Source organism: Tyto alba, unplaced genomic scaffold, assembly GCF_018691265.1.
Source record: "Tyto alba isolate M040663 unplaced genomic scaffold, T.alba_DEE_v4.0 Super-Scaffold_34, whole genome shotgun sequence".
NCBI lineage: Eukaryota > Metazoa > Chordata > Aves > Strigiformes > Tytonidae > Tyto > Tyto alba.
Genome location: NW_024881309.1, coordinates 251,286 through 322,359, shown reverse-complemented (window position 1 = coordinate 322,359; position 71,074 = coordinate 251,286). Strand labels below are relative to the sequence as shown.

Below are 71,074 nucleotides of genomic sequence, written 5' to 3'. Positions count from 1 at the left end.
GAGGAGGACACTCCCACTGTGTCACACTCCAAGGCGCCCCCATAACAAATCCTGTCACGTGGAAAGAGGGGTCCAGCCCAGTGAGCCAGACTGGGAGGCCCCCACATCCCAGACCGGTCATGCAGGGTTACTGGGGCCAAGTCTGGGCTTTGAACTGTGCAGGAAGACACAGTCCATGTACGAAAATGGAAAACCAGGGCAAAATGCCAACTTGGGAAGGCCATGTGCGTCGGAACAAAGAGGAAAAGACCCAAAGGGGATCCCCAGGAAGAACCACATGAAGGAGGAGAAACAGACAATGGGCCTTTGAAATGCAAACTGCTTTTTGAGGTGTGACACCAAAAATTCAGGTGGTGGGGGGGACATCCAATTCCCCATGCTTGTGAGGGATCTCACAGCTACCTGTAAGACCATTGTGGCAGGCAGGTCAGTGCTACATGTTTTGCCTTGTCCTTTGGCTGACGACCTGATCAAAAAGCTCTGTCTGACTGAGCCAGGGGAGAGGTCAGGAGTGGGCTGGGACTTGGGCACTCACCCTACAGCTCCAATCCTTCTGAAGGGCACAGCAGCCCCAGGGAGCATCCCAGAGAGGGATGGAAGCCTCCCCAGTGTCCCCACTACTTGAGCTGGTCCAAAGGGTGTAAGGAAACAGAGGCCAGGCACTCTCTGTCTGTCCTGCATTTATGCTGCAAGTGACCCTCAGCCCTGGCTGCCTTTGTTCCCCTTCTGCCTCCCCACCAGCCCTGCTGCCCAGGACAGCAGGAGACCCCCTGCCCTGGGGCTCCTCGAGCAGCTTCCACATTTCTCCAGTCTCCTTTGCCCGTGCCTGTTGCATTTTCACTGGCTCACACTGAACAGCTGCGTCATGGCTTATGGGTATCTGGATTAATACTTTACTCTGGATCAGTTTCACCTTTAAGGGGTGTCTCATCTTCTGAGTGTCCATTCACTGCCCACCCCAGGGCACACAGAGAGTATCCTTTCTTTTCTGACCCCTCCAGAATCCTTTCCACAGGGAACAGTATATGCCATCAGCCCTGCTATACGTGTGGCTACCTAAGAGGTAATAGAGAGCTCCCGCAGTATCTACACAGCCCCTGGACACCAGGAATAGTCTTTAAAAACACCACTTGCTGTCCAGTAGATCTCAGAGTTGCCACAATTTTATCACCTCCAGTACAGGGAGAAAAGAATGAGAAAAGACATTTTTAAAAGTCCAATTCTTTGTGCTTATTTTTGGCAGCATCTTCCTTAGGACAGCCCAGCCTTCAGGCACTGCAGTCAGGGGACCTCTTTTATTGCTGAGATACTCTCAGGGAAGCCGGATCTGGTAGAGTGTTCAAGGCATTTGTGAAAGGGTCACGCAGAACAGATGAAGCCTCTAGAGAAGTGGAATGAAGCCAAGCAGTTACCTCTTATGAAAATTATAACAAGGGAAAAATAAATCAGAAGTCTGACCTAATCCAAGTTGCAAGTAATCTGCAGAGAAGGTGAGGCAGGTTACTGCTGGTGGAACAAGGTGCGTTGGATCAATTCCTTCACCGCATCCTTGAGCTCCCTGTTCCTCATGCTGTAGATGAAGGGGTTCAAAGTTGGAGGTACCACTGAGTACAGAACAGCCACCACCAGATCCAGGGATGGGGAAGAGAAGGAGAGGGGCTTCAGGTAGGCAAAAAATGCAGTGCTGATGAGCAGTGAGACCACAGCCAGGTGAGGGAGGCACGTGGAGAAGGCTTTGTGCTGTCCCTGCTCAGAGGGGATCCTCAGCACGACCCTGAAGATCTGCACATAGGACAGCACAATGAAAACAAAACAAGCAGAGACTACAAATACACTAGCCACAAGAAACCCAACTTCCCTGAGATATCCTGAGTCTGAGCAGGAGAGCTTGAGGATCCGGGGAATTTCACAGAAGAACTGGTCCACCACATTGCCGTGGCACAGTGGTAGAGAAAATGTGTTGGCTGTCTGCAGCAGAGCGTTGAGAAACCCACTAGCCCAGGCACCTTCTGCCATGTGGACACAAGCTCTGCTGCCCAGGAGGGTCCCGTAGTGCAGGGGTTGGCAGATGGCAACGTAGCGGTCATAGGCCATGATGGTGAGAAGAGCACACTCTCCTCCAACGGAAAAGACAAAGAAAAAGACCTGGGCAGCACAGCCTTGGTAGGAGATAGCCCTGTTATCCTGGAAGGAATTGGCCATGGAATTGGGGAGAGTGGTGGAGATGGAGCCCAGGTCGAGGAGGGAGAGGTTGAGGAGGAAGAAGTACATGGGGGTGTGGAGGTGGTGGTCACAGGCGATGGCGGTGATGATGAGGCCGTTTCCCAGGAGGGCAGCCAGGTAGATGCCCAGGAAGAGCCAGAAGTGCAGGAGCTGCAGCTCCCGTGTGTCTGCGAATGCCAGGAGGATGAACTCAGTGATGGAGCTGCTGTTGGACATGGTCTCCCTATGAACCCAGGGGTCTGTACCAGAAGGAAAAGACAGTGACAAGTGAGGACAGACTTCTCTGTGCAAAATCAAAGACATCCCTCAAATATTCATGCTACCTCAGGCACACCCCCCTCCCTTTTTCCTGCTTGACAGGACCTTTGTGCAGCTCCCTGGCTGTTGCTCTGGTTTGTGCTGGCTGGGGGTGCTGTGAAGAGCAGGGCCCGTAGGCTTCCAGATGTGTTGAACATGCTCTAGGCCAGGCTCTGCCTGGGAGCAGGGGGCACGTAAGGACCAGGTCTGATAGATTTTCTCAGGTGAATTCCCTCTCATCATCAAAGGGCTTGACAGCATCTCTACCCCCAATCCCAAGCAAACCTGACTGCATCAGGCTATTTTTTGTGTTGTTTCTTTCATAAAGTTATTCCTTTCCACCACACCAACCCACTCCAGCCCCATCTCCTCTGAGGACTCTTCTGTGAAATCAGAAATTCTGAGCATCTCTGCTGCGCTCAGGCTGAGCAGCCACAAGTCCTGGGAGACAAAAGGATTTGCTGTGGCTTAGCACAGGGGCAGGCGAGCTGGTCTGTCTGTTTGTCTTGTTCCCAACTGACCTGTGTCTGCCCCATGAAATGGAGGGGGATTGCACTCCTGAGGTACCTGGAGAAGCAATCAGATCCCTCTGAGAGCAGTGGGATCCACTGCAGATCACTAAGTATTTCACCCTGCCACCAGGCACCTTCACAAGGTCTCAGCACCCCACTCCTTGCCAAGGACACAGAGTTCATTTTCCCAACCAATCACCGTTTCCCTGCTTGCAGCATTATTGGTGATTCTCCTTTGGGTTTTACACACAAATGATGCTGGAGAGATTTGTCATCTGCAGGGCGGCTCCCAGCTTGGGAGGACACCCCAAGGAGTCACCAAGTGTCCTCATGGCGGCATCTCCTGAAGTCAGCTCAGTCCCCACCCGCACGGGCTGCACGGCCCAGAGCCCCACAGCTTCGAGGAGAGCTGGGACACGGGGTTCCCACGGACACGTCTGCGTGGGAGGACCCACGAGCTCCGTGCTGACCCTTCAGCTGAACCTCCCACCCCCAGAGGGCCTGACAGCCGCAGCAGGAGTGGCTCAGGCACGAGGAGAGAGGAGCAGACGCACCGGAATGGCCCAGCTGGGAGAGGCCGGCAGAGAGACAGCCAGGCAATTGGGACAGCCTTCCCCTGTCCCAGCTCTGCCCGCCACCTCCCAGCTGGTGACACCGCAGGGCAGTCACCCTCAGCCCCTGTGCTGCACGGGCACGGGGCAGGAGAGATGCCCTTCACCTCTTTTTGGTGCTCAGGGGGGCAAGGAGGCTGCTGGTGGGCTGGACTCCATGGCTGTGAGTGACCCATGGCAGAGGCTCTGCTGGGTGGGAGAGAGAAGGGGAGAGATGTCAGTGTCACAGAAATCGGGAATGAAAACTCCTTCATGCTGGGTTTAGCATTAACGAGCAGGCATTACTTTATGTGGCTGGGGACATGAGGGAATCATTCCACCTGACATGTCCACCGTACATTACAGTAGCCAAAAATATATCCCTCTGTTACATACATATCCATCAAATTTCCTAAAACTCATGATCTTATATACATAGTTATTAGGCATGCAGTTTAGGTCTCTGAGGGGCTTCCATGGGGGTCATTGGTGTTCTCTAGCAGTCTCTGGTGGTGTTTGGAGAGGAGCCCTTCTTGAACATTTCCTATATATTGGAATTGGACTTCATTGGTTTATGTATGCACTTCTTATCTCCAACCAGCTTCAGCTAGTTCATTCTTTTGCAGAGCACCTTAATCTCCAAGGACAAGGGTTTCTGATTAGGAGTCTCCCAATTTACACACAAAGCCTCTCCATTTAGGTCTTCCCCAGGAGGTATTTATCATGCTTGCCTAGATCAAGAACGTCTGTGTGACAGAAAATTTCACAGGTGTTTTACTGATTGCTTAAGTTCTTATGCTACCCTAAACAACTTTTTTTTTCTTCACCCATTTTCCAACACCAGGGGAAGGGACCTGCGCTGCAGGGCATGGCCGGAGGTGCTGGTAGATCCCCTGAAACAGGATTTCTGTTAAAATTCTCACTCCCTGCCCACGTCTCTGCTGCCTGGAGCTGTGCCTGCTGGCAGCCTGTTTTTTTTGGTTCCTATTTCCTGAACTCACAGACCCCATCCTAGCTGCTGCGTGCTCAGCTCTGCTCTGCAGACACCTCCTGGGGCAGGGCACTGCCCTGGACCTTCTCTGTGCTTAAAAATTCAGGTAGGAATGTCAGAGAAAACCTGCCAAGCCTGCTGCTGGTGGTTGTTGTGATCTGTAAGCCATGGGGGATTGCTCTGATGCTCCCAGACTCATCCACCTCTCAGTGAAACAGATCTGCATTATCCGTACCTTCTCCAAACCAGTGAGAGTCATTCCAGCTTCTCACTGCTCACCCAGCCAACCCAGAGTAGCAAACTGAAAGCACAGGCTCCTTCCCTTGCAGCTGAAGCCTCCCTTTTTTCTCTCTTACAAGATTCCCCTCCAGAGCTGTCCAGGCTGTCAGCAGGAGCTGTGGGCAGCCCTGACCCACGCATCACCCCCTCAGCAGCACACTGACCCTGCCCTACCAGGGGTGATTGTGATGAAGGACAGCCCGGGGTGCCCCTGGCTGCACACCCAGCTTCACGCTCCTGCAGCCGTCCCCAGGAAAAGGGAAATGACATGCCCTGTCCCCCTGACTGTTCAGCAGATAATCACTGCTCCAGAGAGCATCAGCCCTGGGATGTGCCAGCTCTAGAAGGACCCTCCCAGAGACTCTACCAGTTCCCACCTGCAGCCAGAGACTTACCGTGTTAGGAGCTGTGATGATTTGTCCCCCAGTGAACTCTCAGCATCCTCCCACTCCACACTGTCTTACATCTCTGTCACTTCTCTCCTCTCCCCTTGTCACCTGTGGGCAGTGCCCTCAGCCCTGCCGTGGCTCTGCAGAGATGCTGCTCCCGGGCAGAGCTGTCTCTCTCCTGTGCTTCCCGCTTGCCATCAGCTCCTCCTGCCCCTGGAGCCCGGCCCAGCCCAAGGCACCACTTTCTCTACACTGCTGCTGTCCCTCGAGAGATCCCTGGTGCTCGAGGGCTGACAGCTCCTGAAAGGCAGCGGGGCCACCCCTGGGGAATGTTCTCTAAAGTCAGCTGAAGTAATCACCAATGTACCTCTCCCAACAGTGGAGAGAGACCGGTTACAGCATGGTCTGGCCTGTGAAAGCCGTCAATGTCCCTGTCTGGAAAATGTCATTTTCCTGTTCCAAACCAAAAAAAAGGACACACAAAGCAGGACAAGAAAAGGGTTTGTTTCCCCTGTGCAGGGCAGGAATTCAGCTGAGGCATGTGAACATCTCATCCAGAGCTGGAGGCCCTTGGGCTCAAGCAGGACTCAGCTCACCCCATGCACCCCACATCTGACATGATAGAGCTGCTTCTGGCATCTTCTCACAGAAGTCACCCCTGCATGCCCCTCTCCCTGCTGCTAACAAAAAACCTTGCCACGTAAGCCTAATACAGGTGCCTGGTCCTCCTTCCTATGATGTGCCCTCAAATACTCCAGGGTGTCTTTAATCTCAGGGTATGACTGCTGCTTGACATATTGAGTGTGTTTTAACCACTGAAAAATGGTTATTGTCAGCCTGGCTTGCACTTCTGACTCTTTAAAATCTTTTTCATTTGGGCTTGTGTGCGTGACACAGCCTTTGAGGGAGGGAACAGAGAAACAGAGGTGGACGGGACTGAAGAGGAATTACCAGGTAATTGGGATAGATGCATGTTACGGTCCTTATCGTGTGTGATCAGTGCTAGTAAATGCCTCGTGGAGTCGATGTCATCAGGACTGGGTCATGGTCAGACAAACTGTGCTCCGTCTCACATATACCCCACATGGACATTTTTATCTGACCTAATCCCCAACACTTTCACAAACAAAAATAATTTCCATTTCTTAGGACTGGAAACACCCTGTTTTCAGAGAAACAGTTTAAAACCCAAAGTGAAAAATACTCGTTCAGAGAGAGGTCCAAAATATCTGGGTGTGACATTTAACAAGTGGATCAATCAGAGGAGCCTCCCAGGGTGACCTTGTCGACTGAGGGTGGGGGTTTCTGCCTCTGGGGGTCTGAGAGTCCTTATGGGATGCCGGAGAGATCACTGGGGATTGTACCAGGCTTGCTGTGGCATGCCTAGGAAAGAACCAAAGGCAGGGAAAGGGAAGGACCAAGGTGGTTTGGGGAGAAAGAAGCATTGGAAAACAGCGGGAAATGGGGATGAAAGGAGATGGTCACGTGTGGCTGGTCATTATACTGGTTTAGGCGTACCATGCAACTGATGACTCCAGTCTGTCCTGTCTTCTTACAAAACTCCATCCTCCACAACTTTCTGGGGTGAGGAGATGTCTGCTCTTGGTACGGATAGAGGTCCAAGGGCCCACCCCTGGAGTGGGAAGCACAAGTCAAAGGGGCTCATGCACCTCCAGGGCCAGCAACTGGAGAGATCAGGCTGTGTGCATGTCATGTTGGTGGGTATGTCAGCGGGTGGAAACACTAGTGCACATCAAACCAGATTAACCAGCAAGTAGGAGAGTCCTGGGAGCCAGGTATTTGGAGACCCTACATCTGGACTAGACCCTGCTGAGCCCAGAGGATCTGTGAGTTGGTTGCTTGAGAGAGAAAGTGGCCCAAAGCGGCACCTGGAGAAAATATGGGGTCTTGCAGTCAGGTAATGATAAGGCCATAGGTCCGGACCTGGAGGGGTGGTTGTTCTTGGTGTGAGAGAGCAGCAGGAATGCATGGAGCTCTGCCTGGGGACTAACAGTGAGTTAGCTGAGAGCTGGTAGGCCAGGATCAGAGGGCAGAACAACATGGACAGCACTGTGGGAGGATGGGTGGATTTCTGCTCCAGACCTCTTGATCAGGTAGATGAGGCCTTCTTCAGACAACTGGAAGGAGCTTCATGTCTGCAGGCCCTGGACCTCATGGAAGACTGAAACTGTCCCAGTTGCCTCTGCTGAAGAGGTGCAATGCACCCAGGAGGATTTTGGAGCTCACTGGTGACACCTTCCTGACAAGGGTCAAGGATGTAACAACCAAGGGTGAGAAAGTAGAGTACAGGATGCTGAGAGAGGAAAGAAAGCAAGGGGCAGGACATCAGGAGAGCAGGCTTTGACCTGCTGAAGGACCTGCTTGGAAGAATCCCATGGGATATAACCCTGAAGAGGAAAGGGTGCAGAGAGCTGTTTGATGGTTAATGATCTCCACATCACACTCCAGAACAGTCCACACGGACATGCAAGAAATTGAGAACAGGTGGCAGGAGGATGGCATGGATGAAAAAGGAGCTCCTGACAGAAACCAAGCATGAAGAGGAAGGACAGAGGAGGTGGAAGCTGACTGCATTCCAGGCTCAGCGGTTCTGTGATGTTGTGCTAGAGAGAGACATTAGTGTGTGCATGTGCTTGTCTGTGCGTGGAGGAACTGGGGGGATGAGGGAATCCTGGATCCAGGTCCCAGACAGCTGGAGAACCTAAAACCGGCTTCTGGAGAGATCCTTATTGTTTCAGTCTCTATACAGGTATATATTTTCCACTAACACGGTCCAACATACAAACAGCTCAACCCCCATTACCCTTTCTTCACTGACCCTGACTTTGCTTGTTTTGTAATCTCATTCATTGTTTTGAAGATTGTGTTGATGGTAATTCCTTCCTGGGGCTGTAAAGCCCTTCATCTCCTCAGACTGTTAGTATGTGAGAGACACCACCACCATCAAGGTGAGCTATCTGCACAGAGGCACTAACAGCTGACCAAATGGAGATTCAGCCCAGGGAAACCTGAGAAACTATGGGATTCCAGCCAACAGAAACCTCTTGAAGTTTACAAGGAGAAGTGTCCAGTCCTGCATTAGGAGGAAGAATAATCTCCTCATTTCTCAGGGCAGGCTTGGACCTGAGTAGCTGAGCAGGGACCCTGAGGAGAAGAGCCTGGGCACTACGAGGACACCATACAAGACAGAGGTGCATGCTGGCCACAAACAAGGCCACATGCATACAGGTCTGCACCAGGATGAGCATGGCCACCCAGACTATCCTGACATGGGTTGAAGTGTGGTTTCAGAGATGGTAGAGATTTTTCTCTAAATCGAGAAACAACAGGAGAAAGGAAGAATGGCACAAAGCGAAGCTTTGGAAGTTGAGACCGGACATGAGGATTTTGTGTTACATTGAGTTACATGAAGCGTCTCTCCAAGTGTAGTACAATAGGCCACCCAGAAAGAGTCTGGATTGGCCAAAGCTCTGCATTCCAACCAACAGCCCGTGAGGATGGAGAGATATCAGCAAGGGTAGGAAGATGGTCAAGTGAGAGCAAGGCTGGTAAGCACGGTGGATGTCCAGAGCCTTCCAGAAAACAAGTGCAGGCGTAGGCCACCATAGGAGAGCCTGTGGTGGAGACGGCCAAGGGAGCTGACAAGGTTCAAAGCCCCCAGAAGAGCTGAGCTCTTCCTCCTGTTGGCTCTGGCTGTTGGCTGTGTCACCAAGGCCTACCAGGAGACACCTAATCCTTACAGCACTGGGGCCTCATGGCCCCCTTGTCTCCACCCAAGAGCCTGGCAGGTGTCCAACCACAGTCCTGCCCTTGGCATTGCATATCCCCTCAAAACACTGCCCCGGGAAGAGCCCTGAGCCGTGGGTGTAGGACAGCATCTCCTTTCCCAGGGGCTGGGGCCAGGGCTGCCCTTTGGCTTGATAAAATGCATCCAGGCTTACTCAGCATCAGAGCCACCTTTACATTGCCTCTGCCTCCAGTTTTCTGCTCTAACCAGCCCCCAGGGTTGCTCTGGCAGTATCGTCCCTCTGAGGGACCCATTAATGCTCCAAGAAACTTGGGCATTTACGTCTGACTTTGCCTTCTTGAGAAGTTTCATCAGCTTTCTCTCAGGGTCATGGACTGGGCACCAAGCCCACCTGAGGGATCATTAAAATGCCTTGGACTGGTCCTCTGCTGCTGAGCTGGTCCCAGCTGTGGGGGGAAGGAGCAAGCCACTGTAGTGCAGGGCAGGGTTGTTCTGCTGTCGAGAGGGTGCTACGTGGGTCAGGGCTGATGACAGTTCCAGATCACCCCTGGGACATTTCACAGGGCACTTCTCTAGAAGGACATCAAGGCGGGGGCTACCTGGCAGTAAAGGAACTTGCTAGGAATGGTGCTTTCACTGTCCAGCTGTGATGGTAGGTGGATATGGTCATGGATCTGTTCAGATTTGCATAAGAGACAAACACTCCTACAGCATTACAGTGAGTGAGGAATGGGTTTATCAGGAAACCTGCTAAAGTCCCTTCACCCACCTCAGTCTACAGAAAGCATTACCATCACCTTTCTGGTCTCTTCAGGGTTTATCTGAAGTTCTCTTCAAGACTTGCCAGCACAGAGATCCCCCTGGTCAGTGCCCTGCTGCCAGGAGGTGTCTTCTGGGCAGAGCTGGGGATATGGTGGGTGGGATGGGGTCTGCGAGCAGGGACAGGGAGGAGATGTGGGGACAGAGAAACAGTTCCTGGAAATTAGAGCTCCAAGCAGGATCCCAGGGAGTGCTGGGCCATTCCCTGGGGGTTGTCAGTCTCCTCGCAGATTCCTTTGCTTCTCTCTGACAGGGGCCGTGTCCTGCCCTCTCCCTCACAACTGCACCTCTGTGGTGGTAAAAAGATTTTTCGGACATTTCCATGCAGATGGGAGAAACAAGACTCCCCTGTTTCATTAGAGTCCAGTTACATTTTTTTTTTTGAGAGTAATTTTTGTGTGCATTCATCCTCCAGATAGCAGAAATGAAAGCACAGGGCAGCTTGGAACAAGCTTGATTGACACTGCTACTCTCCTGACTGCACTGAGCCACAGACAGCTGAGCCCTTTTGCCTGTCTTGTCTTAAGACTCCACACTTTCAGTCTTAAAGTTGAGGATTTCTAGAAGCAGTACTCAACAGATGTGATAATGGTGGAAAATAAAAGACACAGAGAAAGTTATCATAACACATGCTAAACCTCTCTTCTGCATCCCACACTCTTGGGAGCCATAAGTGCAGATATTGAACATTTCTATTAAGGGTGAATTGCATCTGACATCCCTTGTAAACACTGGAGGAGACAAGAACCAAATCCCATGTCCTCACGGCAGCAGGGCAGAGCTGGCTCCTTGGCAGCACATGGGACAGAGGTCCTGCTCCTCAGAGCAAACAAAGGAAATGTGTTGGAATTGGGAGTTGGGGGGAGGGATTTCGAAGAGAAATGCAGTGGCTTTGCTTGCAGTCTGTCACAATTGTCCCATCTTTTCCTTCTTAGGCCAGTGCCCCCATGTCAAGAACCAGCTGATGTCCAACAGCAGCTCCATCACCTGGCGTTCACAGACACACGGGAGCTGCAGCTCCTGCACTTCTGGCTCTTCCTGGGCATCTACCTGGCTGCCCTCCTGGGCAACGGCCTCATCATCACCGCCATCGCCTGCGACTACCACCTCCACACCCCCATGTACTTCTTCCTCCTCAACCTCTCCCTCCTCGACCTGGGCTCCATCTCCACCACTCTCCCTAAAGCCATGGCCAACTTGCTCTGGGACACCAGGGCCATCTCCTACCAAAGCTGTGCTTCTCAGGTCTTTTTCTTTTTTCTTCTGATCTCGGCAGAATTTTATCTCCTCACCGTCATGGCCTACGACCGCTACGTTGACATCTGCCAACCCCTGCACTACGGGACCCTCCTGGGCAGCAGAGCTTGTGTCCACATGGCAGCAGCTGCTTGGGGCGGTGGGTTTCTCAATGCTCCTCTGCACACTGCAAATACATTTTCCCTACCACTCTGCCATGGAAATGTGGTGGACCAGTTCTTCTGTGAAATCCCCCAGATCCTCAAGCTCTCCTGCTCAGGCATGTACTTCAGGGAGGCCGGGCTTATTGTGATTAGTGTCTGTGTAGCATTGGGGTGTTTTGTTTTCATTGTGCTGTCCTATGTGCAGATCTTCAGGGCCGTGCTGAGGATCCCCTCTGAGCAGGGACAGCACAAAGCCTTCTCCACATCCCTCCCTCACCTGGCTGTGGTCTCTCTGCTTGTCAGTACTGGCTTGTTTGCCTACCTGAAGCCCCCCTCCATCTCCTCCCCAACCCTGGACCTGGTGCTGTCCGTTCTGTACTCAGTGGTGCCTCCTGCAATGAACCCCCTCATCTACAGCATGAGGAACCAGCAGCTCAAGGATGCAGTTCGGAAGCTGATGACTAGATTTTTTTTTAGAAGCAATATACTGCCCATCTTCTTCTCCTTATCACTCGTAACAGAACTCATTACAGGACCAACCTGTCTTCTATATATTTTGTAGTTGTTGATTTTATTTATTTTTTTTTTCTGATAAATTTGTCCATAAAGAATTTTCATTACTCATACCATTTTGAAATATTTGTACTCCTCTTTTTTGTTTTGACCCTGAGACAGTGTAAATGAATTTCCATACCCTCTGCATTTAAACACTAAAAAGGACCCTGCAGTGACATTTTTGCTTAAGGCTTTTCCTCCGAGACCTTGTCTGGAGCTGCAGAAGCATCTCCTGTGTACAGAGCCTCTGCACAGTAGATATGTGACCGAGCTACCCTCTGTAACACCATCTCCTTCATGAAAGGGGATCTCCTCAGGGCAGTGCACAAACGATTTTAAGTCTTATTCCAAAGTTGTTTGGAATAAAATGAAAGGCTAGTCACAAGGTGAATAATGTGGAGTCTGGAGGAGATGAGGCTGCCCAAACAGCACAGGGGGCAGTAGGGAGGGAGCCCTGTGAAGGCAGGATGGCTCTGCCCTGGGGCAGCTCATAAAGTTTCAAGGGCCATGTGTCCGCTGAATGACCTTTGCTTCATTATCCACGAAATGCATATTAAAGTTGTCACCCCTGAATATACTAACAAAGATTAACAAGATCATGCTAATTACATCATCTCATAAAGCACCTTACTCTTCCCCATACATAGGTATGTGGGTCGGCCTAGGGGATGGACCCAAGGAAAGTGTGTGTAAACTGGGGCGGGGGGGACGAGAAGCAAACAAGTGAGCAAGCAATAGAAAGAAGTGAAGGAGACAGATGCATCCCCGAGGAACTCGGGAGGGACCAACACAGGACCACAGACCAGTGACCTCTATTTATTTTCTCTCTCTCTTGTTTTCTTTTTCCCTTTTTCACTTATTACCATTAAGTAATGCGAAGCATACTAGATCGCTTGCCATAATTCGTTATATACTTAGCCAATTATTGTGTATTGAATTAGTACATTGTGGGGAAATTAATAAAAGTTTGTGCGTGGACTTTGAGACTTGTCTCACCGTTGTCCACCCCACTGGGGATTTGCGAATTGATGTCACTTGTCTCTCTTGTCCGAGTGGGACGTGGCAATAACCAACTGTGTGAACTATGATGGAAGAAGCTAAAAAGAAAGAATGGGTAGTATTTCAAGAGTCGTTGTTGAAAGACAAAAAAAATGAATTATATGAACCAGATTTGGTATTTGTTAGAAAGGAAAAAGCCTTGGTGGTAAATGTCACAATTAGGCATGAAAGTAAATCAACATCTTTGGTGGAAGCAGCAACAAAGTAAAGAAATATCAACACCTCAAAGATGAAGTTCAAGAATTGATAAATGCTAATGTTATTAAATTTATAGCATTTCCTTTGGGTGCATGTGGCAAATGGTATCAGGGCAATTATGAATTGTTGGCAGAACTGGGATTGAATGGGGATGGTCATGGGCTTTATTCTGTATTTGAGGATGTTCCTGAGGAGGGACATCTCATGGGGTCTTCAAGGACTTGAGGACACCCTCTGGGGTTCTTGTGTCCCAGTGATGCCCCAAAGGATGCCTTTCCCTTGATGACATCTTCACAGAGATCTTGTCTCCCTCTGGGAAGTCTCTGGGTCTCCTTCTTCTCCAGGGGATCTCCCCAGGGAGTCTCTCATGACTGGGTGTCATCTCTAGTCCCATTCCCCTCCTCCCTGGGGCCATCTCCAAGGGTCCCATCTCACTTGGGGGTGGCCCTATGTCTCTTGGGGACTTCTCCAGTGGTGGCATTGCCCTCATCATCATCCTCCCAAGGGACTCCCTCATCCCCCTGCTCTCTGAAGATGCAGAAGAGTCGTGCATGACCCCGCACGTTGTTGTCAACCATGGCCATCACTTGTTGACATGAGCGTTATTTTTCAGTATATATTGCCTAGTGTGGCTGAGGCAGCTGCTGGGGAATGCAGGGTGGCTGGGAGAACACTTTGGGGCACAGGCAGTGCCTGAGGGAAATCTCCTGAGGGGGCTTCCACAAGCCCGGGGCCATTCAGCCGCGGCTGCAGATCTGGCCCCCAACTCCGGCGGGCAGAGTCGGAGCCTGGAGCGTCTCCCCTCACCCCAGCCGTGCTCACGCTTCTCCTTATCATGGGCAGAGTCGTGGTTGCTCAAGTCGTGCTGTGCTTCTCCCTGCCAGGGGTTCAGCCAGCTGTGAGAGCTCTCCATCAGCCTCTTCAAAGACCTGATTAAGACCGTGGTGGGCAAAACCAAGAAAGAGATGAGGAAGAAAGCGCGGATGGGCCTGCTCCCGCTCTTCTTTCGCATGACTGAACAGGGCCAGCTCGTGGCCAAGGTACAGATTTCAAAACTCAGCACTGGTGCGGGGAAGGCACCCTCAGCTGTTTGGGCCAGGGCCCGTCACAGCTTCCCAAAGGTGGGATCACCCCAGGAACAAAGCCAAAGCTGTTTGGTTGGAAAAGGGATGAGAAGTCAAAAACCTTCCATGGTTTCTGTTAAGCTTGAGTGAATCTCACACATGTAATGTCATCGAGGGGCAGAGGCAGGGCTCAGCAGTGGGTGCAAAGGAAAAGGCCGTCCTGGGAACATGCTGGGGTGTCTGACCATGGGGCTCTGGGACACAGTGGGGGGCACCAGGGAGGTCCCAGGGAACTTGAAGGCAAAGGGGGGCCTAGAGGCACCCCGAGATCCCCCAGGTGCCCAAGGCTGAGCCAGCCCTGTGCTCCCCCAGGGGACACCCTGCGTGGGCGGTGGGTCACCGTGGGGCCCTTTGCAACCTCCCTTTGTGACACCCCACTGCCCTGCGTGTGCTCAGCACGGCTGAGGCCCCCAGCCCACAGTGTCCGGTAGGACGGTGAGGGGACAGGGCAGGAGCACGGGGCCGGTGAGGAGCCCCTGAGAGCAGCCCACGTCTTTCCCCACCACCCCCATGGCACAGAGACCTTCAGCCAAAGCTTCCCCCTTCCCCACCCCTGCCCCTTCCCTCTGTCCCACAGGACGGCAGAGAGACCCCCCAGCCGCCCCAGGGTGGCCTGGCAGGAGGACGGGGCTCCCCAGGAGAGCAGCTCTCTGCCGGAGCCCCATGAGGGGTGCTGAGGGGTCTAAAGTGGTGGTGTAGGGTCTAGGGGCCAGGCCCCCAGTGCAGTGGGGTTTCTTAGGGTGCTCAAAGTCCCGCACAGGGGCCTGGGGTGCACCGAAAGACTCAGGAGGGGTCCTGAGGGCACTAGAGACTTCCTAAGAGAGCTACAGGGCAAAGGGAGGAGTCGGTGGTTGGACTGTGCCCCAGAGCCCCGTGCTCTCTCCAGCTGGTGCAGGACAGCAGCAGGGCTGAGGACTCTGTGACTCAGAGCCTGCCGTACCTGGAGGACGACCAGGTCACCTTGCGAGAGGCGGCCGTCAGGTTCCTCGGTGAGCCACAGCCCCTGGGGTCCCTCTTTTGGCAGCCCGGCCCCAGCCCCTGCCGCTGCGCTGGCAGCGAGGAGCAGCCCTGGGGCTGCCAGAGCCCCGGCTGCCCCGTGCAGGGCCTTGGCCTCCCTCTCCCAGCCCTGCCCACGCTGGTGGCCTTGGTGGCCGCCTTGCCCGGTCCCTGCCGCCTCAGCTACTGGCCTGCCCTGGGCTCAGCCCTGCGGAGGGGCAGGAGAGTGTGCAGCCGAGCCGGCGGGGCCGGGGGCTGCGCTGCTGGGAGCGTGCTGGGCAGCGGGCGCTCAGACGATGCTCTGTGCCCAGGGCTTGCTGTGTGGCCCCTCAGGGACCAAAGCCAGGAGAAGCTGCCCGAGATCTGCACCAGTGAGTCGAGAGCACGGGCTGGAGGGGATGCCAGGGGGTCTCTGCACACACGGGGGCTCATCTCGGCTCTGTTCCTTTCGCTCCCAGCCCTGCAGCCCCTGCAGAATGACAGAGAACCCTCCATCTGTTCCCTGGCAGCTCAGACCATCTGCATTCTGAGCTCGCAAACGCAGCAGCAGACACCAGGACGCACCCTGCGAGCGCTGGGCTGCTGGTGCTGCTAAGCCAGGCTGAGGGGCGACTTCCCTCTGGGAAACGGCTGCAATTTAATAAAGCTGGGACAAGCTGTCGTGGTTTGAGCCTGGTCAGCAGCTAAATGCCACGCAGCCGCTCACCCACCCTCCCCCACCTGGGACCAGGGAGGGAATCGGAGGGGCAAAGGGAGACTCGCGGGTTGAGATAAACAGTTTAATGAGAGTAATAAAATAATACGGTGACAGTATAAACGGGTAATGTACAATACAGCTGCTCACCGCCCACCGACTGACACCCACCTGCTCCCGGCCAGCGATCCCGAAACACACAGACCCCGTGGCAACACTCCCGGAAGTGAGAGCCCACGCCTTCCCGCCCACTCCTGCCTTTATATCGTGAGCATAATGTCACATGACATGGCATAGCGGCCAATCCAGGCCCAGCGCTCCAGCTGTGCTCCGCCCCCCCACGCGCCCACACACAGGCAGGGCAGGCGGAGCTGGAGAGTCCCTGAAATCTCCGTGTGCATCAGCACTCCTCCAGCGACCAAAACGAACAGCAACTGTATTCCAGCCCCAACCAGGACAGAAGACACAGGGTAAAAGGAGGAGGAAGAAGAGCAGGAGCAAGAGGATGAACAGGAGGAAGAACAGAAGGATGACGATGACAGAACCAGAGGAGGAGGAGGAAGAGGAAGAACAAAGAGAAGGCTGAAGAGGAAAAGCCTCCACATTCTCTCTAGAATGTCAGCACATCAAAATTCTGGGATGGAGCATCTGCTCTATTGGTTTGCCCAAGGGGATTCCCTAAATCCAAGCCCACCAGTGAAGCCATTCCACCAGTCGTTGCATGCCGTGCTGTTGTGGTTTGGGCCTGATTGGCAACCAACCACCGCAGCTAATCACCCTCCCTTCCCCCTCCCCACCTGGGAATGGGGGAGGGGATTAGAGGGGTGAAGGGAGACTTGCAGGCTGAGATAAGAACAGTTTAATAATGGCAATAAAATGAAAACAATAACGATGATGGGGGGAAAACAAAAAGAAATACATAAACAGGCAATGTACAGCGTAATTGCTCACCACTCGATAACCAATATCCAGCCCGTTCCCGGCCAGCGACCCCGAGATACCAAGATCCCACAATCGCAATCCCGGAATCGAGAGCGCTCCTTCCCAACCACCCCTCCTTTATATAGTGAGCATGATATTCCATGATATGGAATATTTCACTGGCCAGTTAGGGTCAGGTGCTCTGTCTGTTCTCCCTCCCTGCTCCCTGTGCCCTTGTGCACGGGCAGGACATGGGGAGTTGGAGAGTCCTTGAAGTCTCAGCAGCAGCTGAAAACATCAGTGTGCTATCAGCATTTTTCCCATACCAAACCCAAAGCTAAATCCAAAACACAGCACTCATCTAGCCCCTGAAAAGGAATATTAACTCTATTTCAGCCCAAACTAAGACACGTGCCCACCACCCCTCTCGGGAACAGACGGGACAGCTCCAGAAACAGAAGACCAGTGCAAGAGGATCCCCATCACCTGGTCACATTGGGAGAATTCTAGCTCCATGAAATGATTATTGAAAATGAAACACAGAGAACAGCATCCGCCATCAGAACGCTTTCAGTGGTAGTTTTAGCTGCTGCAGAGCTGCAGGTTGATGACCTTCCCATCACTCTCACAGGACCCCAAGAGAAATAATACCTGGCAAACAGTAACTCTGCCCAGAGCCCATACCTCTCTACCTTTTAAAGGTCGAGGAGCTCAACCTACAGCTCTGGAGGTATAAACCAGCCTATACTTACACCCTGTGTCTACCTACACAGTGATCTCTCCAGAAAGCTAAATCATGATTACCTTTGAAAGAGGATGGAATTGGGCAGGGGGGAAAGGGGAAGAAAGAAACAAACTCCTGCAGAGCAAGGGAAAGCGTAGGCACACCATGAAAAAAGAGAGGAGCGGAGTTATCCCGAAGGCCAGCTCAGCCCAACTCACTTTCACTGGCGAAAAGCTGCGTGGCTCAGAGGAAAAATATCTGACTTTGGATGCTGGGATGCTCACAAATGTCTGAGTTCATATCTGAAACAGCAGAAAAATCTTGACACGGCTCCTTTTCCCTGTCCTCATACCTGCGTGCATGCTGTGCCTTCCTCATTTCCCTCAAGTCCTCCCAGACTAACAGGGAAGGAGCTTCTGTCCAGTCCCTGTGCCAGGAAGCAAAACAGTTTCAACCACTAAGGGGGCAGCAAATAACCGCCCCTGCAGAATCCAAGGGGCAGATGCACCTCGGCCTCGGATGTGCCCGGAGCTGCCCTGAGCCCCACGAGCCCCTGGCACCCCGGCGTTTCCTTGGCCCCGAAGCCCGGCAGGGACGGCCAGCTCTGGGGAGCCCCAGGGACAGACATCAAGGACAGTGGTCAGTCCCCGTGGGGAGAGTGACGGGGCTCCGTCCTTCCTTCTGGCCCCAGGAGGAGGCCTGATTGGGTTTTAATTTCAAACATGAAATGCGTCACTTTTTTTCACATTTGGAGTGAAAGCAAAGGGCTAAAATCAGCTTCCCCTGGGGTGACCTGATAGAGAAACCCCGCAGACACAACAAGCCCTTACGGACAGTAAAAAAACGTCAAATCCCAGGGAAAAGGACAAGCGCAGTCACACACCAGCACATCTGCACAGCCCCAACTGGGACAACCAACCTGTTGGGGTTCTTTGAAATTGCAGCGGTGTAAAAGTTCAGGTTTTTAGCCCAAAGCTTCCCCCTCCTTGGCGCTCCCGCCCCCCCACTGCGGGGTCCCGGGGAGAGCGGGGGGGCGAGTGGCCGTGACACAGTTTGGGGGCTGCTGGAGGGAAAAGCGGGGCCGGGGAATTCTGCAGGAGTTCGAGGTCAGGGGTACTGAGATCCACACGGACACGGCTGCAACAAAAATAGTCAGAAGTCTCTTCAGGGAGGGAGAATGTGGCGTAAATACACTGAGATGACTGACAGACAAAATACTTGATAGAGGACGTGGAAACCAAAATTCTCAAAGATCTGCAGGAAGAAAATTCAGTCAGCCATACAGAACAAAGTGAGTGTTTTAAAAGGAGTAATTTGCACTTTTCTGGGTTAGCCAAATCTCTGCATACAAACATCACTTCTTCAGAAATACATTACTAAATAGTAGGTTATTCTCCCAGACAAACAGTTTACATTTACATCCTGACAGGCAAAGAACAACCTTCAGCATCGGAAAGAACATGGATTAGGTTGAAAAGTCTCTCTCCAACCTTGCTGCTAGGATCATGGCTTGCATATTTAAAGCACCTAAACCACTGCTTTTGAGAAAGTGCCCAACTGGGCTGCTGAAAACAACCTAAACCAATGGCCTGGAAAATTCAAATCTATGAAAGTTGATTTCTTCTTTGTTTTAATCCATTTCCTCTCAAAGCCATTTAAACAAACTTTCCAATCCTAATTTATTGCTGAAGATGTCGCAGCAGTATTACAAAAAAGCTTCTCATGGTTTAGCACCTGTCATTAGCTAAGCACCAGTTTTTAAAATCCACTTGGAAGATTACAGCTTCACACTGTACCGTGTTTCTAACTAACTTGTAACATACTTACTTCATAATTCTTGTGATCTAGAAGCCAAAAACCTTCAATAAGCTTCACAAGACCCCAAGGGATGGCAAAGGTAGTTGGGAAGGAGTTGACTGAAGTTTGTTTTGTTCAGAAAGGAACGTGTGATATTTAGCAGCAAGCATGTTGCCTGGTATCGAGTACCTAATTAAGGCTAATAAATGTGTAAGGCCAAAAATGTATCACGTTACATTTAGAAAAACATAATGAATTAAGAATATAAAAGGGCGAGAAGCAGAAAATACTAATGTATTTAGTCTTGCCATTTGGAGCTCTTATAACCTGAAGACAGTCAGGTCCTAACCACAAAATTACATTCTGCATAAACAGCCAGAGAGAAATACTCTTTGATTTCTGTGGAGGCGTTCAGAAAGGTTCACTTTAGATATTTAAATACTTCAGTTATAAACTCAGGCTCCCTCTTTAGTCAGTGGAGCTACCAGTCAGACATTCAAAACATTTGAACATCCAATGCTTCATTAGTAAAGCCAACAAAATCTACAGTTGGTTATCTTCCTCATTTCCAGAATATATAAAATAAGGCAAACTATGGTGTTTTTGCAATACAACTTAGCGCTGAATGATTAAAACTGGATGAAAACCAGTTTTATCTTTACCATTTCTTGGTAAATGTGTTTTCTCCTATCAGAAAAGACTTTGCCACAAAACATTAAAAAACCAGACAAATCATAAAAAATACGCAGTACTAAGAAAAAAAAAATCCAATGCTTCTGTCTACAACTTAATTCTAAACTAAATGTTTTCACTCGCATTGTGTTTGAAGCATAAATTAAAAACTGTTATTAAACACGCAATGTTTTGCCAAACATTTAAGAACGTCTGTGTGCACAAAATGAAGGTGTAATAGAAATAACCAGGAAGGATACAATTGCATGGCTGTAGCTTTCTTCAGTGCTTTCTAGCAAACAGAGATCCAGCACGGCCTGAAATGAAAAATTAACAGTTTTTTAATCTCCTTTTATAAATCATAAAATCTGGCAGGGTTTGGGGGCTGGTGTTGCTGCTACTGTTTTCAGTGAACATAAACACTCCCATATAAACTAGCAGGTGGGTATTTCCCAGTTCCTCCTTCATCTCTCCTCCACAACTCCTCTCCTCGGTCTCCGAACTGGGAAACCATTCCATCAATCATCAAGCAGCCAGAATCCCATTTTCCTCTGGAACGAAAGGGAGCAGGGATTTGGAAACAGTAAAACACTGATTCCAGACTCTCTGTGTAACAGATTTCCTCCAGTCAAAACAAAAAAAATAAGCTCCCACGACTCAAAGAAAGTACCAACCATACAAAGGCACGGTCATGACTCGACATGCACCTGAAACATTTCTGAGCCAGATGAAAGATGTTCATTAGTTCATACTGAATTATTAAAGGACTTCAAAAGAGAAACCCTAAAAGCTCTCCTGTTACGGGAAAAGTTACAATGACCTTTTAGTTTTCAGGTTTCCTTTTTTGTTGTGTTACTTGTAATAGAAAGGAAGTGTAAATAGAGATTTTTAAGTGCCAAAAATAACCACTCTCCTACTGTCTAACAGAGGAAACGTAACAGTAGCCAAATACCAGCACTAGTCTTTATCACAAATCTAGAGCCTCAAACTGGTGTTCCAATACACAGCTGAGAGACAACGTAATGGACATCTCAGATTTTGTTCTCAGCATCTCACTTCTGTTACTGAAAAAAAGTTCTTTCAGAGAGCTCAGCATGCAGGTAAGTTGTATCATCTTAAGCAGCATCTCTGTTTCTATACATGTGCCATTACAATCACAGATGGCTGAACCTTTAAAAAGTACTTTCTTCAAAAGTCCATCAGTCTTCTGCTGACTGCGACGCTGCCCTTTAATTTCCCAGTGACAAAAAGCAGAAGCAGCACACTAGAGGCTGTGTACTGCTGAGGAACACAGGCACCTGGAGGTCAGTTACTTGAGGAGTAAGCAAAGTAAGATGAACTTGAAAGTCAGCACCTCATACACCGCATTAGCGAGCCTGGGCCTCAGCTTCCTCCTGCGTGGGCTGCTACAAGGGCAGCTGGGGCCTCCCCCTGGGGAGCTCCCTATCCAGGCTAAATAATCTTCATCAGCTGCGGGGGCATCCCAGGGCTGGTTTTGCCCAGAGCAGCCCCCAGCAGGGTGCAGGCACAGGGTGGGTGTCACCTGGGCTGTGGCTGAGCAGAGGCTGAGGGCGGCCATGGAGCGAGGGGGCCGGGGGGACCAGGACCCCATTGCCCGTGGAGGGGCTCACAGCTGGTCCCGGGTCCCGGCCCCTGCGTGTGTGATGTCGTTAGGAGGTGATGCCATAATGGGGCACGTTCCAACCCCCCCCGCAGACAGGGTTGCAGAGCTTCAGTGTTCCGGCCATGCCACCACCGGTCCCTGCCGGCACGCTGCTCTCCGTCCCAGGGCTGCCGGTGTCCTCCCAGCCCGCCCAGCTCCACCCCGTCACCTCCCAGCTGCCACAGGCCAGCGTCTGGCAGGGGGTGCCAGGGCCCGTGGGGGCCCCGGGGCAGCTCACCCCTGGGGTGCTGCTTCCCCCCGGGGTGCAGCTCCCCCCTGGGGTGCAGCTCTCACCTGGGGTGCAGGTCCCCCCTGGGGTGCAGTTCTGCCCCGTGGCTGCTCCCTGTCCCCCTGCCTACAGCTGGGGACAGCAGCTGGTGCTGGGGACGCTGGTGCCCCACCAGCCGATGGGGCTGGGGCCAGGGGCTGTGCTCCAGGGGGATCCCCTGCACCCCAGGGCTCAGCACTGGGTGCAGGGCCTCCCTGTGCCCCACACCCTGCCCAGCAGCACCAAGAAGCCCTTGGAGGCCTCCGACAGTGACGTGGTGGTCATCAAGGACAGCGTCCCCCACAGCAGCCCCCACCGGCTCACCCCAGCTACCCCCTGCATGGGGCAGAACAAGACAAAGCCCAAAGGTGAGCTCTGGGGGTGGCAGAGCCTGTGGGCAGGTGTCCTGCGCCCAGGAAAGCTCGTGTGGCCCCGGGGCTGGGCTGGGTTTCATTGCTTTTTCCGCAGGGGTGACCATCCCGGAGGCCCCAGAGAAGTCCCTGGACCTGCCTGAGCTGGGGCCAGGTGCCTTTGCCGAGGCCTTTCCTGAGCTGGCTGGGGACAACCTGCAGTTTCAGGACGAGCTGTCTTTCACCGTGGATATCACGGACATACTCACCTGGCTTGACACCGTGGACAGCCATGACACTGTCTCTGAAGTTGCCAACAGCTCCTTCTCGACTGCCCTCCTCCAGAAGCTCTCCGAGGACGGGGCGGAGGGCGACTGTCCCAAGCAGCGAGCAGCAGCGGCAGGGCTGGGGGACCGAGAGCCCCTCTCGGGGTTGGGGATGTCCCCCTTGCTGGAGCCCGAGGGGCAGCAGGGCACGGCGGCAGCGGTCCTCCCCACGTGGCTGCCAGGGAGTCCCCCGGAGGCTTCTGTGGAGAGTCCCTTGGAGAGTCGCCCAGAGGGTCCTCTGGAGACTCCTCTGCTGAGCCCCCCGCCTGCCCCCCGGTGCCACCCACCCCGCAGCACCCAACTGGGGGGGGAGGCGCTGCGGAGGCAGCCCCGGGTGGTTTTAACCCCCTTGGCGCTGCCGCCGGGCGCTGTCTTCAGCCGGGGGGTGCCCGGATCGGGCAAGGCGGGCGGCAAGCAGGCCAAGCGACCCGCGCCGCTCTGTACCCCCACGGCGCAGGAGACCTTCCCCCGGGACAACATCCCACCCAAGAGGAGGAAAAGCATGGGGGCGTGCCGGGTGAGACAGCACTCCAAAACCCCGTGGGAGGGGAAGCACAACAGGGACAACGCGGCGGCAGGCAGCAGCAGGCAGCAAGTGGGCGGCAGCAAGCGGAGAGCATCCCATGGCAGCAGCGTGCCCACCAAGCGAGCCAGAGCCCTGAGGGACCCCACGGGGCAGAGTGCCCCACACCCCCCCGGCCGCTTCTGACAGCTGGGCACAGAAGCTGTGGGGCACGAACCCCTGGGACATGCGACCCGCACCCGCCCGCCCCAGCCCCAGCCCCAGCCCCAGCCCTTTCCCATCTCTCTCTTTCCTTCTTCAGTCATTAAAGGGTTGAGGATTGTTTCACAGCGCCTCTGCCAGCGGGCATTCCTGCAGCGGGAGGTGGGGGGGTTAACGCAGCCCCTGCCCCACGCGTAGATCTGACCCTCCACCTCGTCACCCCACTGTCTGAGGAACCCCCCAGGATTCTGTATGGAGACGTCTAATCAAAATGTTAATTTCCAGACTTGGGATAAACGAACTAGAAAGACCTCTCAGAAATCTCTCTGCTGCCACAGACAGTTGGACAGCAGATGCCACTTTAGCCTTGCAACAGGAAAATTCTCCTTTAGCTTTGATGGCAGGACAAAATCGTCTAGTACTTGCAATGCTTACCCTGCACCAAGGAGGTGCCTGTGCATTGATTCACAGCACCTCTTGTGCCGAGGTTAACAAATCTCAACAAATCGAACACGATATTCCATGCCATTGCCAAACATTTAAAAACGTTACATCAAATTGCAATAGCTCCCAGTGGATTTTCACTTTCTGACATGTTTAGTTGGATACCAGCCTTAAATTGGCAAAAAATACTACTGAAAACTCTTATTATTGTAATATTCTTTATCCCATTACTAAGTTTTATTTGGACTGTGTGATAAATAATAGAAGAATTTTGCTTTCGCTAAAAGTAATTAAACAATTACTTTTACTGAGTTAGGCTAAAGCTATTATTAGTACCACGATCCAAATTTTAAGAAAAGTAAAAGAATTTACTACTGGGAAAAGGGGGGAATTGATCAAAGGAAACACTAACCTAACAGCCCCCCCCTCCTTGGGATGCTCACCAGATGGTCCATATCACAGGGCGGTAACTCCTTTGCAATGGAAAGAGAAAGAACAGGACGGGCCATCCCTGGTATCCCTTGTCCTTGAGATAAGAGAGGAACTGAACCACTGAGCCAGAAAGACAAAGGAGCTGCAAATTGGCCCAGACCTGAAGGCCAAGGTGTACGTGACCACAGGACTGAGTTGGCGCAGAAGTAAGGGTCAGCTAATGAACACCTTGAAGAAGACTACGGGCCTTCATCTGCAGACCCCTGCCCACGACCACCAGGGCGTACTGTGCAGGTGTGACATGGAGGGACTTGGGGTGGGGGGATATGTTAATGATTTCTCAGAACTAATTGTAATATTCCCTCCCTATCCTTGGAGTAGTGATGCATATATATTAGGGTAGATGAATATGTAACCATTTATACAATAAAAGGGAGCCCCTTTGGCTCCAGAGGGCACGCCATTGCACCCAGCGCTGTATTCTTTGCTCCACTGACTTTGTCCCCAATAAAACTTTTTTTATCTATACGTGGGCTTGTTTCTCACAACTGGGGGCTCGTCCGGGAGGACAGAAGCCTCGCCGCCGTGGGGCCAGAGGGCCCTGAAGGGAAGGCGCGCCCCGCTGAGTTCAGGGGTCTCTTCGGTTCCCTCCGGCGCCATTGGAGGTCGACGGTGACGATCCCGGCAGGGGACTCGTGGGCCAAAGAGGGGGTAGGGCTCCCTGGAGACCGCGGCAGCCGTTACACCTTGTGCACAAGACCCGGGCAACGAAAATGGGACTGTAAGGAGGGCCTGGCTGGCGGGCTGGGGGGAGGACTGAAAGGTGTGTGTGTGTGAGACGCGAGGCCCAGGTCGCACTGGCGAAGCGGTTGTGGAGTGTTTGTAACCGCGGGTCCGTGCTCCCGCGAGGGGGACGGCCGGTGAAGAGACGAAGCGAGGGAAAAGGAGTGAACGGCTCCCCAGGAGGGAAGGGGAAACAAGACACTTCAGTTAGTCTAGGTGGGTGAACAAGAAACTAGGAGCTGGATAGTTGAGTTCCCCAGGAAAAGGGGAAACAAGACACTTCAGTTACCTAGTTGAGTAAACAAGACACTAGGAGATAGGTAGTTGAGTTCCCAGGGTAATAGGGAGCCAAGGATTGCCATGTCCCACACAGTCCATAAGGGAAAGGCTGGGAGAAGGGACAAAAAAAGAAAATGGGATGGGAAAGCCTAACCCTGGGGAAAAAAAAGAAAAAAAGAAAAAAAAAAAAAAAAAAAAAGGAACAAGAAATTACCAGGTGGTATTCCATCAAACAGTCCATTAGGAAAGAAATTAGCAAATTGGGATTACAGCCCGTATACCAGAGGAAAGAGTAAGATCAAGATGGTAAATTATTGTATGTTTGAATGGACTAAAGGACCTATCAGGGAAGATTCGGTGTATTGGCCAAAATATGGATCAGAAGAGGATTGGATTTGTTAAGCTCTTAATATTTATGTTAATTCAAAGGAACCATTTAATCAAGAAAAAAGTGAATATGCCTCCTGTTGGAAGGGGTTGTGGAGATTTGGGATTTTTTTAAATTGAAGCAGCAGGAGCAGGTTGAAGAAGGTGAAAGGGAAAGGAAGGGAAGGAGATAGGACCCTTTGGATAACTTACCCCCCCCGTATAACCCGACACAGCCAGAAAATCAAGGGGTGCAGCAGGAAGATGCTGGTGAGGAGGCCCCTGTTGTTAATATCAGACCCGAAACCGGGCAGCAATGAAGCGGGGGGAAGAATCGTTTAAGGGAGCACGGGGAGGCTAGGGTTAATCCCTCGTGGGAAGTCCCAGCGGCAGGAATTCAAGGGGGGATGGGATTTGTGGATGTGCCCCTCACTAATGTAGAAGTGAGGGCGTATAAGAAAGAAATTAGGAAGTTTTTAGAGGACCCTGTGGGGCTGTCGGAAGAGATTGATCAAGTTTTGGGACCCAATGTATACACATGGGAGGAGATGCAGTCGGTTATGGGGATCCTTTTTTCCCCTGAAGAGAGATGGATGATCAGAACGGCTGGAATGTGGATATGGGAGAGAGAAAATCAGCAGGGGATACCCGGGGAACAGAAACTCCCTGTAACCCCTCTGCAGTGGAATCAGAATGAACAAGAGGAGAGGAGAGATATGAGTGACTCTAGGTCATTATAATAAGAGTCTGGATGAACTCCTGAGAGAAGCACAGAAAGTATATTTGAAAAAAAAAAAAAAAAAAAGGAGAATTAAAGGGAAAGTGGCACCAAGAGAAGAGGCACCACTGGCTAGGGAAATCCCAAGGGGTTGTTTTTATTGTGGGAAAGGCGGGGGGCATTGTAAACAAGAATGCCCCCAGAAAATATGGGACCTGTTGGTGTTTGAAGTAACCCAACAGGATGAGGGTGGTAATCATTAGGGGTGTCAGGAGCTCTACCTCCTGGGGGGTATACTAACAGAAGAGTCCTTGATACATTTGAAATTAAGTCCCCAGGAGGAAGATTATGTAGAAGATACAGCCTGGGCTGTATGGGCCAAAGGCAAAGGGTTTTCAGTCCCAGTTATAAAGAATGTGTTAATACAAGGGGAAGATCAATATGCTGTTAATGATCTGTTGTTAATGCCAGGGGTAGGATGTAATTTGCTAGGTAGAGATTTACAAGTGCAATTAGGAATAGGTGTGGTGCTGGATGAAGGAAAACTGGTGGTTAAATTACTAGAATTATGGGTGGAGAATCAGGGAGGATATTCAGGAACCAGAGCGTGACTGTATGGATTTTATAAGTTATCAAACAAAAATAAGAGAAGATCTGTTAGATGAACCTTTGCCCTATAGGGAAAAACTATTTATTGATGGGTCCTCTCGATGCCTAGAAGGGAAAAGAATATTGGGTTATGCAATTATCAAGGGGCAGAAGATGGAAGTGTTTGAAAAGGGGAAATTACCTGCTGGGTGGTCAGCACAAGCCTGTGAACTCTATGCCCTAAAACAGGCATTGGTATATTTGAGAGATAAGGAAGGGACAGTGTACACAGACTCAAAGTATGCATTTGGAGTGGTCCACACATTTGGAAAAATATGGGAAGGAAGAGGGCTTATAAATACAAAAGGGAAGGAGCTAGTACACGAGCGGCTGATCAGAGAAGTTTTAGAAGCCCTGAAGCTCCCTACAGAAATTGCAGTTGTGCACGTGAAAGGATATCAGAGGGGAGCATCGATGGAAATAAGGGGGAATAATTTAGCAGATTAAGTAGCCAGAGAAGCAGCTACAGAATTATCATCAGTAGTTTTATTGGTAATAACAACGGGGGATTATGAGAATTTAGCCCCAAATTTCACAGAACAAGAGAAGGTTATACTTAAAAATAGTGGGGAAAAAGATCCAGAAGGAAAATGGACTTTACCAGATGGAAGGTAGATGTTAAACAAAACATTATCATGAGAAATTCTGTCATTAATACATCAGAAAATACATTGGGGAACCCAATCACTTTGTGATCATTTTCTTAGACAATATGGGTGTATAGGAATATATACGGAGGCTAAACAACTAGTTGATCGATGTCTGATTTGTTAAAAAGTGAACAAAAAGGTAATGAGAAAAAGGTGGCTGGGGAACAGGAGCTAGCCGTACAAAGCCTCCAGGTAGACTTAACAGAGCCACCTCGAATACAAGGGTGGAAGTATTTGTTGGTATTAGTGGCTCACTTAACTCACTGGGTGGAAGCAATCCCCCACACCAAGGGCAATGGCAACCGTGGTATCCAAGGTGTTATTGGAAAACATTATCCCAGATATGGATTCATAGAAAGAACAGACTCGGGCAGAGGAACACATTTCATTTCAAAAATTATGCAACAACTACCTGAAGCCTTACGGATCGCCTGGCCGTGGCACCCCCGGTGGCACCCTCGGAGCTCTGGGAGAGTTCTGCTCTGTGTGCCGGCAGGGGGAGAGCGCAGGGCGAGCTGCCTCCCGGGGCATGCCGGGAGCTGTAGTCTGCCGGCACTGGACGGCGGGCGCCATGCTGTGCTTGCCCCAGGGCATGCCGGGAGCTGTAGTCTGCCGGCACTGGACGGCGGGCGCCATGCTGTGCTTGCCCCAGGGCATGCCGGGAGCTGTAGTCTGCCGGCACTGGACGGCGGGCGCCATGCTGTGCTTGCCCCAGGGCATGCCGGGAGCTGCAGTCTGCCGGCACTGGACGGCGGGCGCCATGCTGTGCTTGCCCCAGGGCATGCCGGGAGCTGTAGTTTTCGCGGGCCCGGCGGCCGCACAGCTGCGCTGCTCTCTGCGGTGCGTGGCCCGGCGCAGCCCTCTCTACCGCCGCGGCCCCCGCAGCGCGGCTCGAGGTGCAGTTTTGGTGCCGGTTTTGTGTGTTTTCCTGCGGGCTCCCGGCCGCTCCCCGAAAATGCGGTCCTGCAGCCCCGGGGCCGCGCAGGCGCGGTGGGGGCGCCCTCTGCAGCGATCGCTGCTGCCTCCGCGGTTACCGGCACCGTGACGCGGCGGTGCTTGCGGAGCGGCGCCGCCTCGCCCGGCGCTTCCTCCCGGTCAGGAGCCGCCGCCGCCGCCGCCGCCCCCCCCCCCCCCCCCGTGCGCGGTGCCGCCGGGCGCTCTGCGCGCCGATCGCGGTCCTGCAGCCCGGCGGTCGCGCGCCGGCTCTGGCCCCTCCGGCGCAGGCGCGGTGCGCGGGAGAGAGAGGGGCGGGGCGGGGCGGGGCGGGGCGGGGCGGGGCGGGGCGGGGCGGGGCGGGGCGGGGCGGGGCGGCGGGTGGCGGTGAGGGGAGCGAGCCCCTTGGGCGGGGGGGGGGGGTGTCTCCTGGGGGCGGGGGGGCGGGAAGCGGCAAATTTGGCTGTTAGCGGGAACATTTTTGTTCCACTTTTTACGATAGTGCTAGATGAGTAGTTCTTTTTTTTCTTTTATGCTCTTTGAATTGTTTTTTTTGCCAGTTTCTTTTATGATATATTAAAATTGCTAAGTGTTTCTAAAAGCTGTGGGATTTTTAAATAATTATTTTCTGGTGGCTTTATCTGTGCAGGGCTTTTTTTACTTTATTCTGTTTTTCTTGTGTCAGCTTTTCTGTTCTTCTGGTGGATGTGCATACTGTTTTCAGCTCCACTGGATTTCAGAAAAGGGAGGGAGCAGGGGAAAGCCAATGCATGATGTAGTGTAGACGTTTGCCCCAGCTCTTTGTGACTTTCTTTAACGATGTGTCTTCCTTCACCTTCCTTCCTCCCGTGTACTACTTTTCTAGGATATTGCTTTGATATGTCTCAATGTTTTTTGAGAAACAATGATGACCATCATAAACTAAAGATCTTGGCACTCTTGGCTTGCCCAAAGGCTTTCTTATACTCTGAATTGCAATGGCATAGCTATCATAAAGAACAAACATTGCAGAAGTTGCTAGTGTGACTGTGAACAGTAAATGGGACAGATCCGTGACACTAGCAGTGTGCTGCAGCTCTATTAGGCTTCATACCTCACCAGCACTGAAGGAACCAGGCCTTTGTGAACTCAAACCATGAAAGGAGATGTCCAGATACAATTTCCAAGTGGGTACAAAATGCTGATCACATACATACACTCTGAAACACTGTAAATATTATCCGACAAGGAAATTGTGACAAATTCACATTTCTACTGACTCACACTGCTACTGTAATGCTTTAATAACAAAAGACCACAGTGCCCACAGTTTCCTTCCCACTGGAAATGGAATAGACTGCAGCATATGCTTTCACTGATAGAAATTAAAAGTATTCTGACATTAATTATGAACATTTAAATCACATTTCAAATGTTAAATGCAAGAGAAGTCATTTTATTTCCCTGGGAAAGCTAACTGCTTTCAGGGTCTAATGACAGTGAAATGAGCCTTCAGTGCTGCCAGCCTTTTTGGCTTCTTGCCCTCCCAGGGCCGCAGAGGCCCTCAGTAGATGGTAAGGTGTCCTGCCTGCAGTGGCACTGAACGTGTTTGAGCCATTCAAACATGTTCATGTCACCTAAAACATTCTACCGGTGGTGATTAGGCAACGGATACAAAATGTTCTCCTTTTTCAGAAAGTCGGTATTCAGGATATTCCTGTGGGATATGTAAGTATTTTTTGGTGAGTGTGCTCTGTGGGTCTGCGTGTGCCTTTCATCACACAAGTGAAAAGGCTGCTGAGTAAAGGGCTGCAGGGTGGGGAACGTCGACAGTATTTGGTTTACACAGCTTTTTGTTGAATTGTTTTGCTTAGTTTCAATTTTTTTTTAGCAGTGAAACGAGAACACAAGCTGAACCCATACCGTTTCTTTCAAGATAACTAGAATTCAGTAATTCAGTTACTGTGGAGGAACGCCTAGTGATTCCTTGTACAAGTAAAAGTCATTAGACTAAACATTTGGCATTTTAGTGCACCAAAATCAGAGGCATTAGGTGAACAGGATTTTAGATACTAGAGAATCTGCCAACCAGGATGGCCCTGCCCAGTCAAACCTTCTACGTACTGTAGATGGAGATAAAGTCCCCATAGGGCACAGCAAAATTATGCGGGGGAAGACAGTCTGGGTTATTCCTGCCTCTGGTAAAGGTAAACTCATGCGTGGGATTATTTTTGCCCAAGGACCCGGGTGCAGTTGGTGGGTAATGCAGAAGGACGGGGAATTCAAATGTGTGCCTCAAGGGGATTTGGTTTTGGGTAAAAATAGCTGATGAATTGAACTGTATGATGTTAATTGCTAAATAACCCTGTTATTGAAGATGGTCATCACTACGGTTGGTACATATTATACTAACGACATCATATTAAGAATCACCCAGGTTAATGAGAAATGAACTTTGGTAGATTCAGGACTGAATTGGTGCCCAGCAACTTCCTTGAGATCAACATCTTCAGCCCGCAATCTGTGATCATGGACCACACCAGATACAGCTGCTAGGAGCTCCAGATGTAGCAGAGGCTACGTGCCCTCCTCCTGCTGTGCCCAAGACCACCCGCTCCACCCACCGAACCAACGGCACATCACCCCGCCTGACTTAAAAGACTGTCATGACAGTGGACCCCAAACTTATGGACTATGTGAACTCACTATACATGTTGGAGGGATGGCCTAGAGCCTAAGGGAATGATATCTATGTGTATACCTCAAAAACCAGGAAGTGGGATGGTGATTCCTTAGAACGTACTGGGAAACATGGAACCTGAGCATAACATAAATGGGATGGAATAAGGGGTGGATACTGTCCTGGTTTTGACTGGGATAGAGTTAATTTTCCTTCTTAGCAGCTGGAGTAGTGCTGTGCTTTGGATTCAGTAATGGGTGTGGTAGGAGAAGAATCTTGCTAATACACTGATGTTTTCAGTTGTTGCTGAGAGCTCTAAGACTCTCCAACTCCCCATGTCCTGCCTGTGCGTGGGTGCACAAGAAGCTGGGAGGGAGCAGAGCAAGAGCACTGGACACAAATTAGCCAGTGAAATAATCCACATCATGTAATGTCGTGCTCGGTGTATAGAGGCGGGGTGGTTGGGAAGGGAGGGCTCTCGCTTCTGGGATTGCAGTTTTGGGATCTTCACTTCTCTGGGATCACTGGCCAGGAATGGGCTGGGCATCAGTGGGCAGGTGGTGAGCAATCACATTGTGCATTACCCCTTTGTATTTTACTGAAAAAAAAAAAAAAAAAAAAAAATACACTGTTTTTATCTCAACCTACGAGTCTCTTTATCTTTACCCTGCCATTTCTCTCCCTCACCCCCGAGGGAGTGGAGGGTGAGTGAGCAGCTGTGTGGTGCTTGGCTGCCGGCCAGGTTTAAACTACATCAATCACTATCTCAAAAATCATTATTGGATTAATTAAGATACGCCCACTCACAACTTGAAAAGCAGTCAGAAAAAGGAAAAAAAATAATAATCTTGGTTCTGCAGTTACCATAAGGCAGTATATTTAGACATCTGTAAGGTTCCAGTTTCCAACAATGCTAGCTGCCTTTTGATTTTTTGAGATAAGTACTGTTAGCAGTAAAATCAAATGTTTCTATTGGAGTTGCGTACAGGGCAAGCATCCAGTATTCCAAGTAGTTTGTATTTACCGTAACAAGACATTCACTCATTCATTCATTTAGGTAAGGGCTTTGCTATTCTCTATATATTATGAACTGCCTTGGCTTTCTTTCCAGTTTTATAAAGGACTCTTGTGAGAGGTTTCAGTGATAGCAGATACCACAGCCTGCAAGGGAGCCGTTCCTTGTGTTGCCCTCACTGCAGATGAAAGCCCTTCGTAACAGAGAAGGACAGAAGCAGGTGAAGTGCGGAGCCGCGGAAGAACGACACGCCGAGACGGGTTCAATGTGGGTGATAGAGCATCAATCAACATGTGTGTGTTTATTGGTCAGGGTACATATATTTATACTTACAACACTAATTGTTATGCCTACTAGTCACTAGCTGATTGGCTTAAGCTCTAAGGGTTGTGTTCGCACGGTCCACCTACTTGCAGTCAGCTAACAGCACAAGCTGCTCATAACACTAAGTTTCTCATGCCACTATTTCTAATTCCTCTTGACTTGTTTTCGATACACAACAGTACCATAACACAATGTTTCTCAGACCACCGTTACCATAACACTGGGTTTCTCAGACCATCGTTACCATAACACTAGGTTTCTCATGCCACTATTTCTAATTCCTCTCAACCTGTTTTCGACACACCACGGTACACAGGGCTGAAGCGTCCTTGACATTCTTCATGTATCAGCAGCCGTGAGCAGCTGCAGGCAAACCCTAGTGAGGCCCAGCATCAGCGAGGCAGCATCAGCCCCTAGAACAGGCTCTGATCGTACAACTGCTCAGGGGGCTCAGGACCCTTGTCTCTGAGCCATTCAACAATTCCCCCTTTTTCTTTTTGTACGAGCAGAGCCTGCCCTAACGTTCGTTCAAAGATTTTCTTAATACATGACAAGGCACAACTTAAGCATGCAGGCTTACTATCTATTGGCTAAAGGCACTCATCACGCACCCAGAAGTGCTGTGATAGGTCTGCATCGTTAGCACGTGTGAACAAACTAAATCTACTTTGCGGTTAGTGCATCCAGGCATTCAAACAGGGAGGAAGCACTAGCTTGACTTCCTCATTCTTGCCCTTCCAGGTGACCTCAAGGGCAGGATTACCACGGGGCAGTTTTCTGCTCAGAGACCCAGCCTGGATTGTCCAAACCCTGTAGGATCAGTGCATGACCCTGATTCCCCCCCAAAAAAAATTCCTACCAGGTTTTCCCCCTTTTTGGACAATCCAGACTCCTTTTAACGTTTGAATCATAGCATTCATAAAGCATTTCCACACAGACCCCAATACCATCATGACAATCATAATGACAATCAGCATTACCAGTCCATGCATCAACAAAGCTTTCAGCCAGCCAGTAGTTTCCAAGTTTTGTAGATTTATAACCATTCTTTCAGTCCATTTTCCAAATTCCCAAGTTTTGTAACCATTCTGTCAGTCCATGTTCCAGTCTTATGCAGTCTTATGTAGCAAGAAAACCACCCTTACAGTTTTAAAAGTGTCAGCAATTGTAACAACAGAGTATGCAATACAGAATTTAATACAGGTTTCACCATGCTATGTTCTAAACATTTCACTGAACCCACAACATACAATGAATCTGATACTACATGAACAAGTTTTTGATACCAGTGTTGATGTTGAAACACCCAGATGACAGTTCAGAGTTCTAAAGTTCGTAAGGAGTCTCCAGACCCCCCTGAGGAGAATCTTGTGGGGTTGTGTTCCCGGGTGTCCCCCATCCGTTGTCACTACCGGGCAGGCCAACGCCCCAGCAGCATGCCAGTCCCCTTCTAACAAGGCACCCCGAATCCCCCCACTCCATCGGGGCTGAGCTAAAAGCGGAGCTGGTTCTGGTGAGGGTGACGGGAGTGGGTGTGGGGGGGCTGCCGGCAGCGCTTCCTCTTCTTGTCATTGTAAATGCAGAGTTCTGTTCTGTAGCTCAACTTCTGTAATTTTCTGTCAAGCTCTCGGACTCTGTCCCTGTCCCTTACCGGTGTGTGACCCCGGTGCTTTAATTCGGACACAGCCGCCGTTTTTCTCTCCAACTCAGACGCTGACGCGCCGTCAGGGGCGGAACCATCCGAAGGGGGGGGGGGGGGGGCAGAGGTTCGGGCGGCAGCCGCTCCCCCCTGTCCCCCCGCGCCGCCTGATTCCTCTGCCGCTTCTTGCGCGGTGGAGCAAACAGGAACACTTGGTGCCGTGCCCTTAATAGAGCGGAGCTGCTGATTAACCCCGAAGAAGGTGGCTGATCGTGACGGGCGGTTGGTTTCGGCAGGGACCGGCGGGGATGGTACAGCGCCGACAGCCGCCATGGCAGCAGCAGCTACTTTCTTTTCTGCTGGCATCTCCCTCAGGGCTTTTACGGTCGTTCGCCAGACCAGCCCTTGCTGTCGTGCTTCACTGCCTTTATTGCCTCCAGTGATGGTCTCGTCCCACAATAAATCACCTACTTCGCGCCACTCCTGTTGGCTAAAGATTAGCGAGGGGCCATCGCCCCTCTGCCCCTCCGCCTCCGAGGTGGGGGGGGGGGGGCATGGCTGTAAGGGCACTGGGGGGGGCTGGCCTCCGGACTGCCCCTACTTGTGTTAACTGAAACCGGCACTGCTGTGGATGGTGCAGGAATACGATCACTGTCAAAGAGCACAGGTCTGGATGCATCACTTTCTGGGGTAACGGCGGAACTTTCCCCCCCCAACTTTGTAGTTGCCACAGCTGCGAGGTTCTTTTCAAGCTGACACCTGTTGGAGAATGGCTCAGAGACAAGGGTCCTGAGCCCCCCGAGCAGTTGTACGATCAGAGCCTGTTCTAGGGGCTGATGCTGCCTCGCTGATGCTGGGCCTCACTAGGGTTTGCCTGCCGCTGCTCACGGCTGCTGATAGATGAGGAATGTCAAGGACGCTTCAGCCCTGTGTACCGTGGTGTGTCGAAAACAGGTTGAGAGGAATTAGAAATAGTGGCATGAGAAACTTAGTGTTATGAGCAGCTTGTGCTGTTAGCTGACTGCAAGTAGGTGGACCGTGTGAATACGACCTTTAGAGCTTAAGCCAATCAGCTAGTGACTAGTAGGCATAATAATTATTGTTGTCTGTATAAATATATGTACCCTGGACTATAAAAGGGATACGATACGATATATGATGCTCTATCACCCACTCTGAACCCGTCTCGGCGTGTCGTTCCTCCGCGGCTTCGCATATGTGCACGTATTTTAATATTTACAGGGGGGAGTGGGCAAGTTTCAAGGCAGTAACTGTCTTGACACCATTATTATCTACTATTGAGCTTAGAAATAGGGATAAGGCCTCTCTAGTTTGATTTGTGGTGTGGGGTTTTTTGTTGGGGGTGTCTTTGTTTAGTTTGGGCTGTGAAGACACTTGAGCATCTAAATGACAGTTTAGCTTATTTAACTTGCTGCACTATTATAAATTTCTTGCCTACTTATTATTTTCATGTCTTGAAGCTATTTAGAAGATATTAACATTTGTTAGAATCAAGCCTGTCTGCTGTGGTTACAGCAATGGAGTCATTTTTATGGAATTATAACGGCCTATAGGCTTTTGCACACTCAGTTTTGTCTACCAGTGAGACAGATGCACTGAAATTGGATTGACTTTTAAGCAAAGTCGTCAGATCTTTCTTTTCCTGTAGCAGTAAACTAATGGAGGTGTCTTCTGTAGAATAATCCACTTATAACCCATAGGTACAGATAGTGCTTGTGAAATATGATCCCATAACACTTCTTAAATTGGAACCTGATTACTGGAAATACAGAATTTAATAAATTAGACTGTTACTGTTTGTTTTTTTTTTTTTCCCCAAACTAACTATCAAATTGCTTCTATCCATGCTAGAGATTATTAGAAATGTTAATGTTGGTTCTTATTTGTTCTTTCAGCTCACTGAAGTAACTGAAAACCTGACTCATGTCTCTTCTGAATACGACAAGCTACTGTCAGAAAAAGAAGAAATTGAAAAAACAATGAATGACCACATCTGTCAGCAACTTGACAAAATAGCTTTACTTGATGAGGAGAAAGATGAGCTACAGCAAATGGTAGAGACTTGTAAAGCAGAAAGAGATCAGTTAGAGGCTGACTGTCTGGAAAGCAAGGAGAGAGTATGTATAAAATCTCTTTACAACAATTACTTAATGTGTATTTAATTTGTAATTAGGTTGTACGACTCTGAATTTTGGCCACGAAGTTCCGCTTCCACTATCTCTTCCTCTCCCTTCACTTGTTCATAGCAACAGTAAACTAAAAATTTGTTTACTAATCCAATTCGGATTTTGGAATCCATCTCTTTTTTTTTTTTTTTTTTTTTTTTTTTTAATTCCCCCCTATCCTCTTCCTGCCCTTTTGGTCCCTGTGCTGCTCTGGGTTTAGGCATAGTTCTCTGTCACCTGCTGGACAAACCTTCCACAAATGCCTGTTACATCTTTCACGTGCAGTCCCTTTGCATTTAGTGCTGAACAGCAGAGGTAATCCAGGTTTGCTCATATCTAAGGGTTTAATTCTCCTGCCACTTCAGCTCCATCTGGATTGACAAAGAGAAAGCTAAACCCAGAAAAGACACTGATTAGCTATCCTAGTTCTCCTTCCTGGTGCCTGACTTCCTAGCAGATTAGTGATTTCAGTATTCAAAGTATTTTTATGAAAATATGCATATGTTGACACGCTATTTCAGACAAATTTGTTCTGATATACAATTAATAAAAATTAAGCTGATAACTTCTGAAATTGAAAGGAAATCTGGTTAATAGTGTGTTGTTTTGTTTTGTTTTTTTTTTTTTTTCCTAAGAGAAGCTCTGCAAACTATTTTAAGAAACGTAAAAGCTTTTGTATAAATTTTGGCAAACCTCAGGTAGAACCACTCTTATGTATGTATAGACCAACTGATTTAAAAACCAGCCAATTGGGATTATCAAATGTTTAGTTTTAGGTTGACATCTTGTTACTAAACAATTGGACACATTGTTCATGTAACTGGTTGCAGCTGTCACAAGAATAAGGGTGTCTTTCATGGTGTGGTGGTGTGGTTTTTGTTTTGGGTTTGTTGCTTTTTAAGTAGTCACATACATAATCTGTTCCCCCCACACCACTTTTCTGTTTCCTCTTTATTTCTGCCTATTTCCTTTTTTTTTATTTTTTTTAAAGGATAGACTATTCCTAAAGATTGCCTTCCTTTGGTGTTGTTAAACTAGGCATGGGAGAATGACAACTAGTTTTTTTCCTAAAGTAAAAGACTGATTATTCTGATAGTTCTCTCCGGAAATTCAAATGCTCTGACTTATCATTCTTAACTGCTGATAAGCAAAACTTGGTCGTACTGAGCGAACATCCATGTAATACCTTGTTTTGTAGTCCTTAAATGTTCTGACAGAAATGGAAAACCTACAGGAAGAACTAAGGCATCAGAAAGAGCAAGCTGATATCCAGAAGAACATGTTAACAGATGGAGAAGAGAAATGGCAAAACACTGAAGAAAAACTAAATGAAGAAATAAACAAACAAAAGAAAAGGCAAGTATAGTAAAAAACTCTTAAAAATAATTTAGAGGGAGTCCCCTCAAGGTTTTATTAGAGTAACAGGCATTTACCCAGCATGATTTTGGCTGTTTTGTTGGACGAATAGATGATGTCACGGTAATACAATTTAGCAACAGAAGAGTTTTTGCTAATAGTTATGCTTATACTATTCTATATTATTTAATATAGAATTCTGTATTTTATAAAATGTAGGTTTTATACTTTTAAAAACTATGTTTCTAATAGGTAGTCAAGTTGAATGAGGACTTAAATTTGGTAACTAAGGAAAGGCACCAGCTGCTGGGAGAACTGAAAGAAAAAACAGAGCGAAAGCAGTAAACTTCAACAGTGGGAGGAGCAGTGGGACTTGTTAGCACAGGAGAGAGATGAGCTCCAGGAGATGCTGGAAGGTATTCAAGCCCAGAAGAGCAAACTGGAGATGAACCTGCAGGAGAGTGTCGATAAGGTGCTTTATCTTTTATCAGAATACAAAAACTGTAAATGGTTGGTAGATGATGATGGTTAATTGTTGAAGCTGTCTTGAAAAATATCTGACAAGTATGAATGTCACATACCCAGACTGAAGAATGTTATCGTGCTTTACCTTCTGTCTTCTGCAGTGGTATTTAAAGATGTATGTAAATTCTTTCCAAAATGTTGTTGGAGACTGCTTTATTTAAGAATAAATGAGGAACCAGAGAATGGCTTGCACTACCAAAACACTTAACAGGCATTTTTTAAATCAGTTTGATAAAATGGTATCTTGTGTAGCTGACTCCAAAGTTTTGAAACTAAAGCTGACGTTGACACCTTTATTTCTCTTCTGGGTAAGGCATATTTTCACAGCAGTGGAGACAAGGGAATCGGGTGGTATCCACTGAGCAGCAGTCCTTGTGCAGATAGTGAGTAATCACTTCCAATGTCTGTAGTTAATTGGAAGCTGTGGTGGGAGGAGAACCTTCTCACTCTTGCTACCAATATCTTCAGATTCAGCCGGTTTTGAGTATCAGTTGTCTTGTAAAAGTTTAACTTCCCTGGAAGTTCAGATGTTCAGTGAAAGGAATGCTAGTTCTGTAATAAATTATCAAAGATCATTTAGCAGCACTCTGACAACAGTCCAACTCATAAAATTTTGTTGAGTAATAATTTCCAGATAGTTCTTGATGTGAACCCTATTCAAATTACGTCCCTGCTTTGTTTCTCATTTGTGTAAACAGGGATTGCAGAAAGTATGTCCAAATGTGTTTGTAGCATGCTTAGTCTAATTATATCCCTTAGAAAGGATTTATCAGTATGCTAGTTGGCAGGCTTTGCTTAGTGAAAGGAGAAACTTTCAAAGACAAAACTTGAAATTTCTTGTACCCAAACTAAAGTACTTTTTTTTTAACCAGGTATTTTGACTCCTATGAAATACTGAATGGCCTGGCGGGTGAGTTAGATTCGCGTGTCATCTCAGAACTTAGTTGTATATTTAGTGTTCTATTTTCACTCCGGATTCTCGAAACTGAGAAGGAATTGAAGTGTCAACAAGAACTTCTCAGCAATGAGAAGATCAAGGCTGAAGAAAGGGAAGAACTTTTGTTAAAGGTTCAGAGGCGGTCAGAGATTCTGGAGGACAGCCTAACAAACAAGGTAAGGTGTTCTGTGTTTAGTGTAGCTATTCTGTCTTTTGCTGTTTTATCACTGATGTGCTAAACTTTTGCTCAAGATAAATCTCATCTAATTTTTACTTCTGGCATCCCATTTCCTAAGATGTAAACAGAGTGAGGCTTCTGTCAAGAATCCTTCAGATGTTAGCGTGATTTCCCTAAGGGTAGCAGTACCTGGAAGAAACAAAGAAAGAAACAAACAAAAGTGAATTAATTAGGTGTAAATTAGTGCAATGTAGCACTCTGTTTGTGTTGTAGACATGCTGGGCAATGTCCATTCAATCAGTATTTGCAATGTAAGCCATCCTCAAGTAGCCCTTCCAAAGCAGTTCTCATGAAGGCTGCTCTTGTAAAAGTCTCCTTTTGTGTCCCCAGGAGGCATGGGCACTGCTGATTTCCCTCTCCAGAGAGTGGCAGAGGCTGGATCCCCTTCTCAGGACAGACTCCTTGCCAGGAACATACAGGCATGGGGGTAGCTCAACTGGCTCTTACTGGTAGTTCACTCAGCTCCTCTTTTGGTGTACCTGGTGTTTTTCTGTGACTACTCTTAAAAACACTGAAGAATCAGAGAAAAAAAAAAAAAAAAAAAGAATGAATAAAAGTTAATCCTCAAGGCAGGGAGGTTGGAACCAGATGATCTGCAAAGGTCCTTTCCAATCCAAACCATTCTGTGATTCTGTGATTTTATGAGAAGCACCAACCTAAACTGCTGCCTGTCCCATAGAGGAGCTCCATATATGTGAGCCACATTAAACAGGCCATGCCTCACTCCCCATCTTCCCTGGCAGTCACAGAATCATAGAATCGTTTAGGTTGGAAAACACCCTTAAAGTCATTGAATACGGCCATTAAACTAACACTGTCAGGCTCACCACTAAACCAGATCCCTCTGTGCCACACCTACATGTCTGACGTGCGGAAAACAGACTCCACAATCTGATAGATTGTAAAGTAGGTATGTTTATTCAGCGCTGGGCACACAGGGGATCGCTCCTCCTAATGTGTCTGCTGTCATGTGGCACCGTTGCCTTAGATTTATAGAGCAAATGATTACATATTCATAATATTTCGCAATACGCCTATACATATGCATCACCTATCCCCGCTTCGTATTAAAATTAGCATTTCCATAATCTCCTCCCAGTTGAGTCTGCGCAGTGAGTTCCTTTGGTCCTGGGCAGGGGTCGTGAAGGACTGGGCGGTGGTCGTGGGAGGAAGTATCTCCTCTTCCTCAGTGCTGAACTTTTCACCCCGAATTCCTGCGCAGTCTCTGTCACCCCCTGGACCCGCAGAGCAGGTTTGTGCCGGTTGTAGGGTAATCTTCGCTTACTCAGGGGTGGAGGAGGCTTTTTACTTAAACAGGAGATAGTGGTCGAGCAACACAAACACAGCACTATCTATCTTGTGCAATCTAAGCAAACTCTTATCTCGACTATTTCCCTTGTCATCCCCTTCTTGCTATTCCCATATTAACCCTTACATCCCCTGTTCCTATCTAGGCCCTGTATCAATCCCCCCTTTCTTATCATACTAAGTAAATTCTTTTACTTCAGCGATTTTCCTGAGTAGTATAAAGCCTCATGTATAGCAGTTATCATTTTAAACATTCTCCAGACCCATAAATATAACATGATGGTTAATACTAATAAAATTGCTACACTACCTAGTAGGATCACAATGGGGTGTATCATAATATTAAGGATCCCAGTTGCAGAAGGCGACCAGCCGAAAAGAGTATCCCACCAGTTATGAATCAACTGGTGAGAAACCACTGGTGCCCAATATACAAAGTAAATTAGAATGATTCCCAGTAGGCAAAGTTAATCTTCCTGGCCGAACTTGGGTAACTTTCCATGGGGATTTATGGGCTTTCTTCACTCGGGTGTGATGTATCCAGGCCGAGTATTCCTTAATCTTGATGGCTGTAAACGTCGTGAGCAGCACCTGGAATGGCCCTTTCCACTGTGGCTCCAAGGTTTTCTCTGTAAGAGACTTAACATACACATAGTCCCCAGGTTGTATATCATGTACAGGTCCATCCAGCCCTCTACCTCGAGTACCAATTACATGTTTTCTGATCCCATTGAGTTGTTTCCCTAATGCCACCATGTAGGAGCTCATAATTTCATCTCCAATTTGTGTGGATATTCCTTTTTGTACCCCGTAGGGTTGTCCATATAAAATTTCAAAGGAGCTTAGCCCTTCCCTTGCCCTTGGCCTTGTCCGTATGCGTAAAAGGGCCAAGGGCAAGGACTGAGGCCATGTCAGGTTTGCTTCTTGCCCCAATTTTACAATTTGTTGTTTGATTAAGTGGTTCATCTTCTCCACTTGACCGCTCGACTGAGGGCGGTACGGGGTATGAAGCTGCCAATCTATACCCAAATGGTGGCTAATTTGTTGTACTATTTTTGAGACAAAGTGTGGTCCTCTATCTGAGGATATGATTGCCGGAACCCCAAATCGTGGTATTATTTCTTGTATCAGTACTTTAGTTACTTCCCGAGCCTTAGCTGTTCTAGTAGGGAATGCTTCTGGCCAGCCTGAAAATATATCAGTCAATACCAACAAATATTGATACCCCCCTTTTCTTGGTAATTCTGTAAAATCTACTTGCCATTGTTGCCCAGGCCCGTTGCCCTTCCCAATCTGACCCATTTCTAGTTTGGGGGCGTTTTTGGGATTAATCCGGAGGCAGATGTCACATTGTCGAGTCACCTGCCTTACCGTGGTATACAGATTTCTGGCTACAATCTCTTTTATCAAATGACTATACAAAGCTTCTGCTCCCCAGTGTCTCTTTCTATGCTCCTCTCGTGTGAAATGCCATAGTAAACGAGAGGGGATAATTAACTTCCCCTGTGGGGTATAAGCCCACCCTTCTTCGTTATATGTCCCCTCCAAATCTGCAGTAAGTTTCTGATCCTCCTTGGTATATTCTGGTTTACCTTCCAGGGAAATTTGCCTATCGGGAATAAGTGCTCCTTCCGTCTTTATCTCTATTTTGGCAGCCCGTTTTGCCTCCCTATCCGCCAGCTCGTTCCCTTTTTCCAATTCAGAGTTCACCTTTTGGTGTGCTTTAATATGCATAATCGCCACCTTCTCAGGAAGTTGAACAGCTTCCAATAGCTTCAAAATTTCTTTCGCATGTTTAATGTTTTTCCCTTGGGAGTTCAATAGTCCCCTTTCTTTCCAGATTGCTCCATGTGCATGCACAATTCCGAAAGCGTACTTGGAGTCCGTGTATATGTTTATGATCTTACCCTTAGCTAGTTCCAGGGCTCGGGTTAAAGCAATTATTTCTGCCTTTTGTGCAGACGTATTTGCAGGCAGAGGTCCTGATTCTATTACCTTTTGACTGGTGGTAACGGCATACCCCGCGTGTCGATTACCGTTCAGGACGTAACTGCTTCCGTCCGTGAACCAGTTCTCCTCATCCTTCATGGGGCTTTCCTTCAGGTCAGGGTGACTTGAGTATGTCGCCTCAATTGTTTCCAAGCAGTCATGGTGCACTGGTTCCCCCACGTTACCGCTGAGGAAAGAAGCTGGGTTGACAATATTAGTGACTATTATCTGTACATCATCTTGTTCTACTAGTGCAGCTTGGCATCTCAGAAATCTTTGTGGGGAGAGCCAATGCCCTCCCTTTGCTTCCAGGACTGCCGATACTGTATGGGACACATAGGCAGTCATTTTCTGGCCCAGAGTGAACTTCCGAGCTTCCTGTATGTTCAGTATCAGGGCAGCCACCGCTCGCAGACACCCAGGCCACCCTTTTGCAGTCGCATCTAGTTGTTTAGAGAGGTAGGCGACAGCTCGTCGGTATGGACCTAGGTCTTGTGCCAGAATTCCCAGGGCAATGCCCTGATTCTCATAAGAAAAGAGAAGAAACGGTTTACTCACATCTGGGAGTCCTAGAGCCGGGGCCGACATCAAAGCCTTCTTCAGTGAATCAAAGGCTCACTCAGCCTCCTCATCCCATTCGAGGTGCGTCTGTTCGGTGTTCGTTAGTGCATACAGGGGCTTAACAAGCAGTCCATAATTATAAATCCATAGCCTGCACCACCCCGTCATTCCCAAGAAGGTCCTTAATTCTTTTACTGTCTGGGGTTTTGGGGTTTGACATATGGCCTTACGGGACTGTCCCAGAGTTCTTTGCCCCGCAGTGATCTCATAGCCCAGGTAGTTTACTTTGCGTTGTATCACCTGGGCTTTCTTCTTAGAGACCCGATACCCCTGTAGTCCCAAAAAATTTAACAAGCTCACCGTCCACGTTGTACAATCCTCTTCTGTCTCGGCAGCGATCAAAATGTCGTCCACGTACTGCAATAGTTTTCCTTTTTCGGATGGGGCTTCCCAGGATTCCAAGTCCTTTGCGAGCTGGTTGCCAAAAAGAGTAGGGCTATTCTTGAACCCTTGTGGCAACACCGTCCAGGTGAGCTGGGTCTTTCGACCAGTTTTAGGATTTTCCCATTCAAATGCAAACAACTTTTGGCTGGCTTTATGGAGAGGAAGGCAAAAGAAGGCGTCCTTCAAATCTAAGACAGTAAACCAAATCAACTCTGGTGTTAATACAGTTAACAGGGTATATGGGTTTGCTACCACTGGGTGGAGATCTTCAACTATTCTATTCACAGCCCGTAAGTCCTGAACCACCCTATACGACCCATCAGGTTTCCGAACGGGCAGTATAGGGGTATTGAACTCAGACTCACACTCTTCTAGTAACCCTAATTGCAAAAATTTTTCTATTACTGGTCGGATTCCTTCCCTATCCTCCCTTTTTAAAGGATACTGTTTAATTCTCACCGGTCGTTGACCTTCCTTGATCCTAACCTTAATTGGTAGAGCGTTTTTCGGCCTTCCAGGTACATCGGTAGCCCAAACTCCCGGATATACTTGGTCTAAAATTTTCTCACTAATTTCTCCTCCTGACGAAAAACTAGTTAGAGTTAGACTTAGCACTTGAATGTATTGCTGATCTTTTACCTCCAAGGTGACTTCCCCTTTTTCAAAGATAATTTTTGCTTCCAGTTGTTCCAGCAAGTCCCCCCCCAGGAGAGCTTTTGGGGAGTTAGGCATATAAAGGAATTTATGAATTCCCCATTGCTTTCCCAATTTATACTCTAAAGGTTTACAAAAATACGCCTTTTCAGATTGGCTGGTCGCTCCCTTTACCATAACATAGTCGTCCCCCAGTGGTATTAAAGCTTGATTCAAAACCGAGTACGTTGCTCCTGTGTCTACCAAAAATTCTACTTCTTCTTGTTCTCTCCCCAGCTTAAGTTTAACCAGTGGATCCGCCAGGGTAGATCCCCCAGGTCCCCGTCAGTCCTCTGTTACATTTGCTATTTTTACATTCATTGAAGCCTTCCCATTCTCCCTCCTATTCTTTGGACATTCCTTTTTCCAATGCCCGAAACCCTTGCACAAAGCACACTGATCCCGCCCCAGCCGCGGTCGTTGCCTGGCCGGTCTCTGAACCAGAGTGGCCGTCAACTTCATCTGTCCTTGTCGACATTCTTCTTCCCTGTTGCTAAACACTTTCCACGCCTCCTCTAACAATACCTCCAGATTCCTACTTTCCGTAGGGCGCAGCTTCTGAAGTTTTCGCCTTATGTCTCCTGTAGATTGGCCCATGAACAAGGAAACTAGTTGTTGTATTCCTACTTCTGATCCCGGATCCAACGGTGTATTACGGCGCATTACATCTCTCAGTCAATCCAAGAATTCGGATGGGGACTCGGAAGGACCCTGTTTCACTGCATATAAAGCTGACCAATTTATAGTTTTAGGGATCGCTCTTTCTATCCCCTTTGCAATCCATTCCCGATACGCCCGTAACCTTTCCATATGTGCCGATCTATTTGGTTCCCATTTCGGGTCCTGGAGGGGAAAATATTCCTTAACGTCTCCCCCGGTAATCTTATAATGATCCTCCGCCAAGTCTCCTGCTGTTTTTAGAATCAATTGTTTCTCTGTTTCAGTCATATATTCTAATAGTAGCTGTACATCACTCCAATCCGGGTTGTGCTGTTTTATAATAAATTGGAAGTGTTTAGCTACATCATGTGGATCACATCTATAGTTTTTCGCAATTCCCCTCCATGCTTCCAAATCAGCGGTGGTGAAGGGTACCCTAACCAACATTGTACCACCTTCCGGCCCCACGGCTTCCCGAAGGGGTGCCTGTAAAATACTTGTTGCGGTTTTTTGTCTAGTGTGGGCGGATATCGGACTATCGGGAGAGTCTGCCGTTCCTTCCGAGTCGGCATCCTGATTCTGTGTTCGGCAGGGGAGGTTTAAACAAATCATCATCTTGTTCTGAGGTTTGGTGAACCTTATCTACCTTCGTACATCTCTGTCCAATGCTACATGATGAGCAACACCTCTTTAGCTTACCCCTACTTTCCTTACTTTCTCGTTCAAGTGCAAGCACCATAGGGTCCTGTGGGGGTACTAACCCACAGTCCCTTTGCCACTCTGGGTGGTTTCGCAAAGTGAAAAACATATCCGCGTATGATACCTCATCCCATTTTCCTTCTCTCCTTAAAAACAACATAAGTTGTAACAAAGTGTTATAGTCCAGTGTTCCATTAAGCGGCCATTTAGCGCCATCCTCCAGCTTATACAGCGGCCACCACTGATTGCAATATTTTACAAGAGTCCTTTTGCTTTCCGTGCCTCCGCTCCCTGCAATGTCCCACCAATGGGCGAGTATACAGCTGAGAGGGCTCTTTTTTAATACCCCTCCCTGAGTATTACCCATCTTGTTTTTGTAAAACACTCACTCCAAACGCTCACGCTTAACACGATCACCACACAGCATTCACTCACAATCTCACAATCTCACGGACATCCATACATTTACAGCACTTTCATCAGGAGTAAAAAAACCACAACAGAACAAAGGCCTTTCAATCACTCTTGCCTGTGGCCGCCCTCTCGGCCAACAGGTCCCCGATTGGAGCCAGCGACCGCTCTATCGGTCTGTGGCAAGGTATAATTGTCCCCCTAGACTCTCCTAACCCACACGAATTCGCGCCTTTTCGGTGCACCTACCCAGGCCTTGGCTGCACGCCAGACGTCTCTGCGCGATTTACCAGCTGCCCCAGCCACGCGTACGACTTACAGGCTCCTATCCTTGAACACACCGTTTAGTCCGCGGCTTCAGGAAGTCCTTGTCTGCTCCCACGGTGAGCGGCTGGTAGCGGAGGCTCCTCCGAGGAAAGTGCTCGGGGCGCGCCTGGGAGAGTCCGCCCCGCAGTCGATCCCGCAGTCGAGCAGAGAGTCTCCTGGCTGGCTCGCCAAAACTGACGTGCGGAAAACAGACTCCACAATCTGGTAGATTGTAAAGTAGGTATGTTTATTCAGCGCTGGGCACACAGGGGATCACTCCTCCTATTGTGCGCGCCGATATGGCACCGTTGCCTTACATTTATAGAGCAAATGATTATATATTCATAATATTTCACAATACGCCTATACATATGCATTACCTGTCCCCGCTTCGTATTATAATTAGCATTTCCATAATCTCCTCCCAACTGAGTCTGCGCAGTGTCTTCTGGTGGTGGTCGTTGGGGTCTTTGGGGATGAAGTCAAGCTCCTCTTCCTCCTGTCCGCTCTGTGACCCCAGGTTTCGCGCAGACTCAGTCTCTTACTGGCTGTTGTCCAAACCGTAGGTCTAGTCCCAACCGGCTTTGTACTGGTAAAGCCTAAAGACTCCATGCCTCAGCTCATCATGTTTTACAAACTATCTACTTTTTAGCAAATCATTAGGCAAACTGTTATCTCATCTATTTCCCTTGTCATCCCCTTACTCTTATCTCGACTATTTCCCTCCTCATCCCCTTCTTGCTATTCCCATATTAACCCTTACATCCCCTGTTCCTATCTAGGCCCTGTATCAGTCTGCTGCCACTCCACTACTGGGATAGAAACTAAAATAATCTTTGCTGAAATTTACAAGTTTAACCATTTCCATTCTGTTTAGATTTCTGGAAAAGGAAAGAAAACATATCTTTCTGTCCAAAAGATAAAACAGCTGAAAAGCTGAAAGTATCTACATATTAATCTGAGTGCAGGGCTAACATGGAGAGAAATCGCATAAATGTAAAAAGGACAACAAATGTTGAAAACACATACATATATTTTTGTTGTTTAGCTTAGTACTCAGGAAAGCATGGCACTTTAACAGAACTGTAAAGAAACAGAATGTCATAAAAGAAACCTAATTTGTCATCAATTTCTCCTACTGGAAAAAAAACATCAGCCCATCAATAGTACTAACAGGGAGTAACAGGTAACAGTAATTACAGTTATACACAGGGTACCTTGATTTCAGCCACACAGATTAACTGTAGTTTGGATCTAAACCAAGAATATGAATGATAGTTTCTGGATTATCTCTGAATGGAGATGCTTCTGCCAAGCGGCTCTAAAAAAAACCTAAAGAAACCCAGTGTAAATCAGAAAATGATAGACTACAAAAATCACAGAAAGATGCAGCTCAGCATAATCTGTAGTGATCTTAGTTGTGAGAATCCAAATTATAGTACATAAACCAGTTTATTTTTTTGTTGTCTTTCTTATTGTGTCGAGTGAAATGCATCTGATGAAAAGCCTTGAATCTCAATTTTTGTAAAAAATATTTATGTAAGATCTAATATGGAATTCACTTTCCAACTTCAGACAGTGTCAAAAGTTAAAACATAAATGTAGGCAAGTAAAGAATTATATAAAAATATGAGCAAAACCAAATTGACTTCTATTTTTCATAATCAATAGCAAGTTATTGTTGACTTAATGATTAATCAAATCAACTATTTAGAATACACAGCTATTTTTCAGAGCCCTAACACACACATTTTAAAAGACAATGAGCTAAATTGCCATTGTTCTTGCTTCTATTTTTAATGTAAATTTCAGTGATTTCAAGTCATTAACACTTTGCCCTCTCAATGACAGAATTTGTTTCTCTGAAAGCAGGAAACTTTGATCATAAAACTCTAGTCAAAGTAATCAGAAAACTCCCTATACAATACATTACCTCATGTGGCCAAGTCAGGAGATGTTATTGTTAGCCTCGCATTCGTATTCCCAAACCGAACCCAGCTTTAGTGAAAATGAGAGGAAGCAGGCAAAGGACAGCTTTGGTAGATGCTGGAGTCAACCTTCTCTAGAGTGGCTGTTGATATTAGTTGCCCAACGTGAAGTATCCCAAATGTAGAAGGTGGTACTTTCTTTATGTCGGTCTCTTTTAAGATGTCTTAGGCTGGATATAGGCATAGTTCAGTTTTTTATCAAAAAGGCAAATAGTTGAGTACTTAATGGGTGTGCTTTGAGAATTTCCAATATCCATACTATCTCAGTCAAAGCAAGTTCAGATGTCTGTATGCTATGATGAAATCTATAATGCCAGCTCAGACCTTTTTTGTTTACGTTGGAAGGGACCTTTAAAGCCCACCTAATCCAACCCTTCCCTCCACCCCAACACCCCCCCCCCACCACCAAAATGAGCAAGGACATTTTCTGGACATAAAATGTCTCTCAAGATACAACAAAGTGTCTTAAAAAGTATGATCAACTGTAGCATGACATGCTAATTCTAAAATGGTAATTATGTCCAGCTAGTTAGTTCAGAATGAAAAACGTATTGCTGCTTCTTCCAGGACAAGACCTCACATTAAGTTATGTGGAGCAGTATACTAAAGAAGTGGAAATAATGATGGCTCAGCCTTTCAATCCTTCGGTACACAGAATTCCCCATGGGAATTTTGCAAGGGAAAAAGTAGACCATTAGAACTAACAAATTTTTCTCCTACCGCTTTTATGTAAGATTTTCACTATCTGAGCCCCCTCCCCACATAAGAAAAAAACTCCTCTCTAGATTTCCACATAAATTAATTTATATCTGTAATATATACTTAAATAAAACAATACATGCTTGTACATTTCAAAATGTCATCTCTAAAATGAACACAGCAACAAAGAAATCCAAGCATTCTGTAGAGGAAACAAAATTAGTTTATAAATTCCATAATGTGCAGTACAGGATGGTATTTAAGCATAACTGGGTTGAGTAAGTGACATAATGAAAGAAAAATTAGCCATGAATGCTTCAATTTTTTTTTTTTTTTTTTTATTATTTTTCCAAGATTTCATAGACTCCAACCACTTGTTTCAGAAGTTAAGACCCAAACACCTTCTGGTAAGTACAAAATTACCTGTCCGCAATTTTAGAAGAGATTTTTTGCAGTGTAGTCAACCCTTAATTTCTTCATAGTTTTTAAATTGCACATTTCACTCATTTAATTCATTTTTGATTATAACTGTATTATGAACTAGCCAAAAATGTAATGTAGATCTTCACTTCCAAAGATAAATGTATCCCTCAGTATTTGATTAATGAGGAAAGAACAGAAAGACACGCGTAATACATCTCAGCCATCCACCTTTCTTTATAAACATGTATTTTCTTTCTGCTTTACCAGGGAACCTCACTTTAAAAACCCTAAACAAATAAAACACTAAGAAATGTCTGTGGAAGAACCTTTACCTTCCCACAGTCACACAAGAGAGCTGCCAGCTGAGGTCGCTGGCTTCCAACAGACCCTGTAACTGACTTTGAAAGGCTTTTGATAAGGCACTAATATCGCTAATTATATAAAATAAGATTTTGAAGCAATTTTTCTAGATCAGTACTTTCACTGGTGAAGCGATGCGTCTCTTCAGTGGATTTAGTACTAATTTGCAATGGGATGCTGTTCAAATTACTGTTTGCAGAGTTTCAGTATATATGGTGTGAGGGTGCATAATAGGCACTATGGACTTAGGCTCAAAACATGAAATATATGGGCTGTTTCATTTATTCTTGAAATGTGGCTCTGGCTGCAGGCAAAAAAAAAAAAAAAATTTATAAGCAATAATAACCACAAAGAAAAACACAAATATTAAATCGCATAGTTACCACACGCTAATAATGCTTGGAAGCCTCCTAGCTTAAGGCTTAGTTGTGGGAAGCAGTTCCCAAACAGATAAAGTGGTGTCAATGGGTGTTTTGCATGAAGTTTTGCTGGCTGTCACTAAATAGCTAATACTGCTTGAAATTGTCTTAAGTGTTTTGTGAAACTTTTCTGCTCCAGGTGGTCACTCTTCAAGGACTGATTCAGTGGCAATCACAGCCCAGGCAGTTCTTCGCAGCCGGTTCCATCAAAATTGTCATGGCAGGGGTACGGAGGAATGAGCTCTCCCATGAATCATGCAGCCCTAAAAAAGGCTGGCCTCCTGCTGTGCACTAAACCAGCTTCTGAAATTATTTTTTAAGGGAAGTTTCTAGATGAAAATTAACACTGTGAGTATGTATGAGAGTTCACATGAAAAGATTAACTCTAAAAAACAACAACAAAAAAAATCATTGCAATAACCATAAGTCCAAATATTACTTCTTTTAATTTCCCATTTCAGGGTTTTATTAGCGATTCACGTTGTATAGGTAAGACACTGACGTTCGGTATTATTAGAAACTCTCTATGGATTTTAAATATAATTTGTACCTGAAGAAGTAAAAATTATTTCAGCTAGTTGGTTGCAGGACTTGAATTAGTTTGACATTGATCAGAGTAGTATTATTCATTAGTTACAGACTGCTAGGCTGCAACTGATTTCACATTTTTTTCCTATGGTGAAGTCTTCAAAGATATTTCATAAAGAGCTCAAAAAATTTTCAGGTGAAGAAAAAAGACCTTTCTCACAGAGAATTAATCAACACACATCGAGTCACTGACTGGGTGAGAGGATTATCTGTAACCATCTAGCAAAAAAGTGATTAAAATTTGGCAGTTTTCCATCAGAAAATGCTGATTTGATGAAAAGCAGAACATTCTGCCTATTTGCATCATCAAAAATCTAATGGAAAAAAAAAAGCAGAAAATTTCCTTCCAACGTTAACTAGGTGACTTTTTAAATGTCATTTTATCATTGTTTTTAATCACAGTGGTAAAAATAAGATTTAAGAAATGTTACTGGGCATATTTACGACTAGTGATACTTCGATAATGTGGGTAAGAAAAAGTAAGGAAGAAGAAAGTGAAGAATCCCTGTACACCAGCATTCCACTCTGTTTCTCCTTAATGTTAAATGTTGTTTTGACATGTTAGCAGATAGTGCCCTATTTTGAGCACTGATTATACTATAATAATAGTTAAGAAAGTGACAATATTATGCCGTATTTATCTTTTCAAAACAAAATGTCAGGAATTCTATTGTAGATTCAGTAAAATTTTACTGCAATTTTTTGCTACTATTCCGATTTTTTAAGAAATTTATTTCTATGAAATAGGAAATTCAGGCACTATCTCCAAAATCAGATCACCCCTCTTATGTAGCATGTCAATGTCACACAATATTTCAGCCTACCATGATATCCTGGTCCTTTTGCTTCAAGATAAGAACATGTCCTGATGCTTAGATTACATCACTGTTGGCATTAGTGGGCCACAAAATGTACATCATGCACTTTATCCACCAATGTACAAAAGACACTGTGTGTCAACAACCAGCAGCAAAACCTATTAAAATTTGCTACACTTGTTTCTCAGCATGTCCTGTCTACAAGTTCAAATTCATTCTAATTATTACTGTTCCAAGAGGCCTGAGATAAAGCTGTAAAAATAATGAAATAAAAAATAAATTCTCAATGTAAGGTCCTCAAATTTCAGACAAACGCATCTTAGAGGCTGAAATCCAAACTGCACAGATCTCCAAGGTTTGCAAATTAGACTGAAAACATTATGGAAACATTTCTGTGTATTCTAAGCTGTTGGGGAAAACTCAGTATTAAAGATGCAAAATGAAAACAGCCTTATTTTTCTAAGTAAAAAAAACAATGCTGATGTGGTTTGAATTTTTTTCATTAAGATTCGAGAGAGATGGATGACGGATTTTTGGTTTATCAAACTGATCTGACTCAGTCTTTATGCTATTTGTTATTTCTGAGCTGCGAGGACATATTTCTTTCCCTCTGTACTTCTCTGACATCCCAGAACGTTAACACACTTGAAGAAACATCTAGGACAATGAAAGTATGCAGTTGCATTTTGTGTTTTTTATGGGTTTGTTGTTGCTTCAAGAGAGATTTGCCTCAAGTGGTCGTATTACTGATTAATACATTGAGTTGCTAATTCATCGTTAACTTTCAATAGGGTTCATTTTACAATAAGCCATTAATTATATTATGTCATCACTCCTTTATCAAAGCTCAAAGCTCCCCTGGCCCCAAGTCAGACCCACCTCTCCACCAAAGTCGAGCCAATTAGCGATGGTGGCTGTGCCTCTGGCATAATGTATTTAAGAAGGGATGTGGTGAAGAGCAGTAGGACGTGTGAGGAGGAGTTGGGGCAGCTGCGTGAACAACATAGGTCAGTGGAGGAACGGGGGAAGAAAGGAGGGGGGAGGTGTGCCGGAGCAGAGACCCCCCTGTACCCTGTGGGAGACAGCAGGGCGGCCCCCACTGCCACCCATGGAGATCTACGGTGGAGCAGGCACTGATATAGGGCCTGCGGGGCACCCCAAATGAACAATTAAGGTGACTATGCCTGAAGTCAGACGGGACCCTGTGGGAAGAAGCAGCCCCCGCTGCTGTAATTCAGCGCTGGGAGGATTGCAGCATGCGAGGGTGTCCCACGCCGGAGCAGCTCAGGAAGGGCTGCAGCCCATGAGAGGGACTCCAGTTGGAGAAAGTTTGTGGAGGACTGTCGGCTATGAGAGGGGGACCACATTAAAGCAGGGGGAACAAGTTCCAGAAGTTTTCCCTGCTCCCAGCCCCCACCGAAGATGGCAGAAGCAGCAGCACTGACTGCACCCCCCATTCCCTGCCCCTGCACCCATGAGGGGAGGAGGTAGAGATATCGGGAGCAGAGCTGAGCCCGGGAAGAAGGGAGGGGTGGGGAGAAGGTGTTCTCAAGATGTGGTAATGCTTCTCACTGTCCTACTCTGTCAAGTGTTGTTATGACTGTCTGTAATGAACTTATGTTCTTTTTTTCTTCCCCTAATGAGCCTGTCTTTCGCCCGTGACCATAATGGGTGATTGATCCCTCTCTGTCCTATCTCAAATCTTAAGCGTGACTTATTTTCTCCTTCTCAGTGCTGGGGGGGAAGGGAGGAATGAGCAGCTGCGTGGTGCTCAGTTGCCTTCTGAGTTCAAACCACAACAGCCTGTAATCTAACCAGATGAGGGTAATCATAATTTAAAATGAAAAGTGGGCTGTTAGAAGACAGCTGATGTACAGTATAATTTCTGTGAAACATTTGGTACACGATTGGTTGGTTGTTGTTGCATCAATGTAATGTTGAGGTTTATCTCTGGTACCATTTTTAAGGGGTTGAATATAGGAGTTGCATAATCTATAATCTAATTTTATTTGGATATATTTTTAGCTGAAGTGAACAGTCTTTGCTAATATATTCGACTGTGCAATAACAGCAAACATATTTTGATCAAACACATTGTGCTTTAAAATGCTATACTTTAAAAAAGAACTGTAGCTCATTATCTACTCATACGTCTAGTCTACACAGGTCTATTCATGATAGTTTGCCAGTATCTTGTCAATATTTCCATATTAGCTTGATCTGCTTTATTAACAAAAAAAAAAGGTCTGCTTCATGAAGGTTCTCTTTCTGAAAGTTTCACTGTCTAGTAGTACCAAACAGTTCATATATATATATGACTGTGTGTGTGTGAATTTCAGTTAAATAGGACAATTACAGGGGAGATACCTGGAAAACTCAAGAAGGATAATAAAAATGAAGTACACAGATCTTTGGTATCAGCCACAAAGTTATCTCTGTGTTCAGCTACGCAAGATATGGCCACAGCAAATAACTTTGTGATCAATGTTAAACCTCAAAGAGAAGATGACTGATATAAACAAGGTGCTAAAATATGTTATAGTACTTGAAATATTTCTTATTATAAAGATCCAGCTTCTGTCATTCAATTAAATGCCTTGGCATGGTTAAATATTACGAGTTTAAATTACCAAAAAAGAAGCTAGACAACTTTAAACCTTTTAGCTGTAAGGACTATTTTTTTCATCACAAATAGTTTTATATGAAAACCAGAAAGAGTCATTTCAAAGAACCACTGGAGATAAATATCTGCAATACAACTGAGAAATCTATAATTAAACTGCACTAAATTCTCATATCTGATACACTAAAAAACTGCAGTGGAACTTTGCCAGAATTCAGTGTAATTACTGGTGCTGTACACTAGTATGAGAGAAGCTAAAATGTATAAAAAGGTTTTGATAATAAAATTTATGCAAGTGTTTCATTACACCAGAACAAAAAACAAACAAGCAAAAAACCCCAAAAAGCATAACATCTTTATGGTCTAAAAAGAATAGTCTGATGCATTGGCCCATCCAGTGAAGTCACTGTCATGTAACAACTGTATGTCCTCTCTCCTGTGCAGACTGGACTGTTCTCCTGCAGTCATGAGGCACTTTCAGGCAGTCATTCCTCTAGCAGCGATACCCCGGGGCTTCTCTCGTCTGCTGCAGTGAGGAGCAGCCCTTCACAACCACATTCCAGACATCAACAAACAGCTGCCTTACACTGCCCCAAACAAGCACCACCCTAAACCTTACTAGACCTTACTCCAAGAACTGCTGCCAGGACACTGTGTCCTCACACAGCTCTTCTGCAACTCCAAATGAACCGAAGGCTTTCTGCTTAGAAAAATTATGCTTTAAGTTTCTCTTCTTCTTCCTATACACAACAGATCCCAAACACAGAAGGCCTTGTTTCCTACATGCCTGACTGACTCTAAATGGATTTGAATCTAACATTATCAAGTATCCACTGTGTACTTTATTAAATAACCTCACCTTTGATCTGAAGATCTGGCAGGGCAGAATTATGAAACTGTGGACCAGGCTCAGTTGAAGAATTTGTAAAATACCTGTATCTTTGCATGACAGCTATTCCCCCATGAACTTCGGGATGTGTAAGACAAGGAAAGGATATACTACCTATATTCAATCAACCCCAGGTATTTAAAAATTACTTATAATAAACATATTGCAAATATCAGACCATGTTCAAAATTCATCACTGGATGAGAAACAAGTATCGCGTGCCTTTTTTCCCCGATTCTGATTTTATTGTCCTTTTGCCAAATTAAAATTAAATTTAGAGGACGTATTAAGTAATCTATCACTGCCATAAGGAACATTCCCTGTCCCAGATAGAATTGTATGTAAAATCTCAAAACTTAGCAAAAATTTTATGTAACTCCTTGAAAGATTCTGCCATCAATTCAACAGGGACTTCATGCAATTTCATTATATCTGTTACCAACAATATACCAAAACTCACTCAGACAACTTTATTGTCTGTATGCATGTGTACATGGAAAGACTATTTGCTCGCTCATGGCCGAAGGTCTCTTTCAAAGACATTGATTTATGTTTTTTTTTTAAATTAGGTATATTTCCAGGCTAGCAAAAATAAATATTTTAAAATAAAATATTTTAACACATAATTATATGCATATAATATTTTAATTTATAGGTCAGAATTAAAACTTCTAATAATGATAAATTTATAACTGAAATCTAGGGTCATTGACATCAACAATATAGTGATCTGACACTTCTATTATACTATCATTCAGTCATGAGAATTGTAGCTTAACAGTCATTTGTAGTCTTTTACTTTAGTTTTAATATGTGTTTATGTATATGGTTGTCCATTTCAACCAAGAATTTAATAAAATATCTATCATTATCAAAGACTTGTTCAGGAATGTCTGGATGTCTTCAGGGGCTTATTTTAAAGCACCTATTTAAATGCATAGTTGAATACAGATGATCTACTGAGTTTGGCCTTGGATAGGGTTGGTTTTGGTCTTCTAGGTCTTTTTCTAAAGAAACATTTTCTGTGTATATGTTTCTGGTATTAATAACATATTTTGGTTGCTCCTTGATGGAAGTATAAACCCATTATTAAGTATATTAGTAGCAGTAGTAGCTAGACCTCTTCAGGATTAAAGAGTTCAAACAGAAAAACTTGACTGTGAATGGGAATTGTTTAAAAACACTTTAGCAAATGCTTGGCAACACATACAATGATTGAGAGAGTTGCCTGAGGACTGGAGGAAAGCAGAGGTCACTCCTAACTTCAAGAAGGCCAAGAAGGAGGACCCAGGGAACTACAGGCCTGTCAGCCTCATGGCAAGGTGAGGGAGCAGCTACTCCTGGAAATCCTTTCCAGGCACATTAAGGACAAGAAAATCATCAGGAGTAGTCAGCATGGCTTCACCAAGGGGACATCATGCTTGACCAACCTGATAGAATCCTATGATGAAATGACTGGCCTGGTAGATGACAGGAGAGTAGTTAATTGTCTACCTGGACTTTGGTAAGCCCTTTGACACTATATCCCGTAAGATTGCTATAGAAAAGCTGATGAAGTGTGGACTGCATGAGCAGACAGTGAACTTGATTAAAAACTGGCTGAATGGCCAGGCTCAGAATTTCAGTTGGAGCAGTGTACTCTTGGGGTCAATACTGGGTCCAGTCCTGTTCAACATCTTTGTTAATGATCTGGATGATGTTCACCCTCATCAAGTTTGCTGAGGACACAAAACTGTGAGGAGTGGTTGATATGTCAGAGGTCATGCTGTCATCCAGGTGGACCTCAGCAGTCTGGAGAAATGGGCTGACAGGAACCTGTTAGGCAATGGGTGCTCACTGAAACACAGGAGGTTCCATCTGAACATGAGGGAAAACTTTTTCACTGTGATGCTGATTGAGTACTGGCACAGGTTGCCCAGGGAAGTTGTGGAGTATCAACTTGGAGAGGAGAAAGAACCAGGGAGCTTGTTGAGTACATGGAGCTCTCTGCTCTGGACACAGTCCTGGTCAGCCTGCTGTAGGTGACCCTACCTGAGCAAGGCAAGATAACCTCCAGCAGCCCTGTCAACCTCAACCATTATGTGATTCTGTAAATCACAATCTAACCAATATAGAAAAATTCTAAGGAAAGGATACAGGGCTTCATTTATCTATGCACAGAAATCATAAGGAAAATACAACCAAAAAGGAAAACAAACAAACAAACAAAAAAGCAGGTTTGGTTGTTTTGTTTTGGTTTGGTTTTTTTTTTAAGAGGTGAGAGGAGATGAGGAGCAAAAGGACTGCTATGTACAATGTTGAAATTGCCAATCATGTAAAAAAGACAAAAATATAGTGTTAGGAAAACAAACAAGACTGCATACTCAAATCCCAAAGAGGCAACAAACCAATTTACATTCAAATAAAAACTGAGGAAGATGTTGAATAGACACTAACAAGGCTAGACAGTTTCAAACCAGCAGGGCAACCTGTATCTGAGAAGGTCTTTGAGCATTGCTATTGATGATTTTCAATAACTCTTGAAACACCATGGAAATTCCAAAAGACTGAAAGAAAGTACGGTGTGTAGATACTGGAGAAGATGACCTGCATAGTTACAAGCTGCTTCAACTAACACTGCTGCTAGACAAAATAATAGAACCTGATTAATAAAAAATTAAAGCAGGTAAATGTAATTAGTGCAAATAAAAATAGCTCAAATTAGTGCATACAAAAAATAGATTTGGTCAAATTGTTCTGATTTTTGAAGGTGGTTTTTTTTTTTTTCTGAGATGAGAAAATTGTATCATCAAATTTGCATATATATGCATTTATATCTGTTTCTGCATAGACTGTAATAGCATGCATTTCAAATTCTGAAAGCATTTGATTGGCAGTGCACTCTGTTTTAACCAAGATAAAAAATTATTATAAATGTGACACACTAAATATCACAAAATGTAACTGTAACAAAGGAAATTAGTGATCTCCAGTGAGAACCAGCGGAAATCTGATTTTCAACCCTTTGTTATTTAGCATCTTTATTATTTGAACTGCAGAAAAATGCATACTCTTTGAAGTGGAAGATGACCTGAAATTGACGTTAACACATATCACAAGCTTGGGACATCTAGGTCATCTGGTGAAAGGAAACATCAGGCATTTTAATGTAGCCATGTGTAAAGTCATAAACCTAGGATAAAGAATATAGTTCCAGAGTGAGACATTCAGTGCTGTGAGGAAATCTGTCAAAAGCTTGATAGGTACGTTAGTCAGAAAAGGAAGACAAAAGAAAGTGTACCCCCCTGATAAATGAGACAGCACATCTGATAACAAGTGACATGGAGAAGGGTGAGGTACTCAACAAATTTCTTTCCTCAAGTATTCACTGGCAGTTGCATTCCCCACATCTCTCAAGCCCTTGAATCTCGAGGCAGAGACGGGAGAAATTAAGTCCACCCACTGTAGGAGAAGACCTGGTTCAAGACCATCTGAGGAATCTCAACATACACAAGTCCATGGGACTTGATGAGATGCATTCCAGGGTCCTGAGGGTTTTGGCAGATGTAGTGGCTAAGATGCTCTCCATCACATCTGAAAAGTCATGACAGTCAAGCAAAGTCCCCAGTGACTGGAAAAGAGGAAACATTGCACCCATTTTTAAAAAGTGTGAAAATTAATACTTTGAGAACTACCAATCAGTCAGTCTCACCTCTGTGCCTGGGAAGATCATGGAACAGATTCCCCTAGAAGCTATGTCAAAGCATATGGATGACAGAGAGGTGATCAGAGGAAGCCAACATGTTTTCACCAAGGACAAATTGTGCCTGGCAAATCTGATGGCTTTCTACAATGAAGCAACTGCCTTGGTGGATAAAGGAAGAGCCACTGATGTAATCGACTTGGACTTTTGTGAGGCCATTGACACAGATCCACACGACACCCTTGTCTCTGAATTAAAGAGGTATAGGTTTGATGGATGGACTGTTAGATAGATAAGGATTAGCTGGATAGCCATGCCCATGCAGTCAATGGCTCAATGTCCAAATGGAGATCAGTAATGAGTAGTGTCCTTCAGGGGTCTCTACTGGGACAGGTACTGTTAAATATCTTTATTAACAACATAGGCAGTGGGAATGAGCACACCCTTAGCAAGTTTGTGGATTACACCAAGTTGAGTGGTGCAGTTGATATGCCTGAGGGAAGAGGTGTCATCCAGAGGGACCTAGACAGGCTTGAGGAGTAGTCCCATGTGACCCCCATGAAGTTCATCAAGGACCAAGTGTAAGGTCCTACACCTGGGTCAGGGCAATCCCCGGTAGCTCTACCGACTGGGTGATGAATGGAATTGAGAGCAGCCCTGTGGAGAAGGACCTGGGGGTATTGGCAGATGAAAAATTAGGTATGAGCCAGCAACATGTGCTTGCATCCCAGAAAGCCAATCACACCATGGGCTGCATAAAAAGAAGTGTGGCCAGTGGGTTGGGGGGGGGGGGGTGCTGGTGGGGGTTTCCCCTTCTATTTTGCTCTTGTGAGATTCCTTCCCTGCAGTGCTGTGTCCAGCTCTGGGGCCCCCAACATCAGAGGGACATGGACCTGCTCCAGTGGATCCAGAAGAGGCCACCACAAATGGTCAGAGGGCTTCTCCCTTCCATAAAGAAAGGCTGAGAGAGTTGGGTTTTTTTATCCTGGAGAAAAGAAGGCTCTGGAGAAACTTTATTGCAGACTTCCCATATGTAAAAGGGGCTTACAAGAAAGATAGAGAAAGCCTTTTTACCAGGGTGTGTAGTGCTATGATGGGGGTACTGGCTTCAAACTAAAAGCTGGTAGATTTAGATTAGACAGAAGAAATAAATTCTGGCCCAGGGTGCCCAGAGCAGCTGTGGGTGCCCCCTCCCTGGAAGGGTTCAAGGCCAGGTTGGACGGGGCTGGGAGCCCCCTGGGCTGGGGGAAGGGGGCCCTGCCCCGGGGCAAGGGGGGTGGGACTGGGGGGGCTTTAAGGTCCCTTCTAACCCAAACCATCCTGTGGTTTGCTGATTCTGATGTGTAAAGGAGATGAAGATATTAGCACAACCTACCATATCACCGTAGCTGGCTTTAGTGATCCTTTTTGGCCTTATAAGATATGAATATGTAGATTTGGGACCATAATTCACTCACAGCATTCCATTGACACAATTTTTTTCCGTATGTATAATATATGTGCATTGCACTGACCTGAAATCTAAAAGTGCATATTTTATGCATAAACAGAGTTAATTAAAGCATTCCTTATAATGATATTCTAATAATTGGTTTTAGAAAAAATTAATCGTAACTTCATTCATAATATTTGATTATCTGATTTAACATGCCAGGATTATGGCACAGCAATTAAGTGGTGAAGCAACTTCAATTGAGTTATTATGTGTGTACCTAGCTTTCATATACGAAAGAATTAATCAGGAATCAATGAAGTCAATCTCCCTTAGTTTCAGGCTCAGCAAATTACTCAATATGGTGATGAATCAATGAAAATCCAACAGAAGTCAGCAGAGTCAGTTTATTGCTGGAGGGAAGGGTGGGGAGAGGGCAGAGAGCAGGGAGTAAAAGGATTAATGAAATGAGAAAGGAGGTATGGGAGAAATGGCAAATAAATTAAGAGCAGAAGCAAATGAGTGTGTGGTCTGGCGGTGTGTGTTTTTAGAAGAAGGTTGGAACTGTAATGGATACCAGTCTCAACACCATTGGGAATTCTGCTATCATTTCTAACAGCTGGGTCGTACCAGGGAAGAAGCAGGTAGAACATTCATCATACAACTGACAGTATGCCCAGTAGCATAATTTTTTTGGATGTAAAACCAAAAGAAAACACATTAGAGAGTACAGCTTGCTGAAGCCTGGGAGCACGTAGCCAGCAGAGCCAGCCCTGTGCAGGATATGCTTCTGACTCCATTTCTCACTGAAGCTCACTCCTCTCCTAATGCAATGCTAATGCTGTGGACAGGACAAGCTACTCCCTCTGACTCCCTTCCTCAGCAGAAAGAAAACATGTTACTGTCACTGTAGGGGAGACTACCTCTCTTCAGCCGCCCCACCCCCTCTTTTTTTTCCCATGGTCCAGAATAATGGAAGGAGGACATTAATGTTAATTTTTAATTATATTTTAAAATTATTTTTCCTTATTTTTAATTTTTCCTCATCTTTTTAAGATATTTGAATTTTATCTGTATTCAGGGAAGAGAAAAGAACATGTACAAGCCTTTTCTATGTCTCGTTGACAATCTGAGCAGAGTCTAGAGATCTTAGTAAAGTACCTACTTGAAACCTGGGTCAACAGGGTGTAAATTCAATACTTTTTTTTTTTTTTTTTCTTTTTTGTTGGTTTGATTTTATTATGTTGGGCTTTTCCCCAAACACAGTCTTGCTTCCCATAAAAGTAACTGGGAGTAAAATCACACCCTAATTTAACTGCATTTCAAACAGATTTTCAAGAACTTTACACCAGTGACATTTAAAGCCAGTATGTAAGACTAAAAACCTAAAATATATTGCAATTCCCTTGCTTGTTTTGTTGCATCCCATTGCATTAAGCCCATATACTTTTAAGCTTCCATTTGGTATATCAGTAATTCTTCCTTTTCTTCTCTGGCGAACTTTCCATCACAGACTTTCTGCTACCCCTTATGAAGATGGACCATTGCAGTCTCCTCAGCTCATGTGATGATCTTCTGTATTTCTTCCCTCTAAATTCCAGTTTTTCATTGGCTTCACAATAAATATCGGTGTAAGCATACAAGAAGATTGAGCAATCAGAGACATAGCCAAGGCTTTATCACCACTTAGGCGATAAAAAAAATGGACAGTGGCACACCTCTAGATTTGATTCAAAAAAATGCTTATAGGCATATAATTCCTACATTGCAGAAACAGAGGAAGTAGAGGGAAATGTAGCATGTGCATGGATGAATTCCCTGAGCAAAGGTTACAAGATGTTAAATGATACAGCAGTTTTACAAAACCAAACAGAACGTTTATGTTCTATTTAGACAGATATCTAAACAGGTCATTAAATTTCTACAAGAAAACGTTACTTTCCCTTTAAACTGGGACTTAAACAAATAATAAATGTTCATTCTAAAATAGAACATTTGTTTGTGGGATGGAAAATCCTTTGGCTATAGTAGGTCAAATGCTTCCTGGCTGCTAGAAAGTATTTTTAGCTGCTTATGTTACTTACGCATTTCAAGTTGTAACCCAACCTGGGCTTTTACTGATACAAATGCAAAATCGGCAACAAACTTCCGAGCTATGTTGAGTGGATCTTAGTCACTGATTTATTTAAAATATAGTTTTGGAGTGTGTACACAGCTGAACGGAAAATATTTGATAAATATTTTAAATGTTGGTGAATATTAACATCAAATTATGAACTGAAAGTGTAAATAAATCTTTCAGTCCTTCAGTGGCTTAGCATGACCACTTAAGTTAAACATCTGAAAGAGCCACCTCTACAGGAGATTGTAGGGCCAAAAAATCTTTAGACTTTTTGGGCAGAGGAAAGAGGTAAATGTGAATGTCAACACCCTTTTCTGCTCTGAATTATCAGTTGTTCAAGCTTAAAGAAGAAATACGAAATGGCCAGCTACTACAGCAGTGCATGAATACTGAGACATTTTCTCAGGCAGGAAGGTCTCAACTTTGTAAAGTTGCTTGTAAAACTGCAGAGCTATCAAAACCTAGATGTGCCCAAGTTCTTTTTAAATGTCAAACATCAGTCTTGGTAATGCTTTTAATATATCTATGATATATTTTAATATATCTATAACTTAATATGATATATCATAACTATAGCTATATTTTAATATATCTATGATATATTAAAAGCTGGAGCTGCCAAATGGCTGTCCTGGGTTGAGTGAGTGGTGGGGTTTTTTGGTAGCAGGGGAGGGGGCTATAGGGGTGGCCCCTGTGAGAAGCTTCTCGAAGCTCCCCCAGCTCCAAGTCAGCTCCACCTCTGCACCAAAACTGAGCCCATCAGCTGCGCCTCTGCGATAACGTGTTTAAGAAGGGACGTGGTGACGGGCAGTGGGACTGGTGAAGAGGAGTTGCTGCAGCTGCATGAACACCAAGGTCAGTGGAGGAACGGAGGAAGAAAGGAGGGGGGAGGTGTGCCGGAGCAGAGACCTCCCTGTATCCTGTGGGGAGACAGGAGGGCGGCCCCCCCCGCCACCCATGAAGATCTACACTGGGGCAGACGCTGAGTTATGGCCTGTGTTTTTTTGCCTGGTTGATCAAGGTTCTGTGCCCGAAGAAGGCCGGGGTCTTGTGGGAAAAGGCAGCCCTGCTGCTGTAATTCAGCGCTGGGAGGATTGCAGCATGCGGGGGAGTCCCACGCCGGAGCAGCTCGGGAAGGGCTGCAGCCGTGGGAGGGACTCCAGTCGGAGGAAGTTTGTGGAGGACTGTTGACTATGAGAGGGGGACCATGATGGAGCAGGGGGAACAAGTTCCAGAAGCTCCCCCCACCGCAGATGGCAGAAGCAGCAGCACTGCCTGCACCCCCCATTCCCTGCCCCTGTGCCCCTGGGGGAGGAGGTAGAGATATCGGGAGCAGAGCTGAGCCCGGGAAGAAGGGAGGGGTGGGGGGAAGGTGTTCTCAAGATGGGGCAATGCTTCTCGCTGTCCTACTCTGTTACGTGTTGTTAGTGTCTGTAATAAGTGTATGTTCTTTTGTTCTTCCCCTAATGAGTCTGCCTCTTGCTTGTGATCATAAAGTGTGATTTTTTCCCCATTCCAGTCCTATCTTGAACCCCAAGCCTGGCTCTCTGTCCCTTCTCATTGCCAGAAGAGAAGGGGGAGAGAGAATGGCTGTGTGGTGCTTGGCTGCTGACCACGCTCAAACTGCGGCAATGGCTCAAAAGAATAATTACTTATTACTGCCATTTCCTACATCATCAAATTTAGAGATTTAACATGTTCTGCAGTTATCTGGTGGTCTCAGATTATCTACCTATGCAGTGTCAATAAAGTAGCTGGATAAATGAAGTGTAATACAGATAAAATCAATGTTAGTTCAAAGGCTGAAGTCAGAAGAACCTTTTAATCATTTCTAGTATCTCATACCAATGGACTGAATAATGAACTTTCCACTAACCAAAAATGTAACCATACAGTTCTTAAAATCAGTGGCAAAACTACTATTTCCTTCAGTGGGAGAAGACTCAAGGTACCAGACTGTATTCTTTGTCCCACAGATCTTCCTGATCTTTCAAAGAAGGATCCCATGTTCATGTGTATTTTGGAAATCATGCCTTGATCAAATTACCTCTTTCTAAACACTGTTATAATTCTAAATTTATTTTTTAAAATTTTGGAGACTAACAAAATTAAGTCATTCAGTCACTCTGATGAAGACTGATGTTGCTTCTCTAGTATTTTCTGTCTGAAATGACTGAAACACATTTGCAAGTCCATGTACTTTTGTAAGACTGAGAATGATTGGCGTTTAGGAAATACAGACATGGGCAGTGACACATGTCAAGATTTAACTAGTTATCTTAAGTTTGACCTCTGAGTCAAATTGCTCACATGCAGATCAGCTTCTGCATATGTAGAAAAAAAAAAAAAAAATGTAAAAAACCCCCATAGTTTGTTCATAGTTTGTAATTGACCCAAACATTAAGAGTATGACAAAGTCTTAAATACTCTGCTATAATTACTAAACATTGAATATGAGATCTGATGCTTTATAAGATTTAGAGATTCAAGCTGAAATTCCTAAAGAACTCCTATAGGAAAACCTACTGTCTGTCACAGATCCATAGTGATGTGAGCTATCCAAGTAGATCTACAGTTTCTAATGTTTGATTAATATATAAAGAGTTTCCTGTCACAACTGCATCTTTCAAATGTGTTAAAACTACCCGAGTAAAAAAAATGAGAGATAACCAGAAAATATTTCTCGTCTCTTTACAAAAGAAACAGCCAGTGTTCACAGAGACGGGTTTTCAATTCAGAGTTTTTAACTTCACTTTCAAACTTACTTGCAGACTGGATCACTTACTGAAGCACTTTTTGTGTCTTATTCCATATTATTGCACCAGAGTTTAAAAAAATTAAAGAAACTAAAAACATGAGAAAAGCAAAAAGAACCCAAGCAAAACCCAGTTTTTAAAACATTAATTCAATGACATTTGCAATTGATTCAATGCCCCTGACCACATCAACCTTTGAATCAGACTTTCTGTATATAGACGGATGCCTTCAATCAGGCCGTGTGTGATGTTGCATACACAGAAGTTAAGGTCTTTGAAAATTCAGCTTTTCAGCACCAACACAGGAACTAGATGCTGTCAGCAATTGGGAAATGACATCAGACTATTTATGACTATTTCATTAACATATAAGGTAACATATTGTTCTAGGAAAAGCACATTCATATAAAAAATCACCAAGTAACTCAGTTCAATATTGTTAAATAATAAACAATTAACAAACTGTTGTTTACCTGTTGTATATTAATTTTATCACGTAGTGATGTATAGCACCTTAAAAAACAGTAGTATTATAAAATGATGGATGTAAATTTTAGTCTAATTAATATCTAAAGTGTTCTAAAAGAGAGAAAAAAGGAAGTATATGTTTAATGTTATTAAATCCTATGGTCTTAAAGGAAACTTAGGCCCTCAGTATAAAAGTATAGTATATTTGTAAGTGCTTTGACACTCAGGTGTAAGAAAAATTATTCAGTGTTAAACCTACATGAAAATGATTTTGTATACTTAAAACTAAATTCTGTGGGATTTCTGAGTTTACATCCAGGCAACAGGACCTAAACTAAGAAATGTTAATCAGATGTAACAGAAACACAACTGGAATTGACCAGATTTCACAAAATACCATTGTGTCTGAAAAATTATCTGGAAGAGAACTATTCTTGAATGTGAATCTAATAGAATATATGACATCCCCACATACCCGACATTCAAGCACCATGAACTGGAAGGACAGATTCTCTAATTCTGTATAGCCCAGAACTCCTAAATATAAGTTTCTTGTACAACGCCTTGCTCTTTCAAAGGGACATTACACTATTTTAATACTTTTTTCACTTACACAAGCTATTAAGGAAAGTCTGGGTGCTATGCAGTCAAAGCTAAAAGATGCATATTTTTGCTTATACACAAATCTTAATAATTTTCTATACCTGCCCCTCATTTTATTTCTGCATCAAATATTGTAAAATGGGGTTAAACTTCAACTTCAGCAGTGGTATGGGACCTACTGCAAACGCATGAAAAGTATTAGAACTAGAAGTTTTAAGAATCCTGTGCTGATCAGGTTTGCACTGTGCATAAACAGACACAACCAGAAATAAAACCTAGTTGTGAAAGACAATTACTTTTTAAGTGAGTTGCTTTCATAGAGAAGCAGAATGATGCTACAATGAATCCCCTCAATATTCTTATTAAGAAGACAAGGTCGCTGCTTTGTGTGTTTTTTTTTATAAGAACACAAGTGAAAGTTAGCCTATCCGTAGTCATTCTTGTCATTCCATCTTTAAGCCATGTAAAAGACTGTAAAGCACTAAATTTGTATTTTCCATGTTACTTTTTATCTTGTGATGACCTCTCCTGGTTGAGCTGTTCATTAGCCTTCATTCCAGAAGTTAAGAGTGTTTTGATCCCTCTATGCTTATTCGAAAAAAAATAATGCAGTAATATGAAGAATTTATTGCCAAGAGATGAAAAACGTGACTACGAATAGAATTTACAGTAAGATCTGAGTATTAGTGTGTATGATACTGTATCACAGTGTATGTTTACTGTACTATAAGAATGGTTTTCAACACTCACTTCATCTTGAGATAAAACTGAATGAAATGCAAAGCTTTCAACGGGATCACTTCTGAATCAGTATTACCGAGACACATCATTTTAATGACAGAGATAGATTTACTGATTTTGCAAAGTAAACAAAAATTTGAGATGCAGTATATTGACATAAGTGATGTCCCATTCCATTCTTCCTGAAAACTGTATCTTTTTCTGTCAGCACAAGTATACTGTAAGAAAATACTGACTAGCAAGCTCACATATAGGGATTCATAATTCACTGCACACCATGAATCTTACATACTTAGTAAAAAATACTGTAAAGAATAAATTATTTTTTGTCAGTTACTTCAAAGTTAAATCATAAAGCAGCAACAGAGGAGAAAAAAAAATGTAGTTAGAAATCAGTCTTCATCTTCTTCCTGCCTTTTTTTGTCATTTTCGTCGTCTTCTTTGTCTCTTCGTCGTCGTATACTTCTTTGTTGTCATCACCTACTTCTTTGTTGTCATCCTCTTCTTCGTCTTTTTTTCTTTTTTGTCATCTTTGTCATCATCTTCATCGTCTGTTTTTTTGTCAATTTCGTCGTATTCATCTACTTCTTCGTCGTCATCACCTACTTCTTGTCAACATCTACTTCTTTGTTGTCATCATCTACTTCTTTGTTGTCATACTCTTCTTCATCTTTTTCTTTTTTGTCGTCATCTTTGTCATCATCTTCATCGTATTCTTCTTCGTCTTGTCTTTTTTTGTCATTTTCATCGTCTTCATCGTCTAATTCATCGTCGTCGCCTACTTCTTTGTTGTCATCATCTACTTCTTTGTTGTCATACTCTTCTTCATCTTTTTCTTTTTTGTCGTCATCTTTGTCATCATCTTCATCGTATTCTTCTTCGTCTTGTCTTTTTTTGTCATTTTCATCGTCTTCATCGTCTAATTCATCGTCGTCGCCTACTTCTTTGTTGTCATCATCTACTTCTTTGTTGTCATACTCTTCTTCATCTTTTTCTTTTTTGTCGCCATCTTTGTCATCATCTTCATCGTATTCTTCTTCGTCTTGTCTTTTTTTGTCATTTTCATCGTCTTCATCGTCTAATTCATCGTCGTCGCCTACTTCTTTGTTGTCATCATCTACTTCTTTGTTGTCGTACTCTTCATTTTTTCTTTTTTGTCGCCATCTTTGTCATCATCTTCATCGTCTTCTGATTCGTCTTGTCTTTTTTTGTCATTTTCGTCGTCTTCATCGTCTACTTTGTCGTCGTCACCTACTTTTTTGTTATCATCATCTCCTTCTTTGTTGTCATCCTCTTCTTCTTCGTCTTTGTCTTCTTTTTCGTCATCTTTGTCATCATCTTCATCGTCTTCATCTTCTTCCTGCCTTTTTTTGTCAGTTTCGTCGTCTTCTTTGTCTCTTCGTCGTCGTATACTTCTTTGTTGTCATCATCTACTTCTTGGTTATTATCCTCTTCTTCTTCATGTTTTTCATCTTTTTCATCATCTTTGTCATCATCTTCATTATCTTCACCTTCGTCTTGTCTTATTTTGTCATTTTCGTCGTCTTCATCGTCTACTTCGTCATCGCCTACTTCTTTATTGTCATCATCTACTTCTTTGTTGTCATACTCTTCTTCATCTTTTTCTTTTTTGTCGTCATCTTTGTCATCATCTTCGTCTTCTGCTTCGTCTTGTCTTTTTTTGTCATTTTCGTCGTCTTCATCGTCTACTTCGTCGTCGTCACCTACTTCTTTGTTGTCATCATCTACTTCTTGGTTAGTCATCCTCTTCTTCTTCATGTTTTTCATTCTTTTTCATCATCTTTGTCATCATCTTCATAGTCTTCATCCTTCGTCTTGTCTTATTTTGTCATTTTCGTCGTCTTCATCGTCTACTTCGTCATCGCCCTACTTCTTTGTTGTCATCATCTACTTCTTGGTTATTATCCTCTTCTTCTTCATGTTTTTCATCTTTTTCATCATCTTTGTCATCATCTTCATTATCTTCACCTTCGTCTTGTCTTATTTTGTCATTTTCGTCGTCTTCATCGTCTACTTCGTCATCGCCTACTTCTTTGTTGTCATCATGTACTTCTTTGTTGTCATACTCTTCTTCATCTTTTTCATCTTTTGTCATCATCTTTGTCATCATCTTCGTTCTTCTGCCTTCGTCTTGTCTTTTTTTGTCATTTTCGTCGTCTTCATCGTCTACTTCGTCGTCGTCGCCTACTTCTTTTGTTGTCATACTCTTCTTCATCTTTTTCTTTTTTGTCGTCATCTTTGTCATCATCTTCATCGTATTCTTCTTCGTCTTGTCTTTTTTTGTCATTTTCATCGTCTTCATCGTCTAATTCATCGTCGTCGCCTACTTCTTTGTTGTCATCATCTACTTCTTGGTTGTCATACTCTTCTTCATCTTTTTCTTTTTTGTCGCCATCTTTGTCATCATCTTCATCGTCTTCTGCTTCGTCTTGTCTTTTTTTGTCATTTTCGTCGTCTTCATCGTCTACTTCGTCGTCGTCGCCTACTTCTTTGTTATCATCATCTCCTTCTTTGTTGTCATCCTCTTCTTCTTCGTCTTTGTCTTCTTTTTCGTCATCTTTGTCATCATCTTCATCGTCTTCATCTTCTTCCTGCCTTTTTTTGTCATTTTTGTCATCTTCATCGTCTACTTCGTCGTCGCCTACTTCTTTGTTGTCATACTCTTCTTCATTTTTTTCTTTTTTGTCGTCATCTTTGTCATCATCTTCATCGTCTTCATCTTCGTCTTGTCTTTTTTTGTCATTTTCATCGTCTTCATCGTCTACTTCGTCGTCGTCGCCTACTTCTTTGTTGTCATCATCTACTTCTTGGTTGTCATCGTCTTCTTCTCCGTCTTTGTCTTCTTCGTCATCTTTGTCATCATCTTCATCGTCTTCATCTTCGTCTTGTCTTTTTTTGTCATTTTCATCGTCTTCATCGTCTACTTCGTCGTCGTCGCCTACTTCTTTGTTGTCATCATCTACTTCTTGGTTGTCATCGTCTTCTTCTCCGTCTTTGTCTTCTTCGTCATCTTTGTCATCATCTTCATCGTCTTCATCTTCGTCTTGTCTTTTTTTGTCATTTTCGTCGTCTTCATCGCCTACTTCGACGTCGTCGCCTACTTCTTTGTCGTCATCGCCTACTTCTTTGTTGTCATCCTCTTCTTCATCTTTGTCTTCTTTTTTGTCATCTTGGTCATCATCTTCATCATCTTCTTCTTCAGTCTCAAATTCATCCTGACAGAACACAACCAGAACTGAATATGAAGTTCAGACACATGGCTAGTTTGACCAGAAGTTTTGCTCCAGAAACAGCCTACTAAGGTTTGAGTTAGAAACAAAGCTAACAAGATTCCAACATTACCCTCGGTACTAGACTGAGGACATGAAGACAGCATGTTAAATGACTTACGGCCACTACTGACCCTGGCTTGGCATGCTGACAAAACACAATGAAAAAACATTAATCTATTCATAAAATAATTAGGAATAACCCACCCACTCCATATTTACATCACTACCTTCCATTGCTTTTGAATTATTTATAATAGATACCCTTTTTTGTTTCAAGCGATATAGATGTCTTTAATATTAGTCTAAAGCTTTGCTACTCTTCCACAAGGACATCTCATTTCCCAGCTTAATGAGGTCCAACAAACTCTCATTGTTACATTAAAATACAGCCTGTTGTATTAAAAAAAAAAAAAAAACAAAAACAAAAACAAAAAACAACCAAAAAACCCCACAACACAAAAACAATTTCTAAAACCCCCAGACTCGATAGGGAAAGAAAAATCAGGAATAATAGCAGTATCCTACGATGTTCTGGACTTTCTAAGAAGTGGGCCCAAGCGCAGGTTTTTTGGCAGAAAAGTGCCTCTGTCTGTAGGAAGCCCTGAAAGATCCAGGAGCATCTTGTAG

General features: G+C 45.5%; 4 protein-coding genes across 4 annotated transcripts; 2 read left to right on the top strand and 2 right to left on the bottom strand.

Annotated features, from left to right (window-relative positions):
- Window positions 1-1,500: 1,500 nt before the first annotated feature.
- Window positions 1,501-2,439, bottom strand: LOC122154200 (olfactory receptor 14A16-like). Its single transcript, XM_042801426.1, has one exon. It carries the CDS (start codon window positions 2,437-2,439, stop codon window positions 1,501-1,503), a length of 939 nt encoding a protein of 312 aa, XP_042657360.1.
- An 8,549-nt stretch (window positions 2,440-10,988) lies between these two features.
- LOC122154199 (olfactory receptor 14C36-like) lies at window positions 10,989-16,481 on the top strand. The gene is made up of 3 exons (XM_042801425.1): window positions 10,989-11,783; window positions 15,092-15,194; window positions 16,300-16,481. The coding sequence occupies exons 1-3, from the start codon at window positions 10,989-10,991 to the stop codon at window positions 16,479-16,481; spliced, it is 1,080 nt and encodes a 359-aa protein (XP_042657359.1).
- Window positions 16,482-36,080: 19,599 nt separating this feature from the next.
- On the top strand, window positions 36,081-38,498 carry LOC122152423 (centromere-associated protein E-like). Its single transcript, XM_042801592.1, has 3 exons — window positions 36,081-36,368; window positions 37,615-37,773; window positions 38,026-38,498. The coding sequence occupies exons 1-3, from the start codon at window positions 36,096-36,098 to the stop codon at window positions 38,026-38,028; spliced, it is 435 nt and encodes a 144-aa protein (XP_042657526.1). The 5' UTR covers window positions 36,081-36,095; the 3' UTR covers window positions 38,029-38,498.
- Window positions 38,499-39,585: 1,087 nt separating this feature from the next.
- Window positions 39,586-68,933, bottom strand: LOC122154198. The gene is given in 6 exon segments (XM_042801424.1): window positions 39,586-39,601; window positions 42,303-44,487; window positions 45,827-45,972; window positions 46,579-46,723; window positions 68,519-68,764; window positions 68,879-68,933. Coding segments are annotated over 6 exon segments (2,793 nt in total).
- Between the last annotated feature and the right edge of the window lie 2,141 nt (window positions 68,934-71,074).

Excerpts from the sequence above, each read along its gene's own strand:
- LOC122152423 (XM_042801592.1), top strand. The coding sequence starts at position 36,096 with ATGCTAGAGATTATTAGAAATGTTAATGTTGGTTCTTATTTGTTCTTT. Across the intron at positions 36,369-37,614 it reads GTCTGGAAAGCAAGGAGAGA|TCCTTAAATGTTCTGACAGA; the intron begins GTATGTATAAAA and ends CTTGTTTTGTAG.
- LOC122154199 (XM_042801425.1), top strand. The coding sequence starts at position 10,989 with ATGTACTTCTTCCTCCTCAACCTCTCCCTCCTCGACCTGGGCTCCATC. Across the intron at positions 11,784-15,091 it reads TCTTCTTCTCCTTATCACTC|CTGGTGCAGGACAGCAGCAG; the intron begins GTAACAGAACTC and ends TGCTCTCTCCAG. Across the intron at positions 15,195-16,299 it reads GGCGGCCGTCAGGTTCCTCG|CACTCCTCCAGCGACCAAAA; the intron begins GTGAGCCACAGC and ends CGTGTGCATCAG.
- LOC122154200 (XM_042801426.1), bottom strand. The coding sequence starts at position 2,439 with ATGTCCAACAGCAGCTCCATCACTGAGTTCATCCTCCTGGCATTCGCA.